Source organism: Aedes aegypti, chromosome 3, assembly GCF_002204515.2.
Source record: "Aedes aegypti strain LVP_AGWG chromosome 3, AaegL5.0 Primary Assembly, whole genome shotgun sequence".
Taxonomy (NCBI): Eukaryota; Metazoa; Arthropoda; class Insecta; order Diptera; family Culicidae; genus Aedes; species Aedes aegypti.
This window is the reverse complement of record NC_035109.1, coordinates 181,704,966-181,777,054: the sequence shown is the minus strand read 5'-3', so window position 1 is coordinate 181,777,054 and position 72,089 is coordinate 181,704,966. Positions and strand designations below refer to the sequence as shown.

The 72,089-nt window shown below is 38.7% G+C and overlaps 1 protein-coding gene across 1 annotated transcript; it reads right to left on the bottom strand.

The window, feature by feature from the left end:
- Positions 1 to 15,282: 15,282 nt before the first annotated feature.
- Positions 15,283 to 53,607, bottom strand: LOC5578556 (L-threonine ammonia-lyase). Its single transcript, XM_001663898.2, has 9 exons — positions 53,253 to 53,607; positions 51,402 to 51,667; positions 51,159 to 51,326; positions 38,578 to 38,694; positions 37,082 to 37,318; positions 29,035 to 29,327; positions 16,509 to 16,601; positions 16,295 to 16,424; positions 15,283 to 15,604 (listed from the first exon to the last, which is right to left on the bottom strand). Exons 2-9 carry the CDS (start codon positions 51,642 to 51,644, stop codon positions 15,494 to 15,496), a joined length of 1,392 nt encoding a protein of 463 aa, XP_001663948.2. The 5' UTR covers positions 51,645 to 51,667; positions 53,253 to 53,607; the 3' UTR covers positions 15,283 to 15,493.
- Between the last annotated feature and the right edge of the window lie 18,482 nt (positions 53,608 to 72,089).

Genomic DNA, 72,089 nt, shown 5'->3' with positions numbered 1-72,089 from the left:
CATCCAGAACGACGTGTGGAAACATTTCTTTCCCGGACTACTAAACGGCGTTAGGTTGGTTCTAATGAAATTGAACAAACCGGTGCCGTCCCGCATTGAGATTGACTAAAGTGACCAGACGTCCCGGATTGTGCGGGACAGTCCCGGATTTAAGCAGCCTGTCCCGCATCACCAATCGTCCCGGAAAACGTCCCGGATTGTAGGGATAACCAAATGTTATTCAATGTTATATGGAAACTCAAAATTAACATCCACATGAGTAGTCCAGGTTTCTCCATGGACTATCAATATTCTTATCAGGATCCAGGATTCTAGTCAATATCTTTACAGAACTTGGTTTTTATTATTACAAATTTCACCTTGATACTTTGAAAAATATTATTGGGATCCTTACATAACTCGGTTCATACTCAACATGGCGATAACTGATTACTTTTTGATCAAATTTTATGGAATCCACAGATTTACCTATAGCCGGAATTTTGACACAATTCTGTTTAAAATCAGAATTTTTACATTATTCACGGTTGAAAATTTTCACAATATCTTAGCTTGATTTTTTTTTTAAACTTACAAGGTACGGAACAGTATTTATTATATTTTCAGCTCATGTGTTCTGGTTCAGAATCTCCTCACAATACTGTTAGGAAACCTCACATGATTCTGTTCAGAATCTTTCAATATTTTGCATTTGTTCTGTTATCAAACAATTTTTGGATTCCTGCAAAATTTAGCAAAAAAACAAGTCTAAATTCTGAGGGATTTCTAAATCAGAATCCTTCTAGATCTAGGATTCAGTTTGAAATACTAAAAACTTTTGCTTCAGTATGAAAACGATTTGAAAAGCTTACAATGTTCTGATTGGAACTCCTGAAAAAATATTGGTATCACGTGATATTTTACGTGATTCAGGTCTAAATTTTTACTTATTTTGTTATTTATTATCTGTTCAGCATTGAAATTTTTTTTACAACAGATTATTAAAAATCCCACTATAATAAGGAGCCGGATCCCATTCTTGGCACTTTTGATTCACTTCTGCAGTGGGTTTTTTTTTTGAAAGCTACTGAGTTCATATTTGGCCACAATGTGGGTCATATGGAAGTGCTTTTTATTGCAAAGTTTCAGACAATTCGGCCGAGAAAAACCCCACATGCCAAAGTAAATCATGTAAGTGCCCAAGTAGCTCTGCACCCTATGTGGAATTTCGAATAAAAGTGCAAAACAGTTTTTTTGGTGAACTAAAACTTCCTTAAAAAAACTTTAAGCTCCAAGTAAAATTGAAATAAATAGCATAACTGAAAAAAATCGTGCTATTACAATACAACCGACGAAAAAAAAATTTAAAAATTCACAGCTATTTCGCAATGCTGTGTATTTTAACTTTTATCGCTTTGTCGATTATTTTAGACTAAACTGCTTTTCGGTTTTCATATTACCTCAAATTTTACTTGGGCATTTAAAAGAACAATGTTTCACCTCATACGAAAAAAGTAGAATAAGTGAAGTGTATAAAATATGGCTATGTTTAGCGTTATGAAATCTGCGAATGAACCCTCACACAAATTTTCAAAAGTTTACAAATGTTGTCCCGCATTGAAGCCAAAGATGTCTGGTCACTTTAAGATTGACAAACAAAGCACATACGTAAGCTACCCAAAAGAAGACGAGAAACGATCATCACAAACATCATCGAACCAAGCTAACAAAAAGACCAACAATGACGAAGAACGAACACCTCAAACACAATCGAACACTGGAGAAGAGCAAAACAAACGCAGTACAGTTGATTCCCCATCCACCAAAACAAGCGATGATAACGATGACGACGACGGCGCAGATGATGACGCGAGCAACAATGAAGACGAACCTGAAAACCAAACGGAGCTTGCCGGGAAGCGACGGTTGTCAACTGAGACATCGAATGGAGTTATAGTTGAAAACGATCCAAAACGTCCATGTAGTCATTCCAGCCCAAAACCCGAAAAAACGTCGGAATGGAGAGTATACCAAACCAGGTCGAAGAAAAAATTGTAATATTGTAGTAATGTAAATGATTGAAATTTTATCTTCGACACGAATGCACCGAACGGTGTAAAGTGTCGTTAATAAAAAAAAAATAAAAAAAAAAGATATTCCTTAGGAAATTGCATACATGTAGGCGATTTTCGCGTAATTCTTGAAATTTAACTATTCATTATTTCTATAATTATTGTATTGTTAAGAATTTAACAAGCATATTCGGATTCAGGGACCTCAAATTTACTATATAGAGTTGGTTTGAAAACTAACAATAATCGCATTGACAAGTGATCAATTTCACCCCGAAATGAGATTTTTTGTTTTAGAGATATTTCTTAGCACTAAAATGACATTTGTTAGAAAATTTCGGTACATGAGTCAATGAGACTCACCTTCGTACTTGTTTTCTTGCATTCAATTGTTTGGCATTGTTAACATTATAGAAAACAGACAAGAAAAACCGTGAAAATTGATCAATTTCACCCGAAATTACGGTACCATCAAGACGTTTACGCCATTCGAGAACTATTTGCAATCAATTATCACCGTACTAGTTATGCAAAATTTGGGCCAATGAACCAAATGATGACTACTTATAATAAACATTATGATTTAATTGACTTAACTTGGTCCAAAGCGAATCTAAAACAATACTTCCGCACATTATCTTAAGTAGGAATATTGAATGTATTAGTGAAACTAGCACATAAGAAATTCTATGTAACGGTCTACAAACATGATTGACGACAATCACTAAATAAATAAATAAATAAATATGCACCTTTGAGAATTTCACCGAGTGATTCACACATTTTGGCGCCCCCTTTAGGCTGGCGCCCTTGGCGGGTGCCAACCTGGCCAACCGCACGCTACGGCACTGGGTATATTGTGATGGTATATTATCAATATTAAACAATTCGAAAAAATAGCATTTTTTTTATTTGGGGTTCGTGAGGAAATTATGTCACGTTATAAGAGGAGAGAGGAGTTGGTGGTGTGGTACAGCGTGAATAAACCTAGATTCATTTTTCGATATAAAATAATGTAGGGAAAGTGTACCAGTTATGGCCATAGTGGTTCCCTATTTAGCCATACGTGAAATTTCGATAACTGTCACATTTTAAATCTTTTTGAATGTTTAAACATCAAGATATATTTTAAATCTGACTACTAAAACACACAAAATCTTTCAAAATGTGAAAATATTCAAGTAATCCCGTAAGGCGAAATAGGGAACCACTATGTCCATAACTGGTACACCTACCCTACTCATCTTCCTTGTTTAAGGTGAATATAAATCGATGGCATACCTCAGAATTTGAAGAGCACAAATCTAACGAACCAGCCAGCGGTTGAAGCTGAATACGTGATCGATTGGCCAACGAGTAACCAATCGATAGAGATTTCAGCTTGAATGGACGCCTGGTTCTTTAGATTTGTGCTCTTGAAGATTTGAGGTGTGGCTTTGGATCACCCAAATCAACGCGATTTTTTACGGCGACAGCGACAAACACTCGCTGCTACATGTAGAGTTATGACATGTATGACACAACAACGAAATCGCGGCGATTTTTCGTCGCCGTCGCGGAAAAAATCGCGTTGATTTGGGAGAGCCTTTACTCATGTGGCGCAAATAATTGATGCGTGCTATCTGTGGGGCATTGAAACCCATACCACAGTTATGAATCTAAGATAAGACGATTCCTATAGAAACGCCAAAACGTATGCTTTCACTAGCACACCATTCGTTTGCATCGCAGATAATTTGCTGTTATAGTGTTCTGATCCATGATAAGTCGATTTGATCCATAATACGGACTCATTTTTAACTGTAGCTAGAAATAGAAGCGAGCGCTTTGCCTTTTTTATCCGAAATTAAACTCGAATTTCGCGAAATTCCATTTTATTCCGTTTGTTTTTAATTTTCCGTGGAAATATTTTAATAATTTGGCGAATCGAAACGAAATAGCAAAATACTTATTTCGCCTGTATGAGTTCCGTGGAATTCCGCGGAATTTCGTTTCGAAGCGTATTTGACGGAATCATTCGGTATTTCGCATACCCTTACCGCACACTTTCTCTAGATTCTATTAGAGGGAGACGTGTCCCCTCCGCATGTAGCGAGCATGCGATCTCTCACAATAATGAAACGGGGGCAATCGAACACTACAGATTGATCCTCCATACCTTAGTATACGCCACACCTGCCAGGAGCTTGCGTTTGCTATTAGACACAATCCTCGAAAGCGCCGCTATAGCCGTAGATGCCCTTTTGCAAGTATATTCAACGTGACTAGCGAAGCTGAGCTTGACATCGATAATTATCCCAAGATGCCTAATGGAACGCTTAGACTCTATAGTGCATTCCCCTACTGAGTTAAGCGCCAGTTGCTCGGACTTGCGGTTGTTGCCAGCGGCACCGATCGCTTTGATAGAGTTGCATTCGGATTTTTGGGTTTTTATGAAGTTTCATCAGAGCCCAATGTCAACTCCACCACATACTGGGCAACACATCAACTTGCAGAAGTCATGGGGAGGGCGTCCGTTAAGCTTCTGGACTTTCATCCCTTCTGCCCCGGTAGATCTTACTTCGTAACGCAGCATGTAAAGGTGATCTTCATGCATAAGGGGTGTTACACGTGACTTACTCTGAAGTGTATGTAGATATGTACACTATTTTTAGCAAATATGACATTATGTTAAATTATATGAATAAAACGCCGTTTGAGTGCGCAAACTTGATCGCTTACTAGGTAAGGCCAAAATTCAGTTTTGTAGATTCCTACTCCATTCAAACTTTTCACTTTGTATTTTGGGATCTTGACATGAGTATTGGGAAAAATGTTATAAATTGACAAATATCCTGCAAGATAAATTAATGTAAACATGTAACGTACCGTAGTTTTAAATTTGGCATACATTTTTCCAAAACTCATAGTAATACTTTTGCTATCACAGAATCGCTAAGCAGTTTTCTTTCCCTACATGTTCACTAGCACCTCCTGGTGGCAGAATTTTTAATCTGCTGAATCGAATTTTAACAGCTCTTGACCTACTTAACAACTTTGCCGAAGACGCTGTATTCCATAGTGGTCATGATCCATACGTGTCAGTGCAACATCAATTATGTGGTCACTAGCGCTGCCTTGTAGAAAAGTTTTGAATCTAGTGGATCGTATAATCGATTTTTAATTTACTGAACAACTTTGCCGAAATAGAAATGTTATGTCACTAGCGTCATTTGAAATCTATTGATGCTGACAAAGCTAGAATCAAACAGCGCACAAAAAATAATTTCGCAGTAGTCAGGATCTCGAGATACCTATTGCAGCTCTTGATGGTCTTAAGTTTCAAACACAATCTCATTACAATCGCAAAACAGAAAAAAATCCAGCTGTCTCCTGTCTATGTTTCATATTTGACGGATTACAATATCTGACAGTTATATGTAAAATGGTAACAAAACGAGAGCAAGTTCACTATAGTTTCCCCGTTTAGATCATTATCAGCATGCAAAGTGGCAGAAATTCGCGCTGAACGTAAAAGCAGTATCAAGGGGCATCTGGAGTAAAACGCTTCATCAGGAATTTCACCGAAGACGTGATAACTGAAAAACTAGGTTTGTTTTGCTGCTATATATGATTTCCTTATAACTTAAAAACAGTGATAAGAAGACGTGTAGTTTGTGAGTAGTGTACGATATTCCATGCACACCAAAAAAATCACGTAACGTTTTTTTAGTTTCAATCATGTAAAGCCATTTCTCATATGTTATTCAATGATAAAACCTATTAACACATCTATTATATCCAACATTGTTACCAAATTCCTTAATATAGAACGCGAAACGTCTTCTCTCAAATAATGTACCATGCAAAACGACTCGGTTTGCATGATTTTCCCGCTTAAAATTCAATAATAAATAATGCACATGGTAAGCCGTCGGTCCATCCATATGCATTATTTTTGGCAGAATATTCAGCGTATAACGCGTAAACCGAGCATTCTTGTTTGCAATTTCACTTTCAAGATGCAAGAAAGCATGCATTTTGGCGAATGTTGGATGTAAGATCATTAAATGTTTCAGTTTCACTCAAGATTTCAAGCATTTTCGAATGAAATGTGACAGTTTACATTATTTATCGTTGAGTATCATAGACGTTTACGTGCCAATGTAAATTTTAGATATTTTTTGTTGTGTGTTTCATTTTCGTTCCGTTTGCATTTGATATTCAATGACTAGAACTTGATTACAAAAGCGAGATGTCCATGACACATTAGCTATAAATTGACAGGTTTTCCTGAACCGGTGCGTCATACCTCTGGAACCCCTATACGCAACCGTTCATACTGAAGAACAAAGAACCAACGTTGAAACTTTTCCAATGTGCAGAAGAAGCACAAAAAAAACTAAAAGTAAAAAGGACAACTCGCTACGTCAGCTCTGCTCAGAAAGCTGCTTCGGCAAAAAGTAATGAGTTTTGCTCTTTAGATGTTTGGGATGCGTAAATAATTTGTGCAAACTTCTGGCAAAAGTTGCATTTTTGGTATGGCTTATTAGGCGAGATCAGCCAGCGCGGTAACTGCGAGCGTTAACTCAACTAAGGTAATTGGAATTAATTGACTTTTATGGGTGAAGTGTTACTAGATATTACTCATGGTTCAGCTCCTTCATGAATTATAATAATAAGTCTCATACTTTAAAAAGAAACGTTTGAATGTTGACAAACCAGTAGAGTACGTTAAATCTTTCAAAACTCGAAAAGTGCGCTTGTACAATTTCTAGATCAATATTTGCTGTACATTGAGAATAGCTTGTATATTTGAATATAATAATTTTTATCGATAGTGCTGATATAAGAAAGACGTGACTTACAATGCAAATTTGATTGGTCACCGAATATCATCCAAAAGTTCCATATCGTGGCCTACGGGGAAATACGTATTGACATAAAACATCAGGAAAGAAAGAAAGTAAACAATTAATTACACAAACCTTAATTCACCGGGATTACGCCAGAATTTGTTTTACGCGAGCCATCATACTTATGATGGTGTGATAACCTTTTTAAGCCCATAAAATATCGCTCATATTTTTGCGGATCGTCCCCCCGGTCGGATAAATGCTCCGTTCGGCGCCTATGAAGGCTCCATCAATCTTTATGAATGCTATTTTTACTACCTCGATGATTTCTCTTCATTCCGGTGAGAACAGATTGAATTGATTACATGCTGGGCGATCCCCAAGATGAAGTAAATATGATGGATGATTATCATTCTAATAAATTTCGCTCGCTCCTGCGATAATATCACGGCTATTGAGGATGTTATATTGATGCCTTGTTAATGCATAAAGTTTCTTTGAATGGTGAAGCGTGAATGGGACTGGCTTTCATACATTTACTGAAAAATAAAGTATTTCTTTCCAGCCATACCTATCTATGCAATTGACAAAACATTATTTCATGCGCGAGACTTTGAAAACACAGAAATAAAATGGAATTTAATTAAATTTTTTTCATTTTGATCAACTTATCACAAGTTTTCTGTTGATTTACAATGTATTTAAAATTGATTTTTGAATTCTTGTAGGCATCTTGACATCATACGAATGACTTTTCACGAATTGTATTAACTGCCTAATCGAGGTAGTGGCCACCATCGCAAAACACGCTGCCATTCGACCATAACCAAGTTTGATAATAATGCTTTTATTATGATTAATGTCGGTAGCATCCCGTAGCACAAGTCATAAGAGGAAAAGTCTACTACGTTGTTACATTGTTTGGTTTGTTACATTCCGGATCGACAGTTTTGTGTTTTTATCGTTATAATATCGAGTTATTAGTGTCGAGCTGTGTGTGCCCTTGCACCATTAATGTTTATGCTCCTTAGCGAATTGGAATACCTCAAGTGATTGTTGATTATATAGAGAAATCGAGCTCCACATATTTTCTCGTCAACTGAACCGCGAGTTGCACTTTTTCACTTTAACGCATCTGATCCCTTGCCTCACTTTTCTGCTTACCGTACTTTACTAGAGTGTAGTACCATAGTCCTATTCTGTTGCATATTCTGATGCTCAGTGCGCCATCTACATCTGGAACGATCAATCTTGCTGGGCATCTAACTGTATGAACTAATCTACGATGACGTCACGCTGCAACTTCCAGTGGGAAGAAAACCTTTGCTGCGGGCCGTGTTTACACAAAATGAACGATTTCGCTACATATTAATCCACTTCATGTACATTCGGTGAACATTCCTTCAGTGGATCCGCATTTAGAGCGGAAAAGAAAAAGAAAATCGACAATAAAAGAAAATCGTGGATAAGTCCATTGGCGATATGACTGCCTGAGATCGTTGCGCCTCAACGATGAAGAGGAATGAAAACGTCATCGAAGGCATGGGGTTCAGCAACAATGTTGTGCATACCTATGAAGTGCGATAATTTGAATATCGAATTCATCTCCAACATTCGGGAAAGACCCAATCTGTTTTGGATGTGCGATGAATGCCCCAAATCATGAAACGCTTTGAAAGCGTTGTTTCTTCTCTCGACAGTAATCGAAAATCAGATGACCGGATTATCTGAATTGAAAGCCGAGATATCGAAGAATAATCAGCAGGTTGCCGAAGAGATTGTAGAGAATAATAATCAAGTCGCTCAACTTGCCAACATCGTGAATGCATCCACTCCCGTACCAGCACCAAATAGAGAGCGTCCTTCAAAACGCCGTCGTGAAGATACGGAAACCTCAAATGTGATTACTCTCGGAACAAGAAACATTGACTATTGGTTAATTTATTCTGGATGTATTTGTCACGTTTTCACCCTAGTGTGAAAGAAAGATGTCGTGGAAAATCTGGTGCGTGAAAGCCTACAGACTCGCGAGCCACTCAAGATGGTGTCTCTGGTTAAGAAGGGCGCTGACCTTAGTTCGATGAACTTTATCTCGTTGAGCTTAGGGCCATGGCACATGGCCTGAAGGTATTTCGTTCGGGGAATTTGAGGGTCAGTCAAAAAACTCAGTGTGGCTAACTTCCGCTATGTCAACTAGCGGACTTCGGGGCTAGTGTGCAATCCTTGCTTTTTATAAAAACTACAATATATATTTTTCCTTTGAGCCTAACATTATGTTCCCTAATAGTTCACAATCCGTCGATCAAAATATGATGAAAATTGCATCGACTTTTGCAAAATCATCCAAATTTGAGTGAATTTAATAAAATAATAATTTAATAATCATAATAATAAACCAAAATGAGGCACCAGTAGTGATTTCTGAAGTATAGTAGGGGAATAACTGACATTTTCGCCCCCCAAAGTGATTTCTTTCTCAAAATATTCAATAATAACATGTTTTTAGGCTTATTAAGTACTCTCTACATTAATATTTTACCGTTATTTGGTGCTGATCTAATGCAATATCAAACATGTTCGCCGTAATATAAGGGTAATACATATATTGTATTGAATGGAGACAAAAACAACCATTTTAGTAATTCGAATTGAGTAATAGAGAGTAACGCATGTTCTGAACCTTATTAAGCATTCCCTTATTATGGTATCCATAAGTCTGGGATACCACAAGGCAGTCATTTAGGACCTTTAATCTCCCTGCTATATTTTAACGACGTGAACCTAGTTCTCGAAGCCCCACGTCTTTCGTATGCAGATGACCTCAAGTTTTCCTGCGAATCCAGTCTGTAAATGATTGTCATTTTCTACAACGGCAACTTGGAATATATGCGAACTGGTGCAGCATCAACGGTATGCTGATTCATCCAGAGAAATGTTCGGTGATTACTTTTTCAAGGAAAAAAGAGCCCATCTACTTCGACTATGAGCTATCCAACACGACAATTAAACGTACAACTCACATAAAAGACTTGGGAGTTATCCTTGATTCGCAGTTGAACTACAAACCGCACATGTCATATGCCATAGATAAAGTATCTAGGGCTTTAGGCTTCAGTTTTAGGATGACAAAACATTTTTCCGGTGTTCATTTCCTGAAATCTCTTTATGGATCATTGGTGCGCTCGATTCTTGAGATTATTCTCTCGTTTGGAATCCGTATTGGAGTGACCCGTTCCGTCTGTCAAGTTACGAGGATCGTTGCCGGCTGTCAGCATCGCATATGATAATCCTGTAGAGATTCTGAAAAGAATCCTAAAACAATTCTGATGATAATTCGTCACCGATACTGATGCTAATCCTACGAGGATTTTGACAAGCGTCCCCCGATATGATTCTGATGAGACTCCTCTGATGAAAATCCTGTGAGGATTCTAATGAGAATCAGTGATGAGAAGATTTTGTTGAAAACCCTCGAATTTAAAAGTTTTTTTTTTAAGAATACTTATGATAAATTTGAGACGGATCTGATGTGATTGTTTACAAGATTCCGATGAGAATCCTGAGAGGATTCTTTTGCGAACCCCAAGAAGATTCTAATGTGAATCTTACGATGATTTTGATTTGAATCCTGAGAAAATTCTCGAACGCTGTTGAGCAAATGTCACGTCCCTGGAATTGCTCCTAATATAGTTGGAGATTTTGACTGTTTTTAAAGTGATTTTTTTTGATCTGAATTTACCTGATCAACCGTCTAAAAACATTTTTCTGTAAATTTTGATGGTTTATGTGTGTGTCGGAGTATTCACAAGTAATCAATATCAGTTTCAGTCAAAGTAAAGTGGATTTCATTCCCGCATAAAAAAAAAAAAAAAACAAAAAAGAGTTTGTAAAACGTGCTCTCTGAGTAGCGTTTTGTTTACAATTCCGTACAGACTCATATTCCGATACTCTCGGTTTTTAAATGACAATTTGATTGAAATGTTTCGCTGAAATATGTCATCAAATCAACATGAAATGGCAATCAATTGCAAATTAATTTTAACATCTTCTAATCTATTTTATACTTCGGGAGCAGAGATGATGCTTTAGTTTGATGGCGAGACAATATTCATTGCAATCGTGCAGAAGCGATCAATACGTTAAAGAGTCCAGACGACGAAGTAAACCAACTGAAAAAGGCTGTAGTTGAAATTCAGCCGACGCATACTATTTGATGGAACCTGTGCAAGCGATCTACAAGCGGAGAGCGGTGAGTAGTGGATCCAAAACAAACCACAATGAGTTCTCGTTATTTCTAACGAACATCGATATGAGCGCAACCGAATGCTCAGAAACCCGAGCACATCGAAGTTGTTAAACTAGTGTCAAAATGAAATCAACGCTCACGAGACTATGTTTCGTTTAAAGCGATCTTAAATAGAAAATGAAAATCCCGACTCTTGGATCCGGTTACTTGACCGAAAAAAAATCAGGGAATTTGTAGATACGAGCAAAAACGAAACTTGGAAAACCTGTTTCATTTTCATTCTATAAATGTTTAAGATTGTTGTTCACTCTTTGGTTATCTTCTAAATTATTGTTTGTTTGATTTTGATTGGTGTGAAACTATGATGAACTGCAAAGTAAAACGAATGGTACATTTCAATCTTCCTTTTTTGTAAATGCGTGTTTTTATTTTTGATTGCCTAATTACCCTATTGAATTGAAATTGATGTTTTATTGTTTACTCAGTATTAAGGCATTCAATAAGACGAAATTAAACAAGAAATAAATCAATAAATCAATTCTGAAGAGAGTCCTCAGAGAATTTTAATGCGATTTTTTTGAGAATTCTGATTAGAATCATAACCAAATACCGGGTCAACTGAACAAAACCCAAAATGGCCCCTATACGTCCAGAATGTTTCAACTATACCTTTAAAATTTTAAATTTTCTGAAACAGTGTCATTTGATGTTTCGCATAATGACTGTTTTCTAATGATAAACATCGATCTTTTTGTACCAAAATAGGAGTTATGGAACTAGACTTAAAATAATCCCCTGCATTCAAAATGACCAGATAGGCTTCTAATGGCCATCTTTTGTCGAGTAAATGTGATTTTATTTGACGCAGTAAGGGAATCAGCATTTGATTTGGGTTGATTCTTCGGGATCGCATACTAAGACTTCCGGGCTGACGTTCAAAAATTAACACATTCGAAATATTTTGAAACTTTACCAAGAATTACTGGTGGAATGGGATGTGTACACTACATATACTGCCGTGTATCCGGATTGGCCAGTAGTATCCAAAGCTTTGAGGATGTGTTTGGAGGTGCAACTAATCTCTTAACAAAATTGTAAAAATTTTGAGAATTGATCGAGCGAGTAAAAAGATATGAGCAAAGGAGTGCAAAAAAGTCGTGAACGCCTTTCAAGGGTTAACTAAATCCTTGGCAAACACAAACAGGTTTCCTATTAAATCGTTGATTGGATGGTGCTATAGGTTTCCACGTTATGAGTTTCCACAGCATATGGAATTTCACCAAATTGGGGATGTGGTTGATTATCTAGATCGAAGGAATAAATACAGCTCTTGTAGAACTATCACGTACCGTAATCCAGGGGCAAATTGATCACTATTTTACTGTTTTTTGTTGTGTTATCCTTCGGAATTCAAATGGCGCCAAAATCAGTACCGTAATTTCGGGTGAATCTGATCATTTTTCACTGTTTTCTTGGTATGCTTCCTAAAATTTTAGGAATACCATACAACTTATTGCAGCAAAACAAGTATGACGGTGAAACTCGTTGGCCTATGCACTGAACTTTTCTAACAAATGTGTGATGTTAATGTTAAAAATCAGCTCTAATGTTCAAAATCGGGGAATCCCATTTCGGGGTGAAATTGATCATTTGTCAATGTGATTATTGTTAGTTTTGAAATTAACTTTACATACTTAATTTAGGCCACCTGAATTCAAATATGCTTGCCAAATTCTTAACGAGACAGTGTTTACGAAAATAATCAATAATTAAACTTCAAGCATACCGCGAAAAACGCCTAAATGTAGGCAATTTCCAACGGATTTCTCAGCAGAAAATAAAATTTTCCAACAAAACGAACAAATTGGTAAGAGTTTCGATAGTAAAATCTGTTTTGGAGATATATTATTAGCATCCTTACAAACTTTCAGGTTTACACCATGTCCAAATCCTTGTTTAGAACTAGAAATTTATGGATGTCTATCAATTTAACACCAAACATGATTCTAGAATTTTACATTATTTTCATTGAAATAAAATATACAAATACACAAATATATATTTGAGACAAACACCGTTCGTAGTAATAAATTTGCTGCACCATTTGTAAGATATAAAATCACGTGACAAGGCGATCAATTTCACCCTTCTGATCAATTACACCCGAATCCCCCTTAATCTATATCAGTAGATTTTTCATGAAATAATATTTAACATATCATAAAAAAAAGTATTAATATGACATAAATGAAATGACAACCTGGGGCGAAATTGTTCAGCTTTGATATATAAAGCATATTGTTGTTGTTGTTCAATATTGCGCTTGAAGGTGTCATGCGGAGAGCCGGACTCAACAGTCGAGGCACGATTTTCACGAGATCCGGACAATTTGTTTGCTTCGCGGACGACATGGATATTATTGGGAGAAAATTTGAAACGGTGGCAGATTTGTTCACCCGCCTGAAACGCGAAGCAACAAGAGTCGGGCTAATGGTGAATGCGTCAAAAACAAAGTACATGCTGGTTGGCGGAACTGAGCGCGACAGGACCCGCCTAGGAAGCAGTGTTACGATAGACGGGGATACCTTCGAGGTGGTGGACGAGTTCGTCTACCTCGGATCCTTGTTGACGGCTGACAACAATGTTAGTCGGGAAATACGAAGGCGCATCATCAGCGGAAGTCGTGCCTACTATGGGCTCCAGAAGAAACTGCGGTCAAGAAAGATTCACCCCCGCACCAAATGCACGATGTACAAAACGCTCATAAGACCGGTAGTCCTCTATGGGCATGAGGCGTGGACTATGCTCGAGGAGGACTTGCAAGCTCTTGGGGTTTTCGAACGCCGAGTGCTAAGGACGATCTTCGGCGGCGTGCAGGAGAACGGCGTGTGGCGGCGAAGGATGAACCACGAGCTCGCTCAACTCTACGGCGAACCCAGTATCGTGAAGGTAGCTAAAGCTGGAAGGATACGCTGGGCAGGGCATGTTGCAAGAATGCCGGACAACAACCCTGTAAAGATGGTGTTCGCCACGAATCCGGTCGGAACAAGAAGGCGTGGGGCGCAGCGAGCTAGGTGGATTGACCAGGTACACCAGGACCTGGAGAGCGTGGGTCACAGTCGAGGATGGAGAGAAGCGGCCATGAACCGAGGGAATTGGCGAAATATTGTTGGCGAGGCTTTATCAAGATAATTGATGTAAAGCCAAATAAGTAAGTAAGTAATAAAAGGATAAACATTTCCCTATCTACTGAATTTGGGTCTCCTGAATCTAAAAATGATATAAAAATTCTTACAACTCGAGTAATTGATCATTTTATTGCAAAATTAAACTTTGAAAATCTGCCCAATACGCCTAAATGTAGGCAATTTCCCTTGAATTAAGCACATTATTCGAAAATAATCGATTTTATGAGCAAAAAACTATATTTGCTTTGCTGTATGATATCAAAAATGAGTTCAGTTGTTCATACTTCAGTTTATAAAATATTTTAAAAACTCAAAGTTAACATGTCGATATATCACCAGTTCAGAGATTTTTTTGTATTCCTAAATTTGTACCTTTGAAATTCGGAGTTTGGCTCCTTTGAACCCTCATCCCTATGTATTTAAGCTGATTTTAATCCTCTTAAATAATTTTCCGACTTTACTCCTCTTAAATTATTTTATAAAATCAGTCCATTATTGCTACTTCGCTCTTCTACATGATTTTTTATGGCAAAATTCATGTGAACGTGTAGTAGCTGATATTTTCTCAAATGGTTTCCGATACTCTTAAATTGAACAAAGTCTTACAGACTGTGTGTTTCTATTAGTCGGTCCAGGACCTTTTCGTAATGAAAATCTCCTTGACTTCCCTGGGCATAGGATATCACCGTACCTGTCACATGATACACGAATTCTTAAATGGTAACATTGGCAAAGAAAGCTCTCAATTTATAACTGTGGAAGTGCTCATAAGAACACTAAGCTGAGAAGCAGGATCTGCCCCAGTGAGGACGCTAATGCCAAGAATAGGAATAAGAAGAAGAATAGGAAAACTGTATTATTAGATTCCATGTTGCGGGAGACCTGTCCGTCAACAAAGACCATAATCCATTGATTTGAGACTGTGACATTTCATCTACTCTTCATGGATAAATCAACATTCGTACCTTTTACCGACAAATTTCATTCTCACATGTTTTTATAACCTTAACTGTTTAGTGGTCTTAGTTGTATTTTGCATAACAACACTGAAAACCATGCTTATTATGGCTATGAACTTCTTTTAAATTATTCTTCATTTTGACTTCTTCTTTGTAATTTGACACCAGGTTATCTAAGCTAATCTAATTGAAAACTAATATACTTGCTGCCTTGTCAAATAGCCATGGGTAGGTCGTAGAAGCAAACATTGTCATATGTTTCCTGCAATGCGTTCCGCATCTCTTGCGAATGGATCCAGTCACGTGTTTCACAGACAACTTTAACCTGAAATGAAAAGTTAAACACGGTATTACCACATCTATGTACCGGATCCAACTGACGTGCACTGAATGCAGAAAGACGAATGGTTTCACCTTATTGCTACTTGGTCAGTATTATGTCCACCATCAGAACCTAACTCTTTGGGTGGAATCTTGTACGGGATCAGCCACATCCGTTTCAACAAACGCACAGTGGTTGAGCTTACAGAAATGGATTTTTGCTTGATTGTTGGAAATTATTATTCACACAGTAATAAATAAACCTTAATATTACATCGCTGTCGCCACACATGACTTGCCTTATGAATTTTGAGTAAAATCAGGCGTTTAAACTATTTCATTGCAAAATTTCGTATGTAATAGAGCTAAATTTTCACCATGCGAGTAATGTGAATTGAAAATGATGTAATGTTTCATTTTATTTCTTGATGTGCATCAAACTATTCAAGATTGGCATCTCCAACATTGGATCCTAAACGGTCATTTTAAATCATTATACGTCTCATTAGCATTCGAGAATTGAATTTCCATCAGTAATCCCACTGTGGGTTGAAAAGCTGACCATCATAGGTAAAGGATAAAACTTTATGTGTCACGTTTACCCCATTCGGGGGGTACCACTAGATGCAACCCTCTCCCCCAGTCTAATATCAACTTTGTCTAGTCACCCACAAACCCCATTTGCAACACTTACCTCTACGCTGTGGATATCTCGTATGAACGCACGTTCGTGCATTATATCCTTAATGGAAACACCAAGTTTGGCCAATAAGTTACAGAGCTTCGATACACCGCCCGGACCATCGCTAACTGTTACTGTAAATCTGCAAAACCACCAGAAATAAATGGGAAAAGTAAACCCACGTAACGTGCAGTGAATGTGTGCATTAATGCTGTTATCGAATTACCTTTGCAACCGACCGTCTGCCGCAAGACCACGTTCAAGGCACCGTCCGAAAATTGTGGTGTCGATGTTTCCGCCGCATATCAGAAGCACTACCCTGGTGAAAGTATTAAGGATAACGTTGTTAATCGGATTATGTGATACGAGTTGGCTTACAGTGATCTGTAGGAAGGAAGATTATCGATTTCATGGTTTAAAAAGCAAGTCTTTCGATACATTTGTAATAAATTTCTATGGGAAGACGTCTCATGGAGTGCTTTCCAATCAGTTTTCAATCGTTTAAAACTATGAACCCTGAACATAAAAATGTATCGCTCTGCTTGATGAATAGTCGTGGAAGATAGTTTTCACGATTGGTACCCTAACCCAGGGTTAAATTAATCATTGGGGTGAATGTGATCAGGACGGTACCGAATAGCATGTACTTCTAAGGATGCTGAATGTTTCGTTGTGTTACCGTACACTAACATTTTGAAACGGTAGGAAAACAAAATGTAGCCAGAGTTCAAACCAACTCGATTCAGTTGGCATCATTTATAGTTTAAAGATGTCTACTGATGATTTGGAGCCATTTTATTTTTAGCTACAGTTACAACAGTTTCTTCAGACAGTTCCTCCGAAAAGTGCCTCCGAAAGTTCTTACAGGCAGTTCCTTTAGCAATTTCGTCTATCAAGTTCCTCCGGAAGTTCCGTATTGAGTTCCTTGGGAAATTCCTCTAGGAGATTCTCCTGAAGTTCCTCTAGAGTCTAGAAGTTCTTCCGGAAGTTCCTCTAGGAGGTACTCTAAAAGTTCCTTCGGACCCTCATGTAATTGCTGAGATTATCTTCTGAAGTTCTACGAGGAATTTCTCAAAAAAATCTTTGAGAATTTTTACCTGCAGAATTTTTAAGGACACTATTTTGAGGAGTCCTGGAAAGACTTCACAAGGGAATTCCTGGTAAAATTGCCATACAAGTATCCTAAAATATTTCTGTAAGAATTCGCTGAAGACTTCCAGAAGTTCTAAGAGAAATTCTGGGAATAATTCCATGAAGATTTGTTGCCGTATATTTCTAGAAGAATACCTAAAATAAATACTTACAGGAATTGCTGAAGGAAATTCCGGAATATAGCCTGTGGGAATACTTTGAAGAATGTCCAGGAAGTTTTTTACAGAAATCAACGATGAAATTTTTCAGCCGAATTCCTCGAAGTACAGTGAGAGGCAAAATAAAGTGCCCACCTTACCAGTTTTCGAATTTCTCTCATTGATTTGGTTCAAATTAAAGTTAACACACCTAAATCTTTTGTGATATTTTATTTTTGATGTTCTTTTAAAGTTGCACTTACGAAATTTTGATTAAAAAAAGAATTTTACTTAAAGAAAAAGAAAATCAATTTGTATTGAAAAAAAAGTAGTGACAAAAATAAGTGCCCACTTCCTTCTTGGCCCCAGAAAAGATGATTTAAGAAAAATAAAAAGCAATTTAATAGTTAATGTGTCCTCCTTTGGCCTTAAGGACTTGCTGGAGGCTCTTCGGCATGCTTTTCACCAGGTTTTGTAGGTGTTGTGGATCTAGTTCTTCCCAGGCGCGCTCCAAGGCTTCAAAATAATTATTTTTGTTGGTAACACCAGTTTTTTCAACCCTAGCATCGAGAATCGCCCACAAATTCTCGATGGGGTTGAGGTCTGGGCTTTGTGGAGGCCATTCCAGCGGTTTAATCCGACAAGACCGGAAGAAAGACTTGGTCTTCTTTCCAGTATGCTTCGGGTCGTTGTTCTAGAGAAATATGAATTTCTCTTCAAGGCCCGTCTGGATCAGCGAAACCTCCAGATTTTCCAGCAAGATGTTAATGTAGGAATCTGCCGTCATTATTCCGTCGATTTTCACGACGCTTCCTACTCCACTCCATGAAAAACACCCCCAGACCATCACATTTCATCACATCACACTTCCATGCGTCACCGTTCCTTGGATGTGGCGCTCCTGAAGCTCGAGCTGTCTAACCGAGAGCGGCGGGCTCGTGTGTGATGCAGAGCACCACATCCAAGGAACGGTGAAGCATGGAGGAGGAAATGTGATGGTCTGGGGGTGTTTTTCATGGAGTGGAGTAGAAAACCTCGTGAAAATCGACGGAATAATGATGGCAGATTCCTACATTAACATCTTGCTGGAAAATCTGGAGGTTTCGCTGATCCAGACGGGCCTTGAAGAGAAATTCATATTTCTCTAGAACAACGACCCGAAGCATACTGGAAAGAAGACCAAGTCTTTTTTCCGGTCTTGTCGGATTAAACCGCTGGAATGGCCTCCACAAAGCCCAGACCTCAACCCCATCGAGAATTTGTGGGCGATTCTCGATGCCAGGGTTGAAAAAACTGGTGTTACCAACAAAAATAATTATTTTGAAGCCTTGGAGCGCGCCTGGGAAGAACTAGATCCACAACACCTACAAAACCTGGTGAAAAGCATGCCGAAGAGCCTCCAGCAAGTCCTTAAGGCCAAAGGAGGACACATTAACTATTAAATTGCTTTTTATTTTTCTTAAATCATCTTTTCTGGGGCCAAGAAGGAAGTGGGCACTTATTTTTGTCACTACTTTTTTTTCAATACAAATTGATTTTCTTTTTCTTTAAGTAAAATTCTTTTTTTTTATCAAAATTTCGTAAGTGCAACTTTAAAAGAACATCAAAAATAAAATATCACAAAAGATTTAGGTGTGTTAACTTTAATTTGAACCAAATCAATGAGAGAAATTCGAAAACTGGTAAGGTGGGCACTTTATTTTGCCTCTCACTGTATTGCTTAAACTAACTGAAGAAATTTACGAAGTAATTTTAAAGAGAATATTATTGGAATTTCTCACAGAGTTTCCTAAACGAATGACCTGAGTTATTTTCAGATAATTATCTGGGGAAATACGCGGAATAAATCCTCAGAGGAATTCCTGAAAAAATGCACGAAGTTATTCTTATAGAAACTCTCGGAAGTGTTTTGGAAAAATTCTCGAAAAGAGATATATTTTCTTTGAAGAATTTCTGGAAAAATTTCCGAAGTAATTAATGGAAGAACTCTTGGAGGAATTTTTGTATGAGTCTCTGCAGGTATCAGAATTCTTCAAACAAAAAAAAAAAAACAAAATTCCTGGATAATTTCCAAAGCTATTCTCTGTTGAATTTCTAGTGTAATTACCTAAAAAGATTTCAACGGAATTTATGAAAGAGTCCCCTAAGTAAATCCTGGAAAAATACCTGGAGCAATATTTTGAGCAATCGCTGAAAGAATTCTCAACAATGACTCCAGAATTTTTTGGAAATTGAAGAATTTCCGCAGGAATTTATGAAGGCATATTAGGAGGAATTCGTGGATTAGTATCCCCGGAATGATTCCTGGAATGTTTCCCTGGGGAATTCCTAAAGCCAATTTTGAGCACTTCAACAGTTATTAAGTGAGAGCTTTCTTTGCAAATTGATCATTTTTTGCATACGTATTTCATGTAGAACACAAAGACACTCTATGCCGTGGGAGATCGAGAATATTAAATTCGCGAAAAGATCCTCGACCGGTAGGATTCAAATCTACGACCCTCAGCTTTATCTTGCTTAATAGCTGCACGTTTGCCGCTACGGCTATTTTACCCCCACTTGAAGCAAAATCTATAGAAATCACTAAAGGAATTCTCGAAAAAAGTTCCTGCAGAAATTTCTTAGGTTAATCCCGGAGTATTTGCTTGACCAATTCGCGGAGCGATTTTCAGATGTACTACCGCAAGATTTCCCAGAAAAATAACTTAAAAAAAGATTCCTAGAAATAATATATGAGAAGATTTTTGTTACAGTCTTTGCACATGTCGGCTTGTGGCAAAAGGAGTGCTAGAGAAAAGTTGACGTGATTTGTTTTTCACTCTCCGCTTGGATCGCACCTCAGCAGGCAACAGGTCGGTTGCTCTGACTGGGCGTGCTTCTCAGGCACAGACATCGATAGCGAAGGATACCCCCCCCCCTTTTGTCTTCCTTTGCTCAAATCAAACTGACCGAATAATGTTTGATCCTTCGACCTTGACGCTTGCTCCTGCGGGGGCGGGCGATGAGGGCAAGATCTCGGGTCGCGCGCCAATTTTCTCTGAGTGCTTTTATATTGCCGAGCAAACGAGTGGAGCTGAAAGTGGATTGTTGCTGCTCAGCCAGGGATGACGGATCAATTGGTGAGCTCGTTTCATGCTACTATTTATAATCTATACGATATGTATGATTGCACATTTAATCGTAAATATGATTTTCCAAAAAACTATGAATGGTTCGTCACTGTGAGTGTCGACATAAACTCTGATTCATAAATTATTTATGTTCAACTTGTTTTTCAAATACCCCTTTCTTTTAACCTTTATTTTTGTAATTAAAAAAAAAACTTCGAATGGTTCGACACTACTAGTGTAGACTTGCGAAAGGTTCACTTTATTCAACAAACTTTGGATGGTTCGTCACTGTAAGTGTCGGCATAAGAATGAGAGTGTTAGGAATGTTACATGTAGGTATTTGTTCAACAAACTTTGAATGGTTCGTCACCTCAAGTGTCGGCATAATTTTCCTCTACATAGAAATTGTTCATATCAAATGAAAATATTATATTTACATATAAGCATGTTTATATCTCACTAATAATTATTTATCATGGTCTAATCGCTTATCAAAGTGAATCCTGTGACCCAACGATCCTCCCCATTAACGAACATCCCTCCCAGTAACCTTTGTGGAGATGCAGAGGCAAACACGGTCTCCAAATAGCAAAGGTTACACACTAACATTCCTTCCCCCAATCCCACCTGACTGCAAGGACGTGGCCGGCGCCTTTATTGACCCTGTACAAATAGAGGCACTGAATTATGCACACTAAAGAAGATTATGGCCAATCCCAGCCGAACTTCTAGTTGATTCTTTGTGCATTTTCACTGACTTCGGTCAATCACGGAATAACAACCATTGATATGTATAGTCAGTCTAAGCTAAGCTAAGCTAAGCTTTGCTCAAATCAAACTGACCGTCGACCGACCGAGAGAAGATCGGCGGAAACTACAACTGCGATGTCGGCAAGATTGCAAGATTGGCAAAAGTGAAGTGAAATCCCGGGAAACTGTGGCTAGCATCCGAGAAGAAGGAGGAGAAAAAGAAGGCAGTTCCTAAACAAAAACCCCACCAAGTTTGAAAGACTAACGCGATGAAAAAGCCGCCACCGCAAACCTCATCGGGCGAGGAGGATTTCAACCAGTGCACCGTCAAAACGTGTCCGTGTTACTCGAATTCAATAATTCATTCGGCCCTTTTCAGAGCCAACAAAAAATTGTACTAAAGAGTTTTTTTGTGCAATATTTCCACATACTTACTGTAATCTCTTATTTCATCTCGTAGCATAATAAAATATCTGATTTATTATGAATAATCGACAATACGACAATTCGAGGATGCTTCTGAGGACGCTGTTGCAGTGCCGTCAGGATGCAATAGCAGCATAATGCTCATCTTGTACATCCCTTGCCAAGACATCAGTTTCATATAGCCTATATCCCAGAAAGCAAAGAAAACGAAAAGGAGGAGCACCATCTGCCATTCTAAGGGTAAAAAGCATGGGCAGCATCCATTAACTACGTAACGTTAAAATTGAAAATTGTTGACCCCCTACCCCCCCTTCTCCGTAACGCATTTTGTATGAAAAAAAAATCAAATCTCTGTATGAACCGTAACGCTTAAGTCTACTACGCACCCCCCCCCCCTAGAGCGTTACGTAATTTGTAAATGCCGCCGTCGAATTCGGCTTCATTCCATTTTCGCTTTCGAGCTGGTAAGAGGTCCGCCGAACCTGCTCAGCTCCCCTCGCTATCTTTGCCACCGAGCTCTTGATCATCAAGCTGCAAATCCAGCGTCTGGTTCGTGCATTCGCTCAAGATTTGTAGATTGACTCGCGCTTCCAGAATTGGCCCTGCAGGAATCGGTACGCCAACGCAAGATTTGTACGAGATGACTGAATAAAATCAGCCAAAGCCATTCGTAGAAGCGCCCATCGTCATCGCTACCGTAAACCTCATAGGACTGGGAGGATTCCAACATATGCGCCGTCAAAAGGTGTATTATAATTTATCTTTATTTGTGTGGGTTTACGCCCTTGGCGAGTTCGCCACTTAAGTCAAAATGTGTGTCCGTGTTACTCGAATCTCAACGTTCAATCGGCCGTTTTCAGGGCGAACAAATGTGTACTAAAGAGTAAATCGTGTAATATTTCCTCATGTGTATACCACATGCTTGCTAAAATCTCGTAATTTTTCACGTAGCATCATCCAATATCTGATTTGCTATGGATAATTGCCAATTGCCAATAGGAACCTTCTTTAGGCGAGTGGTTAGAGTCCGCGGCTACAGAGCAAAGCCATGCTGAAGGTGTCTGAGTTCGATTGGAATTGGAATTGGAATTTTCTTGACTTCCCTGGGCATAAAGTCTTATCGTACCTGTAACACGATGTACGAATGCGAAAATGACAACTTTGGCAAAGAAAGCTCAGTTAGTCATCATAACTGTGGAAGTGCTCATTGAACACTTAGTTGAGAAGCAGGATCTGTCCCAGTGAGGACGTTATGCCAAGCAGAAGAAGAAGAATTGACAGTATGACAAATTGAAATTTATGGTGGCGATGACGATATCTATGACTGGGACAATTCTCCGAATGTTTTTAAATTCAAAAACCATTACATTCTGAATTATAGCTTAAGGAAGGTTGCAATTATGACAATTGACTTAAATTCAAATGCAGCAAATCACATGGCGTAGTTAACGTCATGTGGTCGTGTTTTGTACACAACCCCCACTAATTTTTTTTTAAAAGTATTTTACTTTGAAATCCGAAACTCAGAAAAAGCTTCTATATCAAATGACAAATCTCCCTTAAAACCATAACGCAATTGAATACTCTGAATACAATCACAGCACCTATCTTCTATCATCAACCATCGTATCATCTGCAAAAAGCTACCGCACTGTTGTTAGAGTCTGACCCAGAATTGATCGAATTTGTGTCCATAGTAGTCCTACGTCAACCCCGCGGTAATGTAACAGACATTACCCACCCAATTTCTATTATTTTTTTTTATGCGTAGGCTTTTTACCTTTCCGAAACAATGATTTTCATGATTATGTATGACTACCACCAAACACTACCAAACATTAATGACTCACGTGAGAATGATATCAGCAAATAAAATGCGTTGTTCACTAAATACGGCATCGTCGAAAGCGATCCCGTTGTAAACATTTTCAATACATCAATTCAAGAAAATTGACGAATTACTATGAATAATGTCAAATATCGTTAGGATATTGCCTACCTATGAGGCGTATTTCGCGGTTCAAGATGTTTTTAACCTCGCCGGTAGGTACTCGGTGCCAACATCGAAGTTTCGAAATTATGTAACTTCACAATCATTCGTTCGAATTTGATGAAATTGTCAGGAAAAATCACAAAAGAGTTATATTTTTGATTCACGCAATGACAATTTTCAATTCGGGGGAGGTTTCGGATTTAGGTCTGACATTTTTGGAGAATCTAGGGTACCGCTGAATTAAAATGATGGGGATATAAAAAAAACTATCAAAATTTAGAAAAAAAATTGAATGAAGTGATCTATTTGACAAAATGTGTCACCTGTTGCAGTTTCGGATTCGAGGTTTTTTCACACAAATGCAAAATGATATTTAAGTCTTCACTCAACGGCAGAAATTCCCTGTAGGAGCCTGTTAGCAAGTGCCTCAAATTGGTCAGAACCACTTTATAATTCATGACAAACATCTCGAGGTGCAAATAAAATTTGCTACTCCCTTTCCATGAACATACACTTCTCGTCATAAATACGGACTCGTTTGAAAAAGTATCAGCTTGAAATAGCACTCAGCTGAATATTGAAACACCCTGTGTGACTGTTGTAGCTACTGCCGGCCCGTTCGTTCTTGCTCCGTGTTGTATTGATAATTTCTGTGTTATTACGAACCTTATACTGCTAAACCTCAATCCGGTTGAAAATTATTGCATGTTGCGATCAACACTATACGAGATAATCATTTAAGCTCCGGTTATACTCGAAATCTCTACGGGAAAAAAATCAATATCGATACCGTGTGACAGCCATTCTTGCGGATTGATAATGGAAAAGAACTGTGAGAAATGTTGTTCAATCATCAGCTTGGATACCGAACTATACACAGTATGTGAAGGAAGATGCGCAAAATACTTTCATGCAAACTGTGTTGGTGTATCTGAAGCAGACCTGTGTGCCTTTTCAAAGAACATTATTTGGCTCTGCGATCCGTGTATGACGTTATTCTGCAGAACTAGAGAACGTATGACTGCCGATATTTCTACTAGCACCGATCAACACAAATTCATGGATGTGGAAGGTGAAATACTTCAACTAAAGTCCGCAGCAGCAGAAATAGTGAAAACGTTTGCTGATGTTCGAAAGTCAGATCCAGTTGCCCGACATCGACACTCAACGCCTGTTTCTTCACCTAAAGTGACCTATGATGATTCCAATGAGATCGCTTGCTGCTCATCGAAAACTGAGAACGGGAATAAGAGTGGAGAGTTTTCGTTATACTTCACTAATATTGACAACAGTGCTACCGAAAGTGATATCAGTCTATTGGTTTCTAATTCGCTTCGTGTGCCATTGTCCAGTTGTAATGACGTAGTCAAGCTTGTGCATTTTAAGCAAGTTCGATATTGTGGTCCATATGAGATAGAAAGTTGAAGTCTTCAGCAAAGATTTTCAGAACGTCTAGGACATCCGGAAGATATACCCTTTTTTTCAAAATTTAGCCGCTAGGTGTTGCTAGTATGTATGTTAAATTGAACCTTATAAGCAAGTTCTATCTTTTGATCCATGTGAGATAGAAAGTTCAACTCATCAGCAAAGTTTTTTAAAACATCAAGGACAGTATTAGTATTGTTTTAACGTAAAAGTTTGAAACATCATTTTGATTCAAATGTCGAACACTGTGTTCATTCTGTCTCATATTCCGAACACCTTGACTCAAATTCCGAACAGCACGAATAAATCATATTCAAATGTCGTTTACCTTTAAATTCTATCACCATAAAATAAGACGGAATATCTATCGTGTTCTAAAATATATCAACTCGCGCGACATCTTACAGAAATCATGTCTAAGCTGAGCAGATTTTTGGACGTCTGTTTAAAAAAGCCAGCTGATTACCAAAAGACAGCTATGTAAGCAAGTTTAAGTCGTTTTGTTTTAATATTCCGTCATTTTTGTGGAAATGATATATCGTTTTATGATAGTAACATTTTATGATAGTTACATTGATTATGATAGTAAGAATCTCTCTAAATTTTGATTGAGTATGTATGCAAAATTCGCGATTTTTTTCATGTCCCATTGGGATCACCGCAGTATAATACTAGCAACCTAAAGGATCAGATGAAACGAAGTGGGGTATCACACATTGACCAATATGAGAGTAGTTGTGAGCTACCGGACGGAAAACGATTGACGTTGACGAGTTCCAACTTTGAATTTCAATTCAGTTTTCGTGATTTTGAAAACTTTGTCGCGAGTTTTCTTGTAATAACCCTAAATGCTAACTTTCTGTGTTATTAAAAAGGCGTTAACAATTTCAAAGTGAGCAAAATGTTATAAAGTGGACTGGCTGAAAATTGTGCGTTGTTGTTAAAGAATGTGTTCGTGGAATCTTGTGAGAGAGTGGTTGTTTGGGAAATTGAAGAAATAGTAGTGCAGCGCGATAAAATTTTTCATCCGAACATTTTTAAAAACCTATGCAACTTAGGCTGTATGGTGAGGTAAGTGATAAGCTTATTTTGCTGACAATGTTAACTATTCCACATAGAATCTGAATACGCCCAAAAATATTATAAATTTCAACGTAATTTTCAACCACTAAGAAAAACAGGAAAAAAAAACCACCTTAATCACTTCTGGCTGTAAAACAATAAATTTTAATTCGTCGAAAGGTATCGTTGCATTATAACCGATATCCAGTGACCTTGTTTCCCAAATGACCACAATAGGGTTCAAACTAAAACAAGTGAAACAACTACACAACTACATAGACACGCTCTTTGTCAAGCTATAAATCATATTGTCAACATATGTCTCGAATATCAATTAATTTCAGTTTGTCTTATATTTAAAAGTGTGTTCGAAGCATATACAAATGATTAAAATGTCGGAATTGTTTTGTGTGTGGCTGGCTGCCTCTGCTGAAGAGAAGAAGCTCAAATTGTGGAATATGTGATGAAGAAAATTGGAGAAGGTAGTTTTACGCCTAAAAGCACAAAAATTTCGTCATCTGGTTTTGCTCGAACATACATCAAAAATGGCGACTTTGTAACTGAAACATTACATTGTTCCAAACCCGTTACAAAACATTGATTTCTTAAGAGTCGTTTTCTGTATTACCTTCTGTTGGAAGGAAATATTCAACAAAACCTTTCGATCAACTATCGGTTAGGAGTAAGCGAAGACGTATATCAGACACCAAGCAGGAAGGAACTGCGTCTGAGCTTTCATTTGCAGCCCAGATGAATGCTCGCAGTCAAGTCAAGACAATAATGATGCAGGTAAGCTTCTAACGGAAGCAATGCTCTCCATTCCAACACGGTCAACTTTAATACGGAAAGCTTGGGAAAATCAAAACGTATCACCCTCTAAAGCTGCACGAAAGCTTACGTAAGCAGCATTTAGCATCTACGTTGATGGCCATTTTTCCAAATCCCTGTGGCTAAAATTGAGACAAAATAACAAAATGTGCAACATTCTCCAAATATATCCTTTGGCAGCTACAGCTACTCTACAAGCTCTTGTAGACCACACAGCAATTGAGATTGCTGTACTTCAACTTCAAAACGAGGTAAACGAGCTTGTCTCAAAGTGGGGATTCGACGGGTCAAACAAAATATGCAGGCAGGCAATGATTCTGACGATAGCTCTATATTAATGACATCATTGGTTCCCATACAAATGCGCGTGAGGAACTGCCCATCCAAAGTAGTCAGGCAAAACGATCCCACATCTTCTACCCGACTCTATCGACCAATAAGGATCCAGTTTGCTAAGAAAACTACTGAGCTTACAATACACGAAAAGAGGCATGCAGATGAGCAAACAAAACTTTGGATTTAACAATCGCTCTAAATTCGGAATCCACGAAAATCTACATTAGCCACACGATGGTAGTAGCATGGTGGATGGCAAAGTTTGCAGTGCATTGTTAGAAGTGTTATGCATGTGGAACATCACCTAAGAAGTTTAATAATCAAGACAAAATACAAAAGAGATATTTTCATTTGAATTGAGAACAATTGAGACTAAGTATACAAATATTAAAAATTGATAAAACTTTAGCAATTTCGAAATGTTTACAAACAATCTGTTCTACAATCACTATTTAATGCAGTTTTGACAGCCTAGTTATCATAGAACTTGAATATGGTCTCAAATCCCTTAGCCAAAAGCATTTTTCACAAACTGGGACCATTTTTGTAATCTAAGTTAGAAATTTCCATATAACGTTACACGCCTAGAGGTATGCAGTGCATTATAAATGGTACGGAATTCATTCAATGTTCGATATATACTCCATTATCAAAGTAACCCCAAAACAGAAAACCGACTTTTGATTATATGAAAAATTATATCTTCATTCCAAATAAATCTTTTGGCAATCTATCGACTGCAATCGATAGCTAGGATGCCAGTACCGTAAAACGGGGTAACTTTGATAGTGCGGGACCCACCACATACAAAACGAAATAAGATAATATCTTTTAATAAGTTAAACAAAACGAATGCAGAAGTAAAGAATATTAGTATGACACTTTACGTCAGAGCTATTTTCATTTGAATCGAAAACATTTGAGACTTAATATACGAATATTGAAAATTGATGTAAGTTTAGCAATTTCGAAACGTTTACGAACAACCTGTTCTACGATCACTATTTGATGTAGTTTTAAATTGTTCATCACTTATATTTGACAGCCTTGTTATAATAGAACTTGAATATGGTCTCCAATTTCTTAGCGAGAACCATTTTAACAAACTGGAACCATTTTTCTAATCTAAGTCAGAAATTTCCATATAACGATAAACGCCTAGAGGTATGCAATGCCGTGTAAATGTTCGTAATTCATTCAATTTTGTTTGATTTATGCTCCGTTATCAAAGTTACTAGGATGCCAGTACTTGTTTTAAAAATTAAAATTAAAAATATTTGAAACAGCATGCATAAATTTTCAAGTTTTCTTCGAAAAAACTATCAAAGTTACACCATTTTACGGTACCAGGCAGATAATTTTATGAACATATTTAGCCTATATTTATTTGACGAGTACAACGATGGTTAACAACGCTTGACACGAGCGAAAACATATGTAATCGATTGGCATGTTGGGCACGTAATTATCAGTGGAAACATCCAGCTGAATAGGTTAACACAGCTACAGTATCAAACTCTAAATGCAGCCTACCTCTTTGCTTTGAACTCATCCAAATGACCGGCAAGTATCGCTGCTAAACCCGAAGCACCGGCCCCCTCTACAACGCATTTTTCCTGCTCGACCAGTCTCAAAATAGCCAATGCAATCCATTCTTCTTTGACAACAATCATCTTGTCCAACAGTGGTACGGTAGTAGCGAATGCATTGTAGCCCACTTGCGGCACAGCCAGGCCGTCGGCTAGTGTTTCCTTGTTTGGGGTGTAAACCGGGGCCTCGTTTTCCAGTGCCTTTGTGAAACTCGGACACTTTTCCGACTCCACTCCCTGTGAAATATGATCGAAAATGATGAAGGTGGCAGTGATGAAAGCGTAGTTTGAAGTAGTAAGCCTACAAACGGTCGTTCCATGTCAAATATTGCTAAAAGTGATAAAATTCCAGATATGATTTATAAAAAAATATTTATTGGATGAGTATTTTTTTATCCAAAAATGTAGAAAAGTTAAGCAAGACAATAATAAGAGATGAACCAATCTTCTTCGGAGAACCAGCGCGCTGGTTCCTAGGCGAGGCCTGTCGCGTTCGGCACTGTGCACCAGCATGTACTTTGATTTCGACGCATTCACCATCAGTCCGACACTTGCTGCTTTGCGTTCCAGGCGGGTGTATATTTCTACCACCATTTCAAATGTTCTTCCAATTAAAACCATGTCAGCAGAAAAGCAAACAAATTGACTGGACCTTGTGAAAATCGTGCCTAGGCTGTTAAATACGGCTCTCCGCATGACACTCTCTAGCAATGTTGAACAACTGGCACGAAAGTCCATCACCTTGTCTTAGCCCGCAGTTCTGCACACCGTCCATCGTCGCTCTAAGAAGTCTTGTGAGCCTCCCGAGAAAGCTGTTATCGACCTGATGCACTTTTAATTGAAAAAATCCTACAAAACATATGATGGAAACTTTTAAAATTCTCCTGATGAAATCTCTGGAAGAACTTTTAAAGGATTGCCTAGAGAAACTTGTGATGGAATCCCTTGAAAATCTTCTGTTGGAATCCCTTGAGGAACTCCTTATGGAATCCTGTGAGAAATTCCAGGAAAAATTTTGGTGTGCATTTCTAAAGGAATTCTCACAGTAATTCCTAGTTAATTCACTTAGCAAAATCTTTATTTACTTTCTGGAGGAACGCCGGGTGTAATCATGACGAATTAAAACCATTAAGTAATTATGGTAGAAATCATAAACAAATTCCTGCAGCATCACCTGGAGCAATTCCTGATGAAATTCCTGATGTAAAGGCTAGTGAAATATATAGTACTCAAGAACGCATATATGCTAGATCACCATGTTGCCGACGCTACGTAAATTCACGCATTTTGATTTGCCACCCATCTGCATGTGCAGTTCATGGGGCGCCGAAGCTTCAATTTGACATGCTATGACGTCGATGTTTGTGCAACATCCGTACAGACATTTGACATCAATATCCGTCAAATATTTGACTCCGCCCACCGGTGGTTTGAGCCAAATCAAACTCGTTTGATTTTCGCCAACAGTAAAATTGGTTTCACAAACTGTCAAATTAGTTCCTCAAGTAGCACACACGGTCAAACATAGCATCAACCTAAGAGCGGAGTCAATGTTTGTCAAACAGTCTGAGTCGTCTGTAGGCTGCATTACGTTTGCAAACATTTAAATTTAAACGGCTCTTTTGGTTTTATGAAATAGGGGTTGTTGAGGCGCCGCAGTGCCTCAAACGGGATTTTCTTTCTTGCAGGAAAGAAACACACGGGTGTGTAGTATTATAGAGCAAATCACATGACAGTTTCTACGTCCGGTCCAAGTACAAGTGATAAAAGATGAACACGAAGATGCAGAGCGAGTGAGCCGAATCGATACAGTAATGAAATACGTCGATAGAGTCGCCACTGTGGATGGTGAGAGAAACCAAAGAGCGAATGAGGAAAGGAGATGGAAAGTTTTCGGCAGCGCACTCGCATTGAGATATGTTGGTGCGCATCCTAAGTCAATTGACGAATTTTAGCGCGGTTTGTGATCGGGTTTGTTTTGAAAAGAAAAAATATAAAATATGGCTAATTACAATGGCCCAATTTCATATTCGTACGGGACACTGGCGTCACATCAAGTGAGTAAAAAACTATGAAATGATATATTGAGTTTGAAATGCTTTATCTATATTGATGGCTATAGGTGTCATCTAGTATTTGACAGCCATAAAATGTTTTCATTTACATTCATCTTTGGATTAATGGAAAAGTATTGAATTTGTGTGTGAAATTCACCCAATCCCATATTCGTACACCTATCAAAATTTAAACATACAACATTCCTAACTGAATTATAATGCTCTATGTGATTGTTCATTTACTATATTACGTTGTTTAGACGTAGTAGAGTACATTTGGACAATTTTTAAGCGGACATATATGAAACTTAGGTAAAATTTTTAGAAATACAATTTTTCATTGATTTTTGCTATAAAATTAAATAATTCTAACAATAGCATTAATTTTTGTTGTAGAATTCAATCTAAAAAATATATTCATGAGCACTAAAAGAGTTTTGTTTGAAATATATTATGTTTACAGAATTCATAAAAAATTTTATCCTCCTTGATTATAGAAAATGATTGTGTCATAATTTCAAAACTCTTCTGAAATATTATTTTCAAACAATGTAAACCGAATTTTTGTTCTAAACAACAGTAAAAGATTAGTTTCAAACTTGTCAGCAGAAAGAATTTTAACTAAGAACTTCGTTTTACAACAAATTACCCTACACTATGCTGTACATACTTTCACGCTTCACATGATTGATGTTATCCCAATATTCAATTATTATTTAATTCTTATTCTGATTATACTCAAAATATGACCCTTTCCTGCGGTTTATTTATTTTATAATAAAAATACAAAATATTCCAAATGGGTGGAGAGCATTGATATACTTTTTACTAGAATATAACGTGTTGTTTTCATCATTTCAAATAACGCATGTGTTGCGGTTACGGCAATAATATATATTATATCAATCTCTATGATAATGTTTGGTAGTAAAATATGAGATAAAAATAATAATTGCGCATTTTTTAGATAGGAACATTAACTATGGATTATGTACATCTATTTAAGAGCCAAACTGAAAGTAATTGACTAAAATTTTTGGTTTTAGATTTTTTTCTAAATGTTATATTAACCAAGATTGTGAAGTATGAGATACCGATAACCACTCGTAAGTACTCTAAAACTGATTATAAGTTTTTGAAACTCGTTCAGTATTAGTAGTAATAATTGATAATGAAGTGAACCTGGAAAAAATACGTTATTTTTCGACTTACTAGATTATTTTTAGCAAAAAAACACTGGAAAAGAGGTATTTTTCTTAAATTTTCTTAAGTTTCAAATATGTCCGCTTATATTTTTTTCAAATGTACTCTACTACATCTGAACAACGTAATGAAGATATTGAGCAATCATCTAGCATAAAAAAAATAGTTTTGGATGTTGTATGTTTGATTTTTGTAAGGTGTACGAATATGGGATTGGCTCAATTTTAGACACAAATTCAATACTTTTCCATTATTCTAAAGATTTGAGCGAATAAATATGATTATGATTGCCGAGTAATAGATGACACCTACGACCTTCGTAATTGATAAAGTATATCGAAGTCCGTAAATCATTTATTAGTTTTAAACCTACTTGATATGGAAACAGTGCCCCGTACGAAAATGAGGTTGAGTCACTGTATGTGAAAACTAACAAAATTGTTTAGATTTTTGAAAGAATACGACATGGCGCAGTCGGTATGTTCTATTATAGTGGTGATATAGTGTAAAATAGTTAAAAGAGACGTTCTTTGTTTACGTACTAATTTGTTTGAAATTGCGATCGTCGGTCTTTGTTCGCGTGGTGTGAAGTGAGAAAAGCCGGAAAGCAGAATTGGTGCCGGAAGACATAGTGAAGGAGTTGAGGTAAGGTGTTTAATATGGAATAGTAACGTTAAAAGGACGAGACTGGTCAAAGGAGGACTAGAGATTACTTTTCCACTTTATTCACTATCACTATTGAGCCTTAGCCAGCTCGGTTTACTTCACTTCAGTTTCACACTTGACCGTAAGCCGGGTCAAATTGTTCCGTTTGTTTCGTCTCGACGGAAGATTTCTGGAACCTTCGGCAGAATTCTCGTATGGAATATTCCAAAACATCTAGGTGAAATCAACCCGTCTGGCTACACTGTCAGAGAGAGAGAGTAACTCACTCTATCATTCGCTGCACACCCCTTCTGAGTTCTACCTGGTTGACGTTCACTCATTGACATCTGTCATTATCAGCTGGTTCGGGTTTAGCGTCGCTGTTGGATGTTGTTTACTAACTATCTGTGACAAAATGGGTGGTAAATCGTTCTCTATGAGACACATCAGGTTGTCACTCAGGTTAGAGGGAAAATCTATCGGAGCGGTCGATTTCGGCGCGACCATACTCCCCCCGGGCCGGCAAGAACTCGTGCGAAGCACTGGCATACGATGACAGTTGTCTTCTCTGGTTTCTGGTTGGTCGTAGCAGAGTCTTTCTTCCTTCGTCGTTAGAAAGATAGAAAGCGGTGCAGGGCTGGTTCCGACGATGGACGATTCCCCATCGACCACTCGGAGGTCTTCTGACATTCCTCCACGAGGATTCGTTGAGCTACACACCAGGTTTGTCTGTCTTCGAGATGCCTTAGAGATTGCCATGGTTCACTCTGGGGCTTCAAAATGTACAACAGTTGGTGCATTGGCTGCACGTTATAAGACCTCCTCTGTTAGATGGAATGTAGCAGGGTTCTACCGCAAAACTTCATGGCAATCGACGCTGGACGACACGTTGCTATGTGTCCGTTAGTGTCTCCGGTCGTCTCTTCCTTTGTGAGCGCATACTGATGACGCTGATCGAGAGCTGTGAGACGCAAGCCATTGCTACTCGACGCCAGGCTTCCTGAGTTGGTGTCCTTCTCGTCATTTGGACTCATTTCTTTGGAAGGAGACGTATCTTCGTTCAGCAGCCTCAGTCTAAACGGCAGGCTGCTCCACTGCTTGACCGGTTCAGGGAGACAGAGGTTGAGACATCCTTTTTGTTGGTTAAACTTCATTTGCCAGTTAAACAATCTAGTGTGCTCTGCAGATGTCGGATGGCTCGCATAAGTCACAGGTGGTGGCTTGACTGGTTTTGTGTGCCATTTCCTCGCTGTCCTTGGTTGATTTAGACTTGGTGTTTCATTCGACATGTTGCCAGTTCCTTCCAAGAACGCAACAGTTTTTAGACTGTATGCATTAAAATTCACTTGTTTTGAAGTAGGGCACTTCTCCTTCCTTCATCGAATCTCTGATGAGTGAAGAGCATCAGCTGACTTGATGATGTCTTCACGCTCGCTAGTTGCTCAGAGGGCTCCTTCTGAGCGAGCTCCGATTGGTTGGTAGCAGTCGTAACACCCGAAGGCTTTACAAACGACAGTCTGCCGTGATCTTCTGCAATTAACTCTACTTAGTTGCTATTAACCACAGTGCACTCACTCGGATTTCCACTGGATGCCAGGTAGTCGCGGTCAAACACCAGTTGTATAATAGATGTCACCTCGTGAAGAAGTTGGGTCGCACAGGATTGATCAGAAAGTTCCTCCCGAACAGACTCTGATACAACCTTGGCAGCAAGAGACTCGTTGGTAACTATATCGGGATACATTGGCACCATTTCGTACTTCTTGGGTCTGCTGTACTCTCTCGGGGTGAAGTCCATTTTATCGATGGAAGTCACAGTGTGGAAGTGCTGGATCCCACTGGACGGGCCAGAGAGCTCAACCAAAGTGGACTTAATTCACCATGGTTGCAGTCATCACAGTCTCAAATGGCGTAACATTTGGCTGTTCGAACGCCTCCTCTCGAGTCGACTCCTGGCGGTATTCAAGGCAATCACTTCGCTGATGTGTCCTGATTGCTGGCATATTGGACGTAACAGTACGTTTCGATGAATCTACTCTGGGCGAATCGGAGAAATCTTGCTCCTCTTGAGCTTTCTTCGGTTCGATGTCGGTCGGGATGCGTTCGAGTAAGTCAACACGGTGAGCACTGGCAGATGATGAATCCGGGATGGTTTTGGAAGTCGGGTTACTGCACTAGCATAGGCCTTGGCTGCCCAAGCAGGTGCCACTGCTTTACTCAGCACATCTACGCAAGACGGGTTGGAGCATTCTCTCTGAACAGAGTCCGACTGGTAATAATTACGGATCCTATCCAAAATTGATCTTTGCTTGCTGTAGACCCGACAAACGTGCTCACGCTGGACGGCTTCATGAGTTGCTGCGGTTGACAGGATCTCAGGTATCGCAGCAATGTATGGTCTTTGCTCTTGGTGTGTCAGAGAGCTCTCTCTGAGCGGACTCTTATAGCATGCTGTAACTCGCGTTTCGGTTTGTGGCTTAAAAGGGATTCTAGTGTGGTAAGGTTGCTTTCTGCAGGACGGATGAGAGTGCTTGGTCTCCAATTGATTTTCGGTTGTCGCAACTTTATGTGGCGTTTCCACGCCGGACGTGTCAAAGTGCTTCTCCTGATCGTACTCTGATCGCTGCCTATTTTGGAAGCTTTCCAAAACTAGACGTTCACTCTCATCTATTGCCAACTTACTAGCCAGACTAGCGGTTAGTTGCTCGATCCTCAGCAGAGCTTAGCAAACCTTAGATGCTGCTCATCATGCTCCTCGTACTCTGTCGTTGGAACCCATTTCATGATCTCCCGACGAAGACTGGTGTACTCTCGATAGTACATATCCAGCTTCTTCTCGCAGCAGGGATGCTCTCGTCTTGGAAAGGTTATTCTTCGCCTCCTCCAGTTTTCGGATCATGTACGTGACCTTGCGGGTGACTTGGTCGCGTAGATGGATAAGTTTCTGTATCTCATCTATGCGGGGTGTCACAGCTCTTGGCAAGTAGTAGCTCATGGGGTAGATCGACCGGGATTCCTCACTGTTAGTCGGCTCACTGAATAGTTGGACTTTATTGACCACGGGACACAGATGCCGTATCAACTGCACGCCTTGTTCTCCACAGAAACGAGGTCTGCTTCTACTAATACCCTTGTTGATCAGCAGAAGGATTCGCTGTTACCAATCGCCTCACAGACCGGTAGATGTCTCTCACTCCTTTGGTATTCTTGCGGTGGGCAAGAATGTCACACTTCGTACCGATCTCTCGCAGATCGGCGGGAATGCCTGGACTGGTCGCCTCGAATACCTGGGTGAATGAGTCCTGCTTCTACTGTGCGCATCGTTCACCAGTAGAAGGCTTCGCTGGTACCAATCCTTTCGAAGATCGGCAAGATTCTCGCACGCTCGGTTGTGACAAAGATTCCACACTCTATGGTGTTCTTGCCGGCGGCAAAAATGTCACCTTCGGCACCAATCGTCACGTTGATCGGCGGGGATTCCTCGGCTAATCGGCTCTATGACCAGGGAAGAGCAGCAATAAGATCGATCGACTCCTTGATTGGCCGCAATATGCTTTTTCAGTATAAATGCCACACCTTTTCCACATGGAATACGAACTATGGGAGTGCGCAAGGCCCTTCTCGGTGATAGTTTAAAAAGTTTAATTATATATTGACCTGAAAAATTACCTAGTAAATTATACAAAATTGTAACGAAAATAGCAAAAAACGTGTTTTAATTTTTTACCATTTTTGTCAAGAAAACACTTGAACAAATAAATCTAGAATTATTTTACAAATTTGATATTATCTCGGGTGCAAAAAGGCGTTCCAAAATACGTAGTTCATTCAAATCAAAGGCGGTGGCACATATTACAGGTAGTTCCCGTATAATTAATGGCGATACTGTAAATATTTATGGTTCACATAGGAAAATTTCTATGATCAAATAAATGTATGTTATTCTGTGTAAAATACTACAATCTAGAAAATGAGATGCGTTAATCTTATTTAAATCTAAAATATCGCATGCAATCTTGTGACAAGGTTGATTTGGCTGTGACACTATTTGACATGGAACGAAAATGAACACAAATACCGACTTACAATGATTTTGGTTTGAGGGCTTAAATTCTTGATGGCAGTTGCCACTCCTGCAATCAGTCCGCCACCTCCAACAGGGACCACAACGGCATCAATGTTGCTCACTTGCTCGACGATTTCCAGACCGATAGTGCCCTGGCCGGCCATGATGTGCGGATGATCGTAACCATTGATATACGTTAGACCCGTTTCGTGTGCCATTTTCAACGCAATCTTTTTTGCCTCACCCATGTCGGAGCCCTGTCCACGGCGAGAGGGATAGAAAACCAGAAACCTATAGGTTACACTACCGTGCAGAAGTTTGGGGTCGCTCACTAAAAACATTCAAAAGTGTTTCGTCCATATCTTTACAATTACACGTCCAATTCAAACTCGCTATAGCTCATTTGAAAAGCAATAAGTTATTCCAACTATTAAGTTATTTCGACAAAAAATTTTTTACAAAATTTCTACTCGGAATTATGCCACCTTTAAAAATTATGCCTTACTGGTTAGAAATGTTGGTCAATGCAATGCTGGGAAAAGAAAACATGTTTTTTTTTTCAGTGTAAATTAAAAAAAATCTCAACTTCAAAAATTTGAAAACAAATTTCAAACTTTATATTGTTAAAATAAATATATAGTAGGATAAAGTGATTGTCGTCAGAATGAGCCATACACCGCTGGTAGTAAGTCTCTTTTTAGATACTTTGCCTCCTTTTAATGCAAATCTCTAAGAAGTCTCTATTTTTAACTTTAGAGACAAAGTATCTTTTATGATCAATATGGCTTCTAAAGACACTATTTTCCTCTTTCTCCTATTGCAAAATTCTATAGAAGCTCCTACTCTCAAGCGATTATTCTCCAGGAATTCCTTCTTTCATTCTTTGATAAAAAGCTCCAGGAATTCGTCTAGTGTTTTCTCCAGAGATTTGTTCTGAAATACTTTCAAAGGTTCCTCCAGATATCTTTTCAGAAAAATATTTGGAAAATTCTTAAATCTAACACACCAACTTCTTCCTATAATTTCAACAGGGATTACTCTGATTTTTCTCCCAACCGTGAATCTATGACAAAAGGTCGAAGGGACAAAATGTCGGAAGGACAAAAGGTCGAAGAATAAAAAATAGGGGACAAAAGGTCGAAAATATATTTTCATAGAAGGAAAACTTTCCCACCGTGCTAATCATTTTAGACCTTTTGTCCTTTCGACCTTTTGTTTTTCGACCTTCTATCCTGTCGGCCTTTTATCTTTTGACCTTTTATCCATAAACCCAGTCGCTACCAGCCCTGTCCATAGAGAGTTTCAGTAAGACGTGTAATCTCAGAAATAAGGATAAAATACTTTCGTTTTTTTAGGGGATGATCCAAACGTCTGCACGGTAGTATAGGTACTCTAGGTAGTAACGTTTCGCTCGAATGATTTTTGTTGAACGTGCCGTTTGGCCAAGCGTGAAATTCTCACGAGTTTACCCATGGCTGTTTTTGCCCTCCACCGCCGACCCTACGGAAGGACTCACCTGCACGATTACGTTAGCATGATAGTCACGGCACTTCTGTATCTTCATCAGAGAGGCTTTTGATGGCATTACTACTGTGACTGGGATTCCCAGCTTCCAACCGTGATAGCAAAGACCCTGGGGAGCGAACAAAGAGGGAAGAAAGATTTAATTTCCTAGCGCGTCAGCCGATGTTAATAACTAGAGCAACACAGGGCACGTTATAATTATGAAGACGACTTTGAATGTATGTATGTCAGTGTGCATTACGAAGTGATGAAACAAGAATCATAGATTGCATACTTGATGCGATTTTGTTTTGCGATCTTTCTGAATATTGGAGCGTTGCACAATGGAGTAATTAGAACAATTGCATTTCATATTACAAAAACGAAATAGCAAAAAGTGGTGCAAGAATTTCTTTTTAAAATTTCAACCTCAATTCAAAATTAATGTTATAAATATCATGGTGGCTCGAATGCTATTCAATTAAGTAAATATCATAAAAATCAATTGTAATTTTGAAATGTTATGACTATTTGTTGTTTTCAGACAAAACAATTGTAATTTTTGGTTAAACTATCATTGCATGAAACATTTTATTTATGTAAGGGTGGTTTTAGGCCTATCGTAAAAAAGCTTTGAGAAGTATTAGTTTTTGCATAAATTCTTGGAATCAATTTTTGGCCAATGGAGAGCCAGAAATTCAAATCAGCGGGCATAAGTTCGACCCACTTATTATGCCGTGAAAGTTGTGTTTGATCCTTTGACCTTGACGCTTGCCCTTGCGAGGGCGGGTGATGAGGGCAGGATTAAACAAGTTGCGCGTTGCTCGCGTAGTGAAATGAAAAAGCGCCGCGGATCGTTAGTAGTGTTTGATCTATTGATCGCGTCGCTTGCTCTTGCGTGGGCGAGTGACGAGCACTTGTTCTGCGTACAATGCGATTATCGAATTATATCGTGAATTCGATTAGGCGTGATTATATCATGGATCGCATCACCAACCATTGGTGACTCCCAGATCTTTACCTTATCCCACTAACCCAATATCCTTTCCATGACAACTGTGGAGATGCAGAGGTATACTCGGTCTCTAGTAACAACGGTTGTCTAACTAACATTCCTTGAGCTCTCGATTTGTGCACATTTAAGAATGGTAAGCTAATCCCAAGCCACATTCATTAAATCTCTGTGCAACTTCGATTGTTTTGGTCAATCACGGAATAGCAACTACGAATTGTACGGTCATCTATGCTCATGCTCATGCTCATGCTCAAAACATCGGTCTTATTGAAAGGATCATTTTTTTCTGAAAACACCTAACGTTTATCTGTTCATTCCTAAGAATTACAGGTTGTTTCCGCGTTTTTCGATGCTGCCCCAGTGTGGAGCGTCTTAGAGACTCTCCGACTCAACTCCCTCAGGGTCGGCACGCTTACCCTAATTTACCGCGGACTGTGAATCTTCCCATTAGAATTAGGAAAACCCAAGCACTTCACTATTTGAAACTCCTGCTTTATTTTCCTCCACAGGTTGTATTTCTTCCACTATCTACTTTACTACACTTTCTTATAGACTAATCTGATCTGCTCACTTTGGGCCCCTTCTTCTTGCAGCTACCTGTCCACTCCTTGTATATTAGACGAGATGAACAAGTATGTTAATGACATTTCTAATTAAGGATAGCATGAGCATGAGCATGAGCATGATTGGCCACCCGCAGATGCTACTCCGTTATTGCAAGAACAGCTGTACTTACACAGGGAACCAACAGACACTACTCGGGATCAGTAGCATACTCAATGTGTAAGTACTGGTGCTCTCATTATTATAACAAACAATAACGGCACCGGCTGCGTCCGAATGCAGGTTAATTTAGGGATGGGAGGGAAATGTTGACGTGTTACTTGCTTTATGGATGCCGAGGAGTCCTCTGCACTTCCACAAGTATACACTGGGAGTTTGAATATGGGAAAGGTTTGGGTAAAGGATTCGTTTTAGTAAACGATAAATGTATAATTTGAAATAAATGCGCCTAACCGGATTCGCGATATTACTCGATAAAAGCATTGAATGCCGAACAAGTGTACGTCGTTCACCCCACAGGAGCAAGCGACAAGATCAAAGGATCAAACACTACTAACGCGATCCGCAACACTATTCCACCGTGGTACGCGAACGACGCGCGACATGTTTGATCCTGCCCTCGTCGCCGCCCCTGCAGGAGCAAGCAACCAGGTCGAAGGATCAAATAATACTCGATGATATTTCTAATTAAGGATAGTCCATTAACTGTGTAACCATTTTTTGAATTTACAGAACCACCTCACCCCTCCCCCTTAATGACCACATGGTATATGGACGACTGATAATAATTTTATAATCGTTTTTTTCATGTTATGCCTTACGTGCCGTGTAAATTTAAATCGATTGATAAATAACTGAGTATACATCAATGTATGTCGAAAAAAAGACGTAGCAGTACATAGACTTTAAATTGTGTTTGAACTTTGAATTATAATTGAACTTTTAATTATGTTCAAGTTTAAAATTTTGTTAATCAAAAGTAGTAGAATGAGTAATCTGTGTGGTGGTGCGAAATGAATATGGCGAGCAAAAAGGAACTAAATAAAATACGGACATATGTATGAGAAGGCAAACTTCAAACTTTAAGTTTAATTTTCTTAGTTCCTATGTTTTCCACATAGAACTGTTATGCCTTTATGGGCAATGTTCAAAATCATCTTAAAAGGTTACCCGAGTTACTATAAGTCTGAAGAGATCAAAAATGGAATATATGATTTAATTGGATTTACGCCAGTCTACGTTATCATTACGAAAAAGAGAACCCAATCTGACATTCATCGGAAAAAGCTTTCTCGAGAATATTTTTTAGTTCACTTTAACAAAAGTGATCTAAAAAATATTGAAACGTTAGAAAAAGCAAGACTTATGGCAGAGGGTGCCAAAAGTGGAGTCATGGTACCGTAATTTCGGGTGAAATTGATCAATTTTCACGTTTTTTCTAGACTGTTTTCTATAATGTTAACAAAGCAAAACAACTAAATGCGGGAAAACAAGTACGAAGGTGAGCGTCATCGACTCATGTTCCGAAATTTTCTAACAAATGTCATTTTAGTGTTAACAACTATATCTAAAATAAAAAATCAGGGGATCTCATTTCGGGGTGAAATTGATCACTTGTCAATGCCATTATTGCTAGTTTTCAAAACAACTCTACATGATAAATTTGAGCTTCCTGAATCCGAATATACTTGTCAAATTCTTAACAATGCAATATTTATTTAAATAACGGATACCGTCAAGCTACCATTCACCGTGCATTTAAGAAAAATTTACACTTCAAAAAATTATATAACTTTTCCAAATAATTTGAAGCGAACTAGAATACCACTACCTAGCGTGCAATTAGATAATAATTCAGGGAAAAATCTAAAACTAGTGATGCATAACAAAAATTACTCAAAAATTATGTTTGAAAATGTCACGTTAAGGTCACCTCGTACCGTTCTATGTCACCATTTACCGTGCACGCTGGTGCACCATTCACCGTCCGTATAGTTTTCGTCATAATTGAATTTTGTATCTTGAAAAAACGTTGTTGATGGAGCAACTATGTTGCTAGTAGTGTGCGCACTAATTTTCAAGAGTATTCATATCTTCATCTATATAAAAACCATAAAATGTTTGAAAATTGGCTAAATAATTAGTTTTTCATTAAAATCGTTATAAGAGGTTTGACTGTATTGTCCAAACCATTCCATGTTCGCTCAAAAACTAAATATGAAGTAGTTTAATGACCACATAACAACGAATTTAATATTACCGAATGATTTCATTAATTTTACACTAATGCACGGTAATAGGAACCATACATATTGAAAGGGATCCATTCACCGTGCATTTGGGTTTCGACCGAAAAACAATAAAAAATTCTAATTTGCATAAAATGTCATTGCTCATACGATGAAATACATCTTACTAAAAGTATCCACAATGAAAACTAGCTGAAATTTTGAAAAATTTCATACTCTCTCGTTAAAATTAAAAATGTGATTTTTTGGCGTTTCTACTAGGAGTGTTGAAAAATCTCATTATCAAACAGAATTCACATGATTTTGACTACATAAACTAGGTTTTTCAAAATGCTTTGTGACAAGAACTACTTCGTTTCATCAGTTTTATCTTATTTTGCTAACAAAAGAATAATTTAAGAAAAATGTATGAATATTCTGTAGGAATTTGTATATGTGCACGGTGAATGGAGGCCGCACGGTGACTGGTGACTTAACGGTAGTTAAATTTCAAGAATTACGCAGAAAACGCCTAAATGTATGCAATTTCTCAAGGAATTCAATGATATCTAACAGAAATTCAATTATTTCAACCATATTAGCAAAGTGGTACGAGTGTTGGTGATGAAATCTGGTTTGGGGATATATCTCAAGCATCCTTTCAAACTTTCAGGTTTATACCATGTTCAAATCCTTGCTTAGAAATAGAAGTTCATAGGTGTTTGTCAATACTTCACCGTGCATGATTTTGAAATTTTACATTATTTTCATAGTAATAAACATTCTTTAACGCAAAAATCTTCACAACACACAATTCGACAATAGTTACGGCAAACAACGTTCACTTGCTGCCGTTTACATTGATATTTTTGCTCCATTACGAATAAATAAAATCGTGTGATACGATGATCAATTTCACCCTTCTGATCAATTACACCCGATTTTACGGTACTTAACATTGCCGCATAGATGCTAAGTGTATAATTTGCAAAAGTAATTTTAACGCAAAGGACGTCTGTCCTGTGAAGGAAGATACCAAAAAGTTTGTATGCGAAAATTGCGGGGGCAACCATAAGTCTAACGTTTGGTTTTGTCCTTCGTCAAGGCTCGTACCACACAGGTGAACGGTAATGTTTTTCGTTCCCGGAATTCCCCAGGCAGAATCTCCAACAATGCTCATTTTCAGTTAACGATCGCTTGCTTGAGAATCATACCCATCAGGTAAGTTATAATCATGCTAATTCACAAACTAACTTTCTTCCATCGGGTAACCTTTCGAATCGTGAAGGGAAATACACCTCCCCTATATTCCTACGGTTTTTGCGGTCCTAATTTTCTAACAGCTAATAACATACACATAGCAAAAATCAACTTTTTCGTTATTGAAAACCAAAGGTTTTGGAACTTTGGGTGATTTCGTTGAAACTCAGCTTGGTAAATATACTTTCATAGTTGTCTAGTTGCCATATCAATGCACTGGGCAGCAAGTTAATTTGCTTCAAACTGACTTGCGGACATTGACTCGCAATAAGTCATTTTTTTGTCATTGGAGAATATTTCTCAATTCAATAGATAGCCCTACTAGTTTTTCCTCTTCTAAAAACCCCTCTACGATAGATTTGGTCTTAACCGACTCTAGTTAGTGTTGTGGATAATTAGTTACTTATGCTGATTTTGATTCTGATCATGTCCCTGTTACATTTCAAATATCCCATGAAGCGCTTCTCTGCTCCAAATTCAATGATTTCCGAGCTGACTGGATACATATGAAACATATATTGATAGTCATCTTGATGTCAACATATATTTGCAAACAAAACTTAATATTATTATATAATAATTAACTTGATATACAACAATGCTATCGAAACGAAAACTAATACCATTGTTGAAGCAAGGGGCATTGTACTATCAAAACATGAAATAAAATTCGAATACGTAACTACAGACGAAGATCTTAAACTCTTGATCCATCTTAAAAACGTAAGGATAAGGCAATTTCAACGCACTCGCGATCCTGTTGTGAAAATGATATAACAGGATGTGCAAAAAGAAATAAAACATCGTTCAATTAAGAAAAAAATGAAAATAAAATTTGGACCTTGATCTAAGCCCATTTGGAAATTATTTAGAATTTTGAAAAAAAAATGAGAAGCCAATACCGGCATTGAAAAAGGAGAACACATTTTTACGAACTAATTGCGTAAAAGCTCAAAAAATGCTATGCAATTTGAAAGTGCGCGCCATTTTAATTTTCGATTCACTATTCCATTTGAAATTCAAGTTTCTCAGGATTTCGAAACCATTTTTAATTAACAGAACGTTTTCGAAAATTTTTGAGGGCTGATTTGAAAGAAGTGAGAACTTTCCAACACAGTTTATACTCGGACGCTGTAGAGTGAACACGTACTCGAGAGTGCTTGTCAAGTTATAAACGTTTTGCTCACACCTAGTGTGATTTTTTTTTCTTTTGTTAAAAGCGGAATCTAGTGAATAGATAGAATGGAGACTAGAAAGAATACGGTAAAACTGGTTTTTGCTACGTCAGCAAGGGTTCCGATACATTTGGACGTTCTTCGGTTCATGATGCGCGTGTTGAAGATTCCGGCGACCGATGTACACTCGGTGTACAAAGATGAAAATGATCAGCGTTTCTACGTAAAATTCATCGACGAGAACAGCTTTAACCGGTTCAGCAGTACAATGGAGGAACAGTACTGGTTCGAATATGCAGATGGGGAAAAGATCCGAGTGCAACTCGAAATGGCAAGCAGACAGTTCAAGTATGTCCGAATTTTCAATTTGCCCCCTGAAACAGAGGACAAAGATATTGCAGCAGTCCTGGGACAGTTCGGAAGGATTCGGCAACACGTGCGTGAGAGATATCCTGCAGACTATGGCTACCAGGTGTTCAGTGGCGTAAGAGGAGTCCACATTGAGATCGAAAAGGAAATTCCGGCGAATTTATACATCGGCCACTTTCGTGCAAGATGCTATTACGAGGGATTGAAGAATAAATGTTTCTTCTGCAAGGCGGAGGGACACAATAAGGCCAACTGTCCTAAGTTAGCGGAAATCAAGGAAAAAGGAGTCTCTGGTCCAGCCAACAGCAGAATGTACAGTCAGGTGGCAGCAAATCTACGAATAGCAACTAGTTCTAGTGAAAATGAGAGCAGGCCGTCTTCGTCGATGACGGTGCTCCAAGTTCCGAGGCACCCAAGTGCAGGTAAGATCCAGGAGAGAGGGGAAAAAGCGACGCCAAGGGAAACAATAGGGACATGTGCAGAGCAAGTGAGTGCTGAAAACGTGGCTGAAATCCAGCCGGCTCAAATAGATGTGCAAGATTCGCACACTAACGACGGAGACAATGCTCGTTCGATGGAGACGGATGATACATCACGCGCACACACGGAGGAGAACGGTGTGAAAAGACCACCGGCGACCACCAGCGAAAACGATAGTTCAGATGTGGAGAAAGGGAAAGGTAAAGGACGTGGACGTAAAAAGAAGCAGCGCACCGGGAATTCATCGAATACCAGCAGAAGCCGCTCGCGTGGTAACTCTCGTGGAAGCTTCTGATGGAATATAACACGACTAAAATAGTGACGGTATGTGTGAAAATATTGGACGTTTTTGGGTGAATGGTTTATAGCCCTGGTTTCGATGGTTTCGGTGGAGTTCTATTTAGACTGTAGTCGTTCTATTACTGAGTATCGTAGTGTAGAGTGAACATGCCATACATTCGAAAAATAGCTACAATTAACTTGAACGCTATTAGCTGTCGAGTGAAACAACACCTACTGAAGGAGTTTGTGTGGAATAATGATCTTGATGTAGTATTCATGCAGGAGGTGGCATTTGAAAACTTTTCATTTGTACCAACACACACAGCTGTGGTAAACATCAGTGAAGATGGTAAGGGTACTGGGATTTTGCTACGCAACAACATCAGTTACACAAATCTGGTAATGAACACTAACGGTCGAATCACATCACTTGTAATTGACGGTGTAAATTTCATAAACGTCTACGCGCATTCCGGTTCGAAGTACAAGCGAGAAAGAGATAATTTGTTCACTGATGAAATATTAGTGCACTTGGGCGAATTCAAAGAGAACGTCGTTCTCGGAGACTTCAATTGTATAATTGATAAAAAGGACTCTACGGGCGCAGTGAAAAACATTTGTAACGGACTGAAAAAGTTGGTTGGTGAACTCGATCTTTTAGATGTTGAACTTTCAAAAAATTCGCATCGCGTTTTTACCTTTCTGAGAGGTGATTCGAAATCCAGGCTTGACAGATTTTACGGTACGAAAAATTTCGTAGAACGCGTAAGAAAAGTTGAAATACTTGCAGTTCCATTTTCCGACCACCACAGTGTAGTTGTGACGGTGGAAATAATAAACAGTGAACAAATGAATTTTTATGGTAGAGGGTACTGGAAGATAAATTCTAGCCTATTTGCGGATGAAGTTATAAAAGAAAAATTTAAATCTTATTATGCCCAGTTGAAAACCAGAAATTCGTTTCAAAACATCAGCTTTTGGTGGAATAATGATTTGAAAAGAGGGATTAAAATTTTTTTTAAGGGTGAATCGTTTAAGATGAACCAGCAACTATCTCGTGAAAAAAGTTTTTACTACAAATGCTTCAATGATGCAGCAAAATATCAAGCTTTAAACATAGATGTTTCAGAAGAATTGAAATTGGCAAAGTCTAAACTGATGAACCTGGAACAGAGTCGTTTGAACAGGTTCAGAAGTAAACTAAAAGCGAATTCTTTGCACTCGGACGAAAAGTTGTCGTTTTTCCATGTTACATCATTCATAAACAAATCTTCAGACTCAAAATTGTTGAAATTGAAATTGGATGATGGAGTCACCTCGAATCCATCGCGGCTAAAAGAAGAAATTTTTAATTATTTTTATGAAAAATTTAAGATCGATGATAATGTGCGAAATGGCTGTGGAAATACCCTAGAATATCTTGACAGGCGGGTAGACGAAAACGATAAACAGCGTTTGATTAAACCGATTGAAATGATTGAAATTGAACATGCAATCAAAGAAGCATCCAAGAACAGTTCACCTGGTCCGGATGGTATCAATTATGAATTTTATTCAACGTTTTTTGATCTACTTAAAGATGATATGCAGACATTATACAATTCTTACTTTGTTGATGGAGAATATCCTCCTGGACTATTTTCCTCCGGAATTATCGCTTTGATTCCAAAAAAAGGAGATAACTTCGATCTAGGCAATAAAAGGCCAATCAGCATGCTCAATAGTGACTATAAAATTTTTACAAAATTATTATGCAACCGTTTAAAACCAATAATGGAGAAACTACTAGGCCCAGGGCAGACAGCAAGTATTGAAAATAGTTCTTGTATAAATAACTTGTCGTTATTGAGAAACATTATTATTAAAGCAAACAAATCTAGGAAATTCAAGGGTATTATATTGTCCGTAGATCTGGAAAAGGCCTTCGATCGAGTTGATCATCAATATCTTTGGGATATTTTGAAAACCTTTGAGATCCCGAATAGATTTATTGAGTGTCTGCAAAAGTTATATAAGAACGCAAGCTCCAAAGTTCTGTTCAATGGATTTTTGACAAATTCGTTTCCAATTAAATGTTCTGTAAGACAAGGATGTCCATTAAGCATGGCACTATTTTCGCTGTATATTGAGCCTTTGTTGAGGATGATTGACAGACATATTAAAGGTGTACTTATTGATGATATTTTCGTAAGAGTCATTGCTTATGCAGATGATCTGAATATTTTCATTAGAAATGACGAAGAATTCAGCATTGCATTGGAACTGATAAATTACTTTAGTATATATTCAAAAATTAAAAAAAATTTCAGTAAATCACACTATTTGAGACTGAACAATTGTTCTCTTGGTCCTCAGCTTATAAGTGAAGCGAGAGACATTAGGATACTTGGACTGACATTTGATGAAGATTATAAAAAAATGATCGATTCAAACTACTATGAATTAATTAGGAATATCAATTACTGCTTATCACTGCAGTATAAAAGAAGACTGAATGTTGTTCAAAAAATATGGATTTTAAATACCTATATTCTGTCAAAATTGTGGTACGTTGCACAAATCATACCACCGGAAAATAAGCATATTGCGGTGTTGAGGAAAAAATGTGGGGATTTTTTGTGGAAAGGATATTTTTATAAAGTGGAGCGGAATGAATTATATGCTCCTGCTCTTAAGGGCAGTCTCTCGCTTACATGTGTGGAATCGAAAGCCAAAGCACTTTTTATTAAGAACTTACTATTATCCGGAAAACAAGCCACTACTGATAAATTTATGATGGAGCAAATAATGAATAACAAATTGAATCGAAACACGAGAGAGTGGATTAAACTTGCTGTTAAATTTGAAGAGCGGAATTTAAAAACAAGCAAACAAATTTACGATGACTTAATTACAGAAAAAAATATAAAAATTAAACAGCACGATAAACAGCCCCATTTGCAATGGGAAACCTTGTATGAAAATGTTAACCAAAACTTTGTATGCAGTGAGTCCAAGTCGATTTTATTTTTCGTGTTTCGGGACATAATTCCATGCAAATCAAAACTATACAGGCACAGAGTGAGAGGGATTGATTCTCCAACTTGCGATTCTTGCGGAAGAATCGACTCTGTTGAGCATAGGATCAATAATTGTTCGGGATCTGAAAAAGTATGGAGCTGGTTAAATGGTGTAATGAAATCAAAATTTAAAATAAATGTAGAAGACGCGATAGATTTAGTGCAGTTTGGTATAAAACCTAAAAATTGTAAATTCAAAGCAGCTCTGTGGTTAGTCATAGAAACATTAACCTATTGTATTAAAAATCATTCAACTGGTTGTATAGCAGATTTAAAACAGCAAATAAGTGTTAAACGCTGGAATAACAAAAAAACTGTTCGATTGTCAATTCAAACAATACATGTATTTATTGTAAGTATTTGTCAATAGTCTTAATCAATGTCAAGAACTTTGTAGATATAATGAACAAAATAGTTAAAAAAAAAAAAAAAAAACTAATTGCGTTAAAGCTCAAAAAATGCTATGCAATTTGAAAGTGCGCGCCATTTTAATTTTCGATTCACTATTCCATTTGAAATTCAAGTTTCTCAGGATTTCGAAACCATTTTTAATTAACAGAACGTTTTCGAAAATTTTTGAGGGCTGATTTGAAAGAAGTGAGAACTTTCCAACAAATATGAATGCCCCTAGCGATGATGGAAGTTGCTTATCATTCTTGGTTGATATATTTAACAAATGTTTTCAGTTGGAATATTTTCCTGACAAATGAGAAAATGCTAAAATTGTACCAATTTTAAAACCAGATAGAAAACCTGCATAAGCTTTCAGGTATCATCCAATCAGCTTGCTTTCCTCTATGAGTAAACTTTTTGACAAAATCATTTTGAAAAGAATGATGATCCACTTCAACAAAAATTCAATTTTTTCCATAAACAATTCGCATTCCAAATTCGTTCCAACAAATCTGAAGGTTATTCTTCTGACCTTCTAGAAATAGGAAAAACATTTGGCAGTGTTTGGCATGAAGGCTAGATTGTAAAATTGAAAATAATTGAATATCCAACATACATTGTTAGAACCATTTAAAGTTATCTGTCATATCATACAGTTCAGGTTATCATGACTCCAAGCTTAAATTCCTATGAGAGCTGGTGTTCCTCAAGGCAGCATTTTGGGGAAAAATATTATACAATATATTCACATCTGACTTACCTGAGTTACCGCAGGGATGTCAAATATCTTTGTTTGTGCGGATGACACAGGTTTCTCCGTCAAACTATGAAGTCTTGCCAAAGAGTTTAGATATTTTTTCTTCATACTTGCATAAATGGAAGATTTCTCTGAATGCTTCTAAACTCGACTTATAATATTCACACATAAACCAAAAGCGCTTTATTTGAAACGTTCAAGTAGACATGTTGTCACGATGAGAGGGGTTCCAATAAATTGGTCAGATGAAGTTAAGTTTCTATGGCTCATGCTAAATACAAATTCAACGTTAAAAATCACATTGTGGGCATTGAATCCAAAAGTAGCGAACATGTAAAATGTATTTATCCACTTAATAATAAAAAATCAAAAATTAGGAACATGCTTTTGATCTTCAAACGATTTTTTCACACCGGCCATTTTGTATGCTGTACCACTATGGACTAGCTCTCGTAATACCAGGAAGAAAGCTCTGCAGAGGATTTAAAATAATATTTTGAAAATGATTCTGAAGCTTCCTCCCTAGTATATTACTAATGCGTTACATAAAACATCCAATGTTGAAACATTATAACAAATGTCAAATAAAATAATTAAAAATTTTAAACAAATCGCTAAAATCTGCTATTGCCACAATTAATACGTTATAAAGCTAGGTTAATTTGAAGCGATTTTTTAAAGCAGTTGAAATTAACTCCGTTGTTAAATATTCTTAACTGTTACGGCAAGTGAAATAGAGTATGGTGTTAACATACTGTTAATGAAAGCCTAATTTTGTTTTACCAAATTAGGAGGATAATGTTGACTAACATGGAACACCTAGATTTATGGTATGAATGTAATGTTTGAAAAGATACTAATGAAGCTCATATTAGTTTATGAATAGATCACCGAAGGCAAAAAATAATGTTGGCCACAATTTACAGAAAATTCTCCGGTGTGCGTTGGTCAGATAGGCCACATTCATATGCCATCCACTGTTCCGAAAAAGGAAAAACATAATACAGCTTACTTGTGCGTGATTTCCCAAGGAAGCTGAAATTACTCCTTTCTTGCGCTGTTCCGTGGGAAGCATGACCAGTGCATAGCGCGCCCCTCGTTCTTTGAAACTTCCGGTGAATTGTAAAAACTCTTTCTTCAGATATATGTCCATATCGACCATTTCGGACAAATGGGATTTCTGCCAAAGAAAGGAAAAATCGACATTGGGAGCAAGTATTGGAAGAGTAATTTATCAATTGACAGCTTCATTTACCGGACAAGGCGTGTACTCGATTCCGTTCTTTATTCTAAAGGCAGCTGAGGTTACGTCCTGGAAGGTAATTATCTGTGGATTATCAGCATTGCAAAACGGATCTGTAAAGTCGTCCTGTTGTTCATCAGTTGTTTTTATTTCGCCTCCAGGAACAACTTTTTTATCTCCGGTGGAAAAGTTGGGATTATCATCTAATATCGCGGTGGCGGATGATTGCCCTGCCACCTGGTCCATCCGGTTCATGTGGAGGCAGCAGACAATCTGGGCTAGAATTAAAGAGAAAAGTTGAAGACAGTTTGTTTTTGCTTCAGCGGGCGCAATGCTACAAATGGGATTTTCTTTTTTATGGCTCCGAGCTGGTGAAAGTTTGCCCACTTGAGCCGGCTCCCATGAATGAATTATTTTTGAAGATGTGGCTATGTTCCACTTATTCTCCAGTTTGCTGTTTATGAAGCAGTTAAAACATTTTTATGCAGTCAGTGATAGATGTAGCTTTCCGACTGCGCAGAATATCCAACAATTTGCGTACAGCAGAAGCAGAGCAACAACTTTGTCCTCCAGGGTGCAGATTTTGTGTTCTGTAGAAAAGATGAAGGCGTATCAGCTGCAGATGGGTGTTTTTTTTTATTCATAAAAATGGAAACTTATGCAGATGTTAAAATAATATTCAGTCGATGAGCAATAATCTTACTGTTTCACGTCAGATACAGTAGGAAATAGTTTCTGAAACTTTTGCATAGGCAATGTGATATTTCAGTGCTTCAATGATCAATCGTCATTCTTATTGATTACCGTTTGGATTCATATTACATCTCAGAGGTCTCATATAAGGACTCAGTGAAGTTTAATTTTCCAAAAAGCATTCATGAACCATTTGTATGATTCCTCCGCGTTATCGAGTATTAGGAGCACTTAACTAGGGACCTTCCATAGCCGAGTGGTTAGAGTCCGCGGCTACAAAGCAAAACCATGCTGAAGGTGTCTGAATTCGATTCCCGTTCGGTCCAGGATCTTTTCATAATGGAAATTTCTTTGACTTCCCAGGGCATGGAGTATTAGACTGATGCAAATTTTGAAGTTTTTGCTCCCTTATGCTTAAACGATGTCAATTATGATGAAAATGATCCTCCCAAAATTTGAAGTGATTCGGAAGAAATTTGACTGTGCACACGCCATTTGAAGTTTATATGGAGGTTACTATGGAAAACGCCAATCTTTTGTGTCCAGCCCTCTATCTCTTCGTCATAATATTTTATGGTAAAGTGTACACACTCATCTTATGTGAAATCTTCCTAGCTACAACTTTGCTGAAGACCACATTTTGATGGGATGTAAGGATAATTTTGGGAGGATGCTATTTACCATAATTAAAATCGTTTAAGCATAGGGGAGCTAAAATTTCAAAATTTGCATCACTCTAATGGAGTATCATCGTACCTGCCACACGATATACGAATGAAAAAACGGCAACTTTGGCAAAGAAAGCTTTCAGTTCATAACTGTGGAAGTGCTCATAAGAACACTAAGGTGAGAGGCAGGCTCGGTCCCAGTGCGGATGTTAATGCCAAGAAGAAGAAGAATACGAACTTTCGAATGGTGGGTGTAGATTTTGATTCGCCTACATGAATAAGTTATATAAATGGAAATGGGTAGACTTTCCATGATTCTTTTTTCCGAATGCAAGGCACTTCCAGCGTACCGAATGAGCCACTGTTTTCCAGGAACTTAATCGACTAACGGTTTTCTATAGGATCAAAAAAACATATGTTTTTGGTTGTATCTCCTTGTTGCCAATACTTTCAGTTTCTGATCATTCAAATTCACGACAAATTATATCCAATTCACATTTACCTGTTAACGTAATCCAAGCTGGTGTTTTAAAAATCTTTGTAATTTTCTTTCCTTTGGAAGCCAACTGCAATTTGCAACTGCAAACAGACGTTGCGTACGACGAAGAACCAAGCGTTTTCCACAATTGCACTCATTAAAATGTTACACTTTCCCCGCTTGAACATACTGAAACGATTGGTGTCGGCTCAACCAGGAAGACTAACTTCCCGGCGAGAAACGTTCAGCAATCTTCCTTGCGTTCCTCTTGAACAAAGACCAGTCTACCGTATCGTGCACGGCGATAACATACTAATTGAGTGACTTGTTTGAGCAGAGTTTGCATTGCATCCACATGCTGTGACCCAGTCTGTAGGAGAATTTCCCATCAGAATCTGCTACAAGCCGGGAATGTTGCCCTTTAAGTGATCGACATGCTGTACATTCTAATCAGTACGTTATCTGTTCGATTTGTTAGTAAACAATATAGCAGCCGGGGATGGGCCCAGTGTGTGATGTTGCTACAAATCTCAATTTCACGGCTGGGATGAACAGCTTCTGATTAATCCGGTTTTTAAACTATAATGTTCGCCAAACTGGACTCTGGCATCACGCCCAAAGTGTGCTAGATCATTACTATTTTTATTATTCATCGGGGATACTTTATCTCTACTCTATCAGTGAGCTTTATATTCGTGTGTTTATGATGAAGCCATACATGAATGAATCAGCCACATTAACTTTTGCTTTTACCACGTCCAAATGCGTATTCTACATAGAAACACCCACATAAAAAACACACAGTTTGAGAACTGAACATATCAATCATCAATACCATCAATCTTTTGTTGGAATTGTTCCGATAAGAAATCCAAATCGTGTTACCTAAAATAGTCCATTTCGTGGATCGTTCGAATATTTTTTAAACATTTAATTCAATGGTTGAACTTATTCAAGCAACATACACTACCCGCCATAAATACGGACTCACTAAAATAAGTATTTCAACACCCACTTGAATATTGAATCACCCCTTAAGAAGTTTAGCATCACCTCAATTAAGGATTTTAAGCGAGTTATATCTTCTGATCCAGATAAGATAGAAAATTGGAGTCTTGAATATCCAATGATTTCAATCTGAATCACTAGGTAATTAGGTGAATCAGAACTAAATCAGTGGAATTTGAAGTGAGTCAAAACTGAAACTAGTGAAAATAATGTCATACCTGAATCTAGTTAATATGAGGTTAATCTGACATGATTTGGTAAAACATAAGTCGACCAATCCAGAATCTTTTGAAAATGAAGTGAATCAGTCTTAAATTATTTGAACATGAAGGGAACCAGACTTGGTTCATTATAAAATTAAATGTATTAGTCCTAAACTGTGGAAGACACAAATCACTGAAAAAAAAAACAGTTAAACAAAAATTTATAACATAAACTCGAAATGGATCAGACCTGAATCATGTGAATATGAAGAAATTGAATCAGACCTGATGCACTCGAAAACGCAATGAATCCGACACGAATCACTTGGATGTGGAGTGAATCTAACATGAATCACTTGAATATGAAGTCTGACAGACCTGATGCTTTTGAATGTAGCAAATCAGTCTCGATTATGAAAATATTTAAAAAAAAGTTTTAAAGTTTTAAAAAATAAAATATGAAGTAAATAACTTGCATAACTTGAATATCAAGTAAATCAAAAATATGCAGTGAATCCGACATGAATCACTGATGTAATATATTATGAAGTTAGTCAATCGTGAATCACCAGAATATAAAGTGAATCAGGTATATATCACTTGAATACGGAGTAAATTCAATCACTTGGAAATGAATCATAAAGATGGATGGTAAAGATGGATAAATTATGAGTGAAAATATAAAAAAAATCCACGTACTCGGCTGGGATGTGAACCCAGGACTCTTGCATGCTAGACGAGCGCTTTACTAACTAAGCTACCGAGCCACTTAACTCAGTTGGTTACAAGTTAAGAATTCAAGTCCCCACAGACCACGCAGACCTTTCTCAAAACCCACATCTATCCATCTTCCTTATCCGAGTGATTACAGTTCACGGCTACAAAGCAGAGCCATGTTGAAGGTGTTTGGGTTTGATTCCCGATCGGTCCAGGATCTTTTCGTAATGGAATTTTCCTTGACTTCCCTGGGCATAGAGTATCATCGTGCCTGCCACACGATATACGAATGCGAAAATGGCAACATGTATACTACATCTGAGGGGATTTGAATTCGAAACTTGTAACCAACTGAGTTATTGGGTCACCCAGTGGCTCAGTAGCTTAGTTAGTAAAGCGCTCGTCTAGCATGCAAGAGTTCTGGGGTCGAACCCCAGCCGAGCACTTGGATTTTTTTCATAATTTCACCCATAATTTGTTCATCTTTACCACGCGTAATGAGTTAATTAATTTAATAACCATGCGAATTAGACTACCGAACAGCTCAATATAAACGTCAATTTATAAACCTGAATTACTTGTTTGTGAAGTGAATCAAACCTGAAACACATTAATATAAAGAGAATCAGACATTAATCACTAGGGTATGGAGTGAATCCTCTCATAACGCTGGTAGACCTTTTCGAGGTGCGTTACAAGATAAGATCTACCAGATTGTACTCTTGTTGTAGCTGTTCTTGTTAATACTTAAAGTTACAGTTTTTTTTATAAAAAAAAGTCATAGCCACTAACCTACAGTATCGGACATATAAAAAGCACCAAAGCCGTTTTCCCATACAAAATGGTCTACTTCAGAGAGCTATATCTCCACCGTTTTTCAACCGATTCTTTTCATTTTTTCTGTGACTATCTACAAATTTCCTCAATTTTCGAGAACTATTGTGAAAGTTGTGTGGAGACTATTGATTCAAAAGTTACAGATAGGTTGAATTTTGACATAAAAAATGCACCAAGACACAAAATGATGTAGCAGAAAAAACTATGCGTTATAGCATCTTAGTGCCTTCAGCACATTTGTTCATTACGTGATAAGGACCAAAAGAGCTGAAGACACTGAAAGGATACGACGCATAGTTTGTCTGATACATTACTTTTCGTCTTGGTGCATTTTTTATGTCAAAATTCAGCCTATCTGTAACTTTTAAACCAATAGTCGTAACACAACCTTTTCAATAGTTATCAAAAATTGAGGTAATTTGTAGTTCGTGACAAAAAAATGAGAAAAATCGGTTGAGAAACGGTGGAGATATAGCTCTCTGAAGTTGACCAATTTGTATGGGAAAACGGCTTTGGTGCATTTTATATGTCCGATACTGTATATGTCCTAGATTATGAGGAGTTAAAAGTGGAAAAATAACTCAATCAGCATCTGAGGCTAGTTCCAATTCATAAGACAGGTTCTTTTAGAGTTCAAGTGCTTATCTTTGGATATCTAGGAGTTAAACGATTCCGAATCAATGAAGAAGCAAACCTCCTACATTCTAAAATAAAATTCTTTTTTCAAGGAATTTAAATGTCTTATGCGATGAAACCTGTTCACAGTTACTAAAAACGACTTTGAATCTTATAAGTAGAACCAATAATTTGATACGCTAGAGTACCGATGCATGGTCAAAATCAGTATCATTCAACCAGCTTAGTGGCCGAACCTGAAAAAGGGGCGCGCTTTTGAGAATTAAATGGTGACACTTGAATATGCATTGGATCAGACCTGAATCACTTGAATATGATATGATTCTGATCTTAATCACTTTAGCTCTCAAATGCACAAGGCTTTTAGCCTGCCCTCTGGCATGATTGTTGTGGCGAGTATCTATTGCTCGCGTGGATTGAGCTTCTGATGGTGTTCATAGCCCGCCAATCAAAACAGACGTTTATCGAACCTGGTGCTTTCTGCAGGTCAAGTACGTGGGTCGATGGACCAGTGCTCGCAGAAGCCAATCTCTATTTTTGAATTTTGTCTCCGAGTCTCATGCGCCTTCTGCGGAGCGGTGACAGGCTATCAAAACAACATTATGGACATTCTATTTTATTAAATCATGAGATTCAATAACAGTCAACCCTTCATAACTTCATGTTCCATATCTTGACAAAGTGTTGAAGAACCAGAGTAAAAATCAGTTTTCTTGGTAACTTCGGAACTCAGTAACGTCAGTGACGTCCGGATTTCTTTGGCTGTCTGAACAACTTTGTCGAAGACACGAACTTGCTATTTCATTAGGATCACAATACACAATTAGCTCAAAATTTCTCATCCAACATGTTCACTACCGCCAACTAGTGACAAAATTACGAGCTAAGCTGTTTGCCTTGCGGGTAACTTTGAACTTCTAACAACTTTGCCGAAAACTTGAACATTCTTCCTTATCAAAATTATGATATAGAACTTGTATAAATCAATCTGTTTTCCGGGTACCCTTGACTTTCTGAACAACTTTTCCGAAGACTCGATCTTTCTATCTTATTTGGATCAAGAGATTAAACTAGTTAACCCGTATAGGCCTTAGTGAATGCAAAAATTCTAAAACCCTCACCGCTCAGCGAATTCTTAATGAATTCAAATGATTTTTTGTCAGTATACTGGCACGCATATCTAGCTTCTAGAAGTGGACAGAGAAACGCGGAAATATTTATGTGACCGGAGTTATTCCGGTTGATCACTGGGTCAGGTCGGTTGAGAAGGGTAATGTGCGTTTGTGCCCCTGAAAGTAGGCAAATTACAAATCACATATTATTTCCGGAATCGGCTATAATGTGGCCACTACATGGCGGAATTTTAAGAAAATTGCATCAGTGTAATCCTTTTGAGAAAAAATTGAATTAGATAACTATGTGTTTTGCATTTTTTTAATCTTACAAATGACCATTTTCGGGTCCCGGGACGCCTCAAACTTACAATAAAGTGACTAATTTAAATGTGAACATCTGTGCCAAGCTTATGGGAACGCATTTTAGTGCACAATTATGTTTGATTTCTACTTTTCGAGAATTGAAACGGTTTAGTATCCAACAAATCTTTAGCAGGTTTTTCCGGGCATTACGTCAGAATGGCCACATCCAGTATATTTTAAACGGTGCAAAACTCTTAATTTATAATGTTGAATATTAGATCTTAATGATTTATGCAAACAATCATTTTATGTCATTGCAAATAAATAAAGGTAACTTGGCATGTCCTAGAAAATAGCCCTTTTTTATCCGACTTGACCCAGTGACCCACCGGAATAACTCCGGCCACAGGAATATCTTCATATTTTCGAGTTCCTATGGCCACTTCTAGAAACTAGATATGTAAGCCAGAGAACTGACAAAAAATAATTTGAATCCATTTGAAATTCGCTGATCGGTTAGGGTTTCAGTATTTTTGCTTTCACTCAGGCCTAGACGGGTTAAGAATGCTCAATTTCACATGCCTATTAGCGTTACCTAGCAGCAAAATTGAGAACCAAACTGTTTGCTGAGATAAATGTTCATTTTTGTTTGCATACTAGCGCTACCTTTTTTTTAAATGCACTCTGTGCTTGTGGCCACTACTGTGCCGGAATCAGTTCATCTGTATCTTCTTTACCGATACAGATCTATTTTTAGCTAAACTATATTTACATCTACTTTCACTTTCTTCTACTATTTTGCTCTCATACCGAGCAGGTAGGAGAGTGCTCTGCTATTAGTCCAATCGATTTTCATAAGCCATAGTCATTGCTCTTGCGGTGGTTCGTTTTTTCCGTGTTTCTGAGTCGTTTGAGGCTAGCTACCTGCGAAGTGCGTCAGTTTGTCTCAGTCACCATCTGATACTGCTTTATATTACTTTACTTTTGCTGGCTCTATGTCCTTCAAGACATGGCCTACGCCACAATGTGACGCCAACTAACTCGGTCCATGGTTGCTATCCTCCTATTTCTCGATTGCCCCACGCTTCCAAGATCCTGCTCCACTTGGTCAAACCACCTTCCAGACAACCAGAAATCGCATGAAAGTTCATGTTACAACTCGTTTATTCATACTTATTACATCAAACCCGGAAAACACCGTGGATAAACTCGTCAGATTGATGAGTTTCCTCGCATAAAACACTTCTTTTCTGAGTTCATTTGTACATTTTGTTTCGTTCCGTACACTCGTACAAAGTAAGTCGAATCAATCCGTAAAAGCTGTCAATTCAACATTTGTTAAGTCGCATGAGATCACAGGTTAGTTCGGTAGAATATTTATACACTCGCATTGTATGTTATTATTCATCACATAATATATGCACGCATTACGCCTCCCCTTTTGTACGTAGAAGGCCTTTTCGCGACATCTGATAAGTGAAATGTTGCACATACTAAACCTCCAGGTGATTTCGTTATACGTACATTTTGGTTGTCTGGGCTAGCTCGTTGCGCTCCCCTCCGTCTTGTACCGGCCGGATTTGAGGTGAACACCATTTTGTCCGCCATTCTCACAACGTGTCCCGCCCATCATTCGCTTCCAGCTTTGACGACTTTCTGGATACTGGGTTCACCGTAGAGTTGCGCAAGCTCGTGGTTCATTCTTCTCCTCCATACGCCGCACAGTATTTCGATCGGCCGAAATCGTGAACTTAATTCTGTAGCACCTTTAAACGTGATTTTTTTGGAATGGTGTCTTCGGACGAAAATTTTCTAAAAATGTAGCGCATATATTGACGATAAATGTTAGTTCGCAACTTTGCCACGGGCGGCGCTGCGAAAATATTTTTTTTGAAATGACGATCTTTAAATATGATGTCTTCGGCAAAGTTGTAGATAATTCAAATACAAACAACTTTGCCAAAGACACCTAGTGTGTATTCAGCCGCATTTCCAAAATACGGGAGTATTTTATGAACGACCCCCCAAAAGTAGTTTTTCTCGTATATTTTGAAAATGCGAAGTTTCCGGTAGCAACAATGTTCTACAAAATTGTGTAAACAGTCAAAATGAATCATTCTCTAGAAGACACTAAGTTTCTAAAGACCAAGGAAAAGCAGTTATAACAATTTAAGTGCAAAAATCAGTCATTTTTGGGGTCCGTGTATTTATTCGGGTGGCAGCTGGTGGCAGATAAAACCTAGTAGGGTTAAAAATACACCATTAGTAGTTGTAAATGTCGATAGTGTCATTAGTATCCACGAGTATCCCTTTTACTTAGAGGAAGTTTCATCCATGAGTCTTATTACCCAGTAGTACTTAGTTATATGATGGGTAGAGGGCTATGTGGCTCCATACTTCTTCTTTTTCTTCTTTTTGACACATTCTTCATCATTACGCACAACCAATAGGTTCCGAATACATTTTTGAAGAAAGTTCTTAATCTCCTGAAAAGACGCTTTACGAAATGACTCGCCCTACAACTATTTTTCACTTGAGATTTTTGCGTTTTTTTCGTACATCCCAAGTAACCAAATAGCACTTTAATTCGCTCTGCGTGCTAGCATTATACAGCTGACACGCTTAATTGGTCGAATAATAGCACTAAAAGACCAAAAAGATAAACTAACAGGCTAGTGTTTACTACATGACACGTGCAAGAACGATGCGGTGAGCAGCAAATTAAGTGATGTATCAAATTCAAATCCAAAATCAGGCAAGTGCCTCAATATCAGATCATTTTGTAAATGAGTGTCGCAGCCATAAGAACTGCGTTAACATTCAAACACTGATTTGATTCACATAATAGTGATTCAATGATTTATTCTTTTCTCAACAGAATATTTCACCAAATTTGCATAGCTTGCACTTACTATAGTGTCTATGTACGAAAAATAGCAAAAACTGCAAGCGAAAAATAGTTGTATGGCGAGTCATTTTGTAAAAACTAATTGAGAACTTTCTTCATAAAAGTATTTGGAACCTATTGAGTATGTGTATACAGATGAAAAATGTGTCAAGGAGATGAAAAAGAAGCAGTTTGGAGTCACATAGCCCTCTACCCATCACATAACTAAGTACTTCAGGGTAATAAGAGTCATTGATGAAACTTCCTCTAAGTAAAAGGGATACTCGTGGATACTAATAACACTATCGACATTTACAACTACTAATGGTGTATTTTTAACCCTACTAGGTTTCATCTGCCACCAGCTGCCACCCGAATAAATACACGGACCCCAAAAATGACTGAATTTTGCACTTAAATGGTTATAACTGCTTTTCCTTGGTCTTTAGAAACTTAGTGTCTTCTAGAGAATGATTCATTTTGACTGTTTACACAATTTTGTAGAACATTGTTGCTACCGGAAACTTCGCATTTTCAAAATATACAAGAAAAACTAGTTTTAGGGGGTCGTTCATAAAATACTCCCGTATTTTGGAAATGCGGCTGAATACACACTAGGTGTCTTTGGCAAAGTTGTTTGTATTTGAATTATCTACAACTTTGCCGAAGACATCATATTTAAAGATCGTCATTTCAAAAAAAAATATTTTCGCAGCGCCGCCCGTGGCAAAGTTGCGAACTAACATTCACCGTCAATATATGCGCTATATTTTTAGAAAATTTTCGTCCGAAGACACCATTCCGAAAAAATCACGTTTAAAGGTGCTACAGAATTAAGTTCACGATTTCGGCCGATCGAAATACTGTGCGCCGTTCTCACATACTCCGCCGAAAGTCGTCCTAAGCACACGTCGTTCAAAAACTCCTAGCGCTTGCAGGTCCTCTTCTTGCATTGTCCACGTCTCATGCCCGTAGAGGACTACCGGTCTTATTAGCGTCTTGTACATAGTACACTTAGTACGGAAGTGAAATTTACTAGACCGCAAGGTCTTGTGGAGTCCGTAGTAAGCACGACTTCCGGCAATGATACCTCTTCGAATTTCTCTGCTGCAGTTGTTATCCGACGTTATCAATGATCCGAGATAGACAAATTCGTCCACCACCTAGAACTCATCCCCGTCGATCGTCACGCGTCGGCCAATGCGAGCTCTATCGCACTCGGTTCCTCCAGCCAGCAGATATTTCGTCTTCGACGTATTTACCTTCAATCCAACCCGATCTGCTTAACGTTTCAGCCTGGTATACTGTTCAGAAACTTAGGGACTTGATATTCGCGACACTTTAGGAGGATCTGTCGCAACATGAAGATTTGGTCTGTCGTCGATTGCCCGTCCACAAAACCGGCTTGATAACTTCTTACAAATCTGCTTGCCAGTGGCGATAGACGGCGGAAAATGATCTGGGAAAGCACTTTATAGGCTGCGTTAAGAATGGTGATCGCTAGATAGCTTTCACTGTCTAACTTGTCACCCTTTTTGTATATTGTGTATATTATTCCCTCCTTCCACTCCTCCGGTAGCTGTTCTGTATCCCAGATCCTGGCAATCAATCGGTGCAGACAAGTGGCCAACCTGTCCGGGCCCATTTTAATAAGTTCCGCTCCAATATCATCCTTTCCAGCTGCTTTGTTGTTCTTGAGCTGTTTGATGGCATCCTTAACTTCGTGGGAGTTGGCACGTCTCCCTCATCCGCCGTACTGATGAAGCTATTCCTCATGCTGTCTTGATCTTCCTCCTCTGCGCCGTTTAGGTGTTCATCACAGTGCTGCTTCCACCTTTCGATCACCTCACGTTCGTCCGTCAAGATACCTCCATCCTTATCCCGGCACATTTCGGCTCGCGGCACAAAGCCTTTACGGGATGCATTGAGTTTCTTGTAGAACTTACGCGTTTCTTGAGAACGATACCGCTGCTCCATCTCTTCGCACTCCAACTCTTCCAGGCGGCGCTTTTTATTCCGGAATAGATGGGTTTGCTGTCTTCGCTTCTGTTTGTATCGTTCCACGTTTTGACGGGTGCCTTGCTGCAGCATCATCACCCGCGCTGCATTCTTCTCGTCCTAAACCGTCTGACAATCCTCGTCGAACCGTTCCGTCGATTTGCTTCCACGAACCTAATGGCACCTTTCGCTGCGTTGTTAATGGCTGCTTTGGCACTACTCCAGCAGTTCTCAAGAGGGGCTTGTACGATAATGTACGAGAAGTGTCTTCCATTGATCAAAACGTGGTCGATTTGCGATTCAGTTTTTTGAGGTGATCTCCAGGTGTACCGATACGGGAGGCTGTGCTAAAAGTAGGTGAGCGCTGAATTTCCCTATCTCCGGTCTAAATTCCTCCTCCTGGCCAACCTGAGCGTTGAGATCTCCGATAACGATTTTGACATCATGACATCGTATTCACGTCCTTATCGTCATCGTCACTTGCTAGGTGAGGGCTGTGCGCGTTGATTATGCTGATATTGAAGAAAAGGCCTTTAATCCTCAACTTGCACATTCTGTTGTTGTTGATTGGCCACCACCCAATCAAGCGCCTCTGCATTTCGCCCATCATGATTAAAGCTGTGTCCAGCTCATGTCTGCTGCCGCAGCTCTGGTAGATGGTATAACCATCCCTATACGCAGTGTTGTAAGCAATCACGGTAGTTGACCCGTTTTTGCTGATATTCGTCACCGCTTCTCTTAAACATGCGCAACACGAGCGTTCAAACGAATGTCGAAAAGAAAAATGTCAATTGAATGCCACTGACCGCGATAGCTTCACTAGGAAGCATTACGGTTTTGTTTGCTCCGCTTTCACTGTATGTGTGTCACATTCGACATAACACGCAAGATCAAACTATTCATGTTGTGTATGAACCGATGTCTGAATTCTATGCAAAACTTATGATTTATGCAAATGTCATCGTGTAAGATGACATTCAATTGATTTTTTTTTTGTGTTTGTCGTCGTTCATTCTAAAGCTCGTGCTGTGACTGCTGATCATGGCAACGAAAGGAACGTCGCGCAAAGTGTTGAATGTTTACAGCACTGCCTATACGCTTCCAATCGCGAAACGCAACATACTGTTAGCCATCTACATTTTGATAGCGCAACTAGTCAGAGGATGAGAGATTTGATTTTTCACGCATTCATCACATGCCTCTGTGTGGGAAAATGTTTTATTTTCTTGTTAAAAGACAGTCAACAGTGAAACGGTTAAGTGGAAAAGGTAGAAATATTCATGCTCTATGTTCTACATTCGTTTGTTTTTTATATTATTCCACTACTTTCATAAAAATTGAGATCCGACTGGTAGGAGCACTAGTTTGAGGTTGGAAACCCAGAATATGTGAGGTTAGTTTCATTGGAACTTTCGCCTGAGCGATTTTTGCACTTGAATAAAACACGTTTCGAAACATTTTTCGCTGCCCCTCAAAATACCATTGAGTAGAGGAATGAATTCTCTACCTTTGACTTTCATTCAATTTCATACATTGCTTCATTTAAGCGGCAAAAATAAATATTTTGTTCCAAATGTTTTGATACCATGAATGGGTTTGACATTGCTTTCGGAAACCATCATCATGACGACAGCAGCATACCTCAGGACAAGGAATGATCATCAAGTTTTGTGCTACAATCATATGTTTGAAAATGTTCGCAAGTGCCAGATTCTAGCTTCTTTCTAATTTATTGAATTCTTGCTTTTATTTTTTAAATAACGAACCGCGAAGGCAATTTCCGACCATTTATGCTGTTTTGAACCGTGAGGGACCGATATATTTTCACTTGATTGATTTTTTCGAATTCAAACTTAATGTATTAAAGATTACTTTACATTAGAGTTCACAATACTTACGATTCTTAGAAGTTATTTTTTGATTATTTAGAAAAGTATTGTATTTTGTCACATAAGAGAAACGAAGATTTTTGTATGCGGACTGCAAGCATGTTGAAATAGTGGTAAAATTCTAAATTTAATCGTGAAAGATATAATTGGGTCTAAATCTTAAATTAACTTTGAAGCCCTATTTTACATATCTGGTAGATTAGATCACTAAAAAGTTTGATTTGTCAGATTTGTCCGGTATTGAGAGCCACCGTACAAGATTGGACACTTTGGTATTAAAATATATCATCAAAACTTCTTCTTCTTATTGGCATGACGTCCTCACTGGGACAAAGCCTGCTTCTCAGCTTAGTGTTCTTATGAGCACTTCCACAGTTATTCACAGAGAGCTTACTATGCCAATGACCATTTTTGCATGTGTATATCGTGTGGCAGGTACGATTATACTCTATGCCCAGGGAAGTCAAGGAAATTTCCATTACGAAAAGATCCTGGACCGACCGGGAATCGAACCCAGACACCTTCAGCATGGCTTTGCTTTGTAGCCGCGGACTTTAACCGCTCGGCTTAGGAAGGCCCCATATATCATCAAAATGAAATGCCAAATTTAGATTTTCAATTTTTAAATGCTACAAAAATAATAATATTTATCATAAATGTGCACCAAGATACCATAAAACCAATAGTATTAAAATTATGAATTTTTGCTGCTTAGATGTTTGGTACTGGAGGATCTGCCCCTATAATATTTTCATCCGAATATAAAGCATTTTCATCACGTTATGGAAATAATTGGTAAAACTAATAAAATACAGCAGTTTTGTAAACCAAAAGTTGTTGGTATAACATCGAATGTGAGACTTTTGCACGTTGTCATACATTTGAATTAAATTCTCAACCAAAAGTAATTATAAAAATGTCATATAGATGCGTATAATGTATCCTGTTTTCATGTTGTAACAGCAAAGCCTTTTATTATTTCCACTGAAACGACTGGTTTCCAGATTAAACCACATTTATTTTCCCAGGAAAGCTTTACAAAATCAGTGCGCGCCATTAGCCACAATGACGGGCTTACTGCTGCAGTATTCCTTTTTCCTGGGAGGCCTTTTGGAATGAAACCCAGCATGACAGCTAGTTTGGGCCTATCGCTTCACCCAAATCAACACATTTTACATTTCACACCGAAAGGGTTTAAAAGGGGTTTCTTCTGGGAGACAGGCTGGCCTCCCGTTTGGGAAGGTCAAAAAGGAAGCAGAGCAAGTTAAAAGCAATGGAGATTAGACGGTAATTAAAATTGAGGTCGAAGAGAATGTTATGGTAATTGAAAGTGCTACTGTTGGAAGCTCCGACCATGGATTGCGGTTACTGTTTGTTCCAATTTGCCTTAACATGGTTCTTTGATGTGTAGTTTTGTCTTACTTTTGTAATACAAGTTGGCTTATGATCCGATACCACAGAGTTTGTATAGGTCAGTTATTGTTACATATGTAATTTGCCTCCTTAACTCCGATTGAGAATCGTTCTACAACACAAAATATCTTTGTTTGGTACGGTTTTGGTTCATATTCCGAACACTTAAGGTCAACACTGACTTCAAATGCATCTGATAGGCATAAATTAGCTTCAAAGTATATCCTAATTTCATCGCAAAGTCTAACTATAAGCTGTTGGGTGTGCTGATAAAAATGTTTAGTTAAGGTTTGTTTAGTATTGTTTTTACCTAAAAGTATAGAATAACTTTTTTTTTGTGGAGCAATCGACTGTATATTTTAATTGTGGAATTTACGGCTACGCAGTCTTGGAATGATTAAAACGAGTTGAAAATGAAAATTTAAACATAGGACAGTTAAAGTTAGACCAAATACTAGACAAAAAACAACAAATTAATGTAAGTCAAATAACACAAATTTGTAAAACACTATTAACAATTGAACAAATTACAGCTCCCCTGAGGAAGACACAATCCCCGTGTCGAAAAGTTGGGTTGAAACAAAACTCGTTTTAATCATTCCAAGACTGCGTAGCCGTAAATTCCACAAGTATAGAATAACATTTTGATTGAAATACTGAACATTGTGTTAATTCTGTATCATATTCCGAACACGTTGATTGAATTTCCGAACAGCACGAATAATTTGTATTCAATTGCATAATTTCACAATTGTCTGAGTTAGTTCCACTGACCTCGAACTAGAGGATCATCACTTCTCTCGAAGTATAAAATAGATTAGAAGACGTTAAAATGAATTGTAATTGACTGCCATGGCTGTAACTTTTTCTTACTGTGAAGATACCTACAAACTTTATCATGCAGTCATCGAGTTCAATATCTTTGTGATGAAAGCTTTGTTATGAAAGGTCGACTATGCTCAAATGCAAAACAGCCAAAGCCAACAGCCAGACTAATTGATACGCCACCCAAAGAACATCACACTCAGAACAGCTCAGATTAAACTACAACATTTATTGCTTCAAACAGCGCATCTTTGCCTAGCCTAACTAGCTAATACTACGTAATGTTTGCTTCTTATGCTAGGGTATCAATATTTACTGTCTACTCACGATGGGCCCATCTAACTGGTACCGTCCGCTTGATCTTTTGGTGACGCTGAGGTGTGCCATCCGAGTTGCGTTACTGCAGTGCATGCATCGGCGTAATGCTGGTGGATTCTTCGCTGGCGATCGTTCCTGAAGCCCGATCTCTCCCAACAGACAATCGTGAAGGGGTAGCCCACGGTAGCTGGTGCTTACTGTGCCAACCGTCTATCCCACTGCTCTTGAGCGTGATCCCGATCGCTATGGTCCAGTGATCTCATGCGTGTGCGGCTCTCTCAATGGGAGCTGCTAAGAATAGAGTATGGGGAAGAAAAGGCCCTGAGGGCACAATGCCGTCAGATCTCATGTCCACTACAGATGCTAATACAATCTACTCACTCCGATTGTTGGAGGCCTTTTGGTTGTGTGTTGAGAGAGTACGCAATCTTTCGCTTCGCAATAGTGGTGATGTGTACTGGAAGGAAAAGCTCAAGGTCAGATACTCGCGTTTCTCCTGAAGCGCATTTCATTCACCGAGCGTTGTTCAGGCTTTTGCCCTTGAATCTCCTTCCTTGGTGTGAAGAGCTACAGACTCCTCGGAGTGGGCTGTAAGGAACTTGGTGTAAGCATCGCATTTCCTGTGTTGTGGTGTAGCATCAACTCACCTAGTAATGTTTAGGTCGCTTTGTGGTAGCCCAACGGCCGTAGATGACATGCAATTGACCAGTGGTGCGATGTGGGTGGAAACCTTCCTGGGTACACACGTGGGTTTCTTCAATCCTCCTGCAGTTCGTCTGATGTCGGTGAGCGAATACTGGTCACTATATGAGGAAGGATTCCACCTTAAGATAACGAGTTGTGATAAAGATTACGGCATATTACCAGTCCATATGAGTTTCCCGACGTAGTTCTGTTTGGCAGCCACGACTCACTAGAAGTGCCCAGCACAATTCAGCCATACGCACTTGATCACTGCTCACGCTCTTCTGAGCTTCTTTCCGTGCAATGTAGTCGATCTTCGTGGGAGCGTCGGAAGTAAGGGTACAAAGGCGATAATTGATGCTCCCAGTTTTTTATCAAGCGGACGGCCCATGTATCAAATTTTATATCTACGTCTATGTTTTATGTTGTTTTATAGATTCGAGGGGTAATCTGATAATTCCAAATAATTCTTCGCTGCCTGCCAATAACTGAGTGTGAAACGTAACAGCTTTCAAAACGGCAACAATGAGATTCTTCATAAGCCTCGTCTCAAACATTCGCCTACGTCAAATGATAAAAGAATGTATACCTTATTCTAGAGAGATGTGGTTGAACCTTCATATAAGTGTAATAAGCGGCTCTGTTTTGCTAAAAATCTATAAGCTAGTATTGATCTAATCTGTCCCTACTGCTGTTCTACGCATATTTGTCCCACTGTTCATAAGGTTTACATATCCAGGGCTGGCATCGTTGTGTTTATCATGAATGTGAGTGCAGTGCGGCAGCTACACTATCTCACTGGTTCTTACCTCTTTGAGGCCTCATTGTGTTGCTGCTCTCACTACAATGCAGTCTTCGACACAAAGTGTTCAAGGAAAATGGTGAACACACACTTTTTGTGTGACTCATTGAGTATCTATTAACCCTTTAGTCGTCGCGTGGTTTGCTACCGTCAGAACCACCACGCTGTTGTTGTGAACGAAGAGCGAGGTTTTTTCAACAGTGTTGTATAAAATACAACAGCGCGACGACTGAAGTGTTAAATGGGGCGAGCTTCTATTGGAAAATATGGGAGAATTTTTGAAACGGAGCCGTCGAGTAGATGACTGAAATCGATGTCCGACGTCATTTTGGAATCCAAGATGGCGATTTCCGGTTTGTGAAAATCGCAACAAACCCGCTTAACATTTCGAAATTACCCATATACCCAACAATTTCTGTCATCTATTCGTTGATCTCGTTTTGTTTTAAACATACCCATGTTATAAGGTAAAAAGAGCCAAGTTGTGTACACCTTGAGCATCTTTTGCCAACACACTCCTTCAGCATCACTCTTTGCGTAATCACTTCCACTCTGTTCCCTACTGCGCGCCCTCATTGTGTTCGTGTGTTACACTTTGTGCGCATCTGTCTCCTCTTTATGCAGCGATTAAATTCTGCTCTTTGCGCGCATTGTGTGAGTTGATGCCAGCCCTGTCATAGAACATGGGTGTAGAAGGGCTGTCTAACCAAAGTAACATACTTCTCACTAAAAAACTATTATAGACTTCTGTATTTATTTTTTATTGAACTTTAACAAAAGGCATCTCAAACTTATAACAAGCAAAAGCAAAACAACAAGCAAAACATGTTCTCTAAGGCCTCCTACCAAATAAATTAAAAATTTCAACAATTATGTGTGATTTTCGATGGTGGAATAGTAGTTTACTGAACAAGTTGTAGAATGATGATTTTTACAGCATTTTTGCAATGCTGCAGCAAGAAACGCGACAAAACGAGGAGCGTTATAAAAGGAAACGAAAGCATCAGCGCCGCTTGGAAGACGCGAAATGTGCAAAAATGGAGCAGCTGAACAGCAGAAACGCGAAAGTTCTACGAGAAGCTTAACGCATCTCGAAAAGGCTTCGTGCGCGAACTGAAATGTGTAGGGATAAGGACGGAAGCATATTGACGGACGGACGTGAGGTGACTGAAAGGTGGAAGCAGCACTACGATGAACACCTGAATGGCACGGAGAACACAGGCGCAGAAGGTCACGACAGTGGAGGAAGTGACTACGTTAGCACGGCGGATGAAGGAAACCAACCTGACCCCACATTGAGGGAAGTTAAGGATGCCATCAACCAGCTCAAAAACAACAAGGCCGCTGGTAAGGATGGTATTCGAGCTTAACTCATCAAAACGGGCCCGGAGAGGTTGGCAGCCTGTCTGCACCAGCTGATTGTCAGAATCTGGGAAACGGAACCGCTGCTGGAGGAGTGGAAGCAAGTTGTCATATGCCCCCTCTACAAGAAGGGCGACAAACTGCAATGTGAAAAAAAATCGTGCGATCACTATTCTGAATGCCGTCTACAAAGTGCTATCCCAGATCATCTTCCGTCGTGTATCGCCAATAGCAAGTGAATTTGTGGGAAGTTATCAAACAGGTTTCATCAAAGGCCGCTCAACAACGAACCAAATCTTCACTGTACGGCAAATCCTCCAGAAATGCCGTGAATACCAAGTCCCAACGCATCATCTGTTCATCGATTTTAAAGCGGCTTATGATAGCATCGACCGCGAAGAGCTATGGAACATCATGGACGAGTACAGCTTTCCCGGGAAGCTCACAAGAATAATAAGAGCAACGATGGACGGTGTGTAGAATAGCGTGAAGATTTCGGCTGAACATTTAAGTCCTTTCGAATCCCGCCGGGGACTTCGACAGGGTGATGGACTTTCGTGCCTGCTGTTCAACATCGCGCTAGAAGGTGTCATGCGGAGAGCCTGGTTCAATAACCGAGGTACGATTTTCATAAGATCCAACTAATTTGTTTGCTTCTCGGATGATATGGATATTGTCGGCAGAACATTTGGAACGGTGGCAGACCTGTACACCCGCCTTAAACGTGCAGCGACAAAAGTCGGAATGATGGTAAATTCGTCAAATACAGGTGATAGGCGGAACCGAGCGCAACAGAGCCTGCCTGGGAAGCAGTGTTGCGATAGACGGGGATACTTTTGAGGTGGTTGATGAGTTCGTCTACCTCGGATCCTTGTTAACGGCTGATAACAACGTTTGTCGTAAAATACGGAGACGCATCACCAGTGAAAGTCGGGCCCACTATGGGCTCCAGAAGAAGCTGCGGTCGTGACAGATTCACCCCCGCACCAAATGTACCATGTACAAAATGCTAACAAGACCGGTGGTCCTCTATGGACATGAAGCATGAACCATGCTGGAAGAAGACCTGCAAGCACTTGGATTTAATATTATATATTGGCTTTTCTCGGTGACTGGTCACCGAGAAAAGCCAATATATAATATTAAATAGAAGTTCACGGTGATCAATTCAACCAATAGCACTTGGAGTGTTCGAACGGTGGGTGCTCAGGACCATCTTTGGCGGTGTGCAGGAGAACGGTGTGTCGCGGCCGAGAATGAACCACGAGCTCGCTAGGCTCTACGGCGAGCCCAGTATCCAAAAGGTGGCGAAAGCGGAAGGGTGCACTGGCAGAGCATGTTGCAAGACTACCGGACAACAATCTTGCAAAGATGGTGTTCGCATCGAATCCGGTTGGCACAAGAAAGCGGGGAGCACAACGATCTGGAGAGCGTGGGCCAAAATCGAAATTGGAGGGACACAGTCATAGACCGAGTAAATTGGCATAGGGACGTTCCGATACTTCCGATATATCGGAATATCGATATTTCGCTTTCGATATTCGATATTTTGGTATCGATATTTTCTATGCAATATATCGGTGATATCGATATTTCTTTCCGATATATCGTAAACTAATATATAGAAAACTATTGTAGGGTTAATGCATTAGCACTAGCATAAGCATAAAGCATTCGTCGGTGGTACAGCCCTAGACCGCTCTATGAGGATTGCCTCCTTCTCGTCAGTTGCCATAGGCAATGATTTGAGACAAATCTGCCTCTCAGACGAAATTGATGCATCCTTCATCAGTCGAGAATTGTCTTGGCCATGTCCTTGCGAAAGCTGAGGGAAAGGAAATGATAATTGACCGGATACCTATAT

What these genes read in the sequence shown, in the direction of transcription:
- LOC5578556 (XM_001663898.2), bottom strand. Translation starts at nt 51,644, where the DNA reads ATGAACCGGATGGACCAGGTGGCAGGGCAATCATCCGCCACCGCGATA. An exon ending in ATGCTAACGTAATCGTGCAG is followed by an intron (nt 37,319 to 38,577) that starts GTGAGTCCTTCC and finishes CGCCGTGGACAG; the next exon opens with GGCTCCGACATGGGTGAGGC. An exon ending in GCAGACGGTCGGTTGCAAAG is followed by an intron (nt 16,425 to 16,508) that starts GTAATTCGATAA and finishes GTGGTTTTGCAG; the next exon opens with ATTTACAGTAACAGTTAGCG.